Source organism: Thalia democratica, chromosome 3 (genome assembly GCF_965202585.1).
Source record: "Thalia democratica chromosome 3, ktThaDemo2.hap1.1, whole genome shotgun sequence".
Lineage (NCBI taxonomy): Eukaryota > Metazoa > Chordata > Thaliacea > Salpida > Salpidae > Thalia > Thalia democratica.
In genome coordinates, this window is record NC_139167.1 from 34,850,764 (window position 1) to 34,922,852 (window position 72,089).

General features: G+C 26.5%; 1 protein-coding gene across 1 annotated transcript; it reads right to left on the reverse strand.

Moving 5' to 3' along the window:
* Nucleotides 1-28,902: 28,902 nt before the first annotated feature.
* On the reverse strand, nt 28,903-30,555 carry LOC145831378 (NAD(P)H oxidoreductase RTN4IP1, mitochondrial-like). The gene has a single exon (XM_082938621.1). The coding sequence runs from the start codon at nt 30,548-30,550 to the stop codon at nt 29,186-29,188; it is 1,365 nt and encodes a 454-aa protein (XP_082794747.1). The 5' UTR covers nt 30,551-30,555; the 3' UTR covers nt 28,903-29,185.
* Nucleotides 30,556-72,089: the final 41,534 nt, after the last annotated feature.

The following is a 72,089-nucleotide window of genomic DNA, read 5'->3' on the forward strand; positions in this document are numbered from 1 at the left end:
CAGTTATATCTATACTGAATGATAACCAAAAGATAAAACAAAAGTATTAACAATTTTTCTTTATATATAATAGCAAAGATTTGCAATGTTAGTTGAATATGCTTTATGACTACACTGAATGAAAATCATTAGTAAAACAGTGATAACATAAAAAAGTTAAACAAAGACAACCTATTTAAAATAACCTAGTCAATACAATAAAAAGAATGGTATTTGAGCCGCGCTTCTGAAGTTAAATCTATTTGAAAATGTTAAAATTTTATTATAAATGTTATGGACGAAACGTTAAACTATATCTAAGTGGAATACGACTCGATGACCGAAAGGTTTTTTCGTGCTGAGGTCCTAGGACCAAACATTTAGATCGTTTCTTTTTTTGTTCAGTAAACAACATACTATGAACATGTTCTTCAATAGAACAAGTTATTGCTTGGTACCGGAGAAATAGTCTTAGTTGCTACAAATTATTAGTAGCACTTTTTATTTAAAGTAATCTAGATTATCTCTAAATTTAAAAGTCAGCAATAAATTATAACTTTGTAGAGAAAGAACTGGATCTAAGTACAGCGGAAAACTTTGCCCAGCTTTTTGTTATGGCGGTATGTGGACTTTGAGCATTAAAATGATGAACAAGCTAGTTTGTGCATCGAAAGTTACTGAAAATAAAAATTATTACATAGAAGACGTTTACATTACAGGTAAGCTTCATAATCAATGGACTTGGTTTTTTTCCAATATGTCTCACACGGAGCTAACTTTTTTGATTGTTTATTTTATAATGATTTTGTATAATTTAGTTTTTAAATATAGAATATAGCTGAAATAATTTTTTTAGTAGTTATGACAAAATCTATGGGTAAAAATGTTTATTAAGTTGAATTTAAACTTCATAAACAACCAAAAATAAGTTAAATAATGAAAAGTTAGTAAAATTAGAGTTATAATTACAAAAAATATATGTTTTTTGTAACAAAGAAATACATCATTAACAAAATGTTACGGTTTTTCATTCTAGCTCACTTGACATGAACTTATTATAACCAAAACAACTTATACTTAGGTTTTGCTAGAAAACTTATGTTTTAAATAAATTTTAATTTAACCAAATCATACAACTTTTTTTTATTAATTGAGTTTAATGAATGTTTGCAACACTTGAATATTTTTAGGAATATTACGTCACAAAATAACGTGTTCAAGTGATGACGTCGTGGACTTAGCTTATAAACAAATGGTTCAGCATTTGTCGAACAACTTAATAGTTAGATTCAAAGAACCTTGGAAAAGAATGAACTCTTCGCTGCCATGGCAACAAGACGGCTTGGTTGAACTAAGAAATGGAAGTCCTTCCTTTCCTAATTAAACTTTACTATATATTATAAGTAAACATCGACGATTTACTTTTATTTTATTTTTTATTTGACAGCTTCATAAAATTATTTTTAAATACATCGAATATTTGTTTCGTTGATGTTTTATTAATGTATTAATTCTTTTAAGTTTGAGTTTTTATTTTTTACAAAGAATACAAGTCTAAATAAAAAAGTTATTTATATCGCTTTTTATCAATAGATTATTTTAGATACTTTTATCTAAACTGTTATACTTTTTTTTTCATTAAAGAACCTTGTTACAAACCTAGTTAAGAAAAAAACAACACATAATTTTTAATTAGCTTTGCTAAAAGTTTAAGTGCTTATACAAATTTATTGTCTTCTATTTAACCTCCACACATTTTAACTTTACAGAGTTGTAGCCACTAGTTTGTTAAAATGAAATTTCAGTACCAATTTATTTGTCTTTGCTTCGGTGCAATTCTTTTGTACCTAATCTGTTTTTATTCGCCTTGTTTCAAAGAAAAGTTTAATGAACAACACGATGTTTACTCAACTGTCAAATCAACCAAGATGAAAAATGAGCGTTTATCAGTTTTTAATATTGGAGCATGTGAAAAAGGAGACATAAACAACACACAAATTGAACGCTTAGAAAAATATGAAGACTGTTCAAGATTCGTTTCAGCTAGCTGCGATTATGGGTCAATGAAAACAAGGTTTAAGAAGTTGCCCGAAAAGTTTGCCAGAGTTAGTACTTTAAATTGTTTTATGTAGTATTTTTTTTTAATTTAAAATAGCTAAGTATTTGATATTCTATCTTACCGTCAGATGTTTTACTATTATATATTTTTGGTATATAAATTCGTCATTTGAAAAAATACTGTAAATAAATAATCACTTTATTCATAATCTTAATTTAAACTGTTTTGTAATTATTTGCTGGTTACAGTTTCTGTAAATAAAGGTGTTAATAGATTTAAGTAGTTTTAATAGATTTATTAAATACAGACGTTATAAATACTTCATAATTTAAACATTCAGTTTATAACTTGGGTTTATCAATATTTTTCAAGCTGTTAAACAAATCGTTCAAAATTTCAAATTTTTCAATAAATTAACTTAATTTTTAAATCTTTTTTTTTGCTATCGTTAAAATCTTTACTAAGAGTACTTTTACTGAAATTTTAAAAGTAATAAAAACTAAAAAGTATAGTTAGTTTCAAAACGTATATGACTACGTTAAATAAAATATTCACTTAAAATACTAAGGATTCGTTTTACTTACTAACTACATTTATGTATTTAATGCTTTTATAAATTTAGATCACAGCATATAAGAAAAAATGTTTAGAACTTGATATTATTCAAAAACTAACTTATTTTCATTATTTTTTGTTTCACTTCTAAAAAATGATAAAATAGTAATCTTTGTTCCTCCCTTTTTCGGTATAAAAGAATATAATTTTAATCAATTTTTTATAGTATTACATAAAAAAGTAATTAATACTAACACAGAAGCTAAATTAAATGTTAAACAATATTATTTTGAATTTAATTATATTAATAAAAAATTAGTATAAGCATTTGAAAAGTAATAATTAGAAATAAACCAATATTTGTGACTGTAAAAAATAACCGTAAAGTAATCTACAGAGTTGTTCGATACTGGATAACCTTACATTATTCTTTATATTCTTACTTATTTATAAAACTCAAATTCCAGTTTCAAAAATTTGCATTTGAATATTAAGCTACTTGTAAAAATAAAACTTTAATTTTAGCATAGACATATGTCAAGTTTTAAACGAGTTTTTTAATCAGAACGCAGAAAAACCTGTTACAATGCCAGAATGTTCTAATGTGCTTCCTTGGAAGAGTATGGGGGAAGTAAGAGATGTAAACAACTATAATAAGATGATTTATCTGATAAAATCTAGTGTGGGGAATTTTGAAAGAAGAAATTTGATTAGAGCAACTTGGGGCTCTATATTTAGGTATTTAACGTCATATTTAACTTTTATCTGTACGCAATGTTTAAAAAAGAAATTAATATGTTTTATAAGTTTACATAAAACTAGTAGCAAAGTATAGAGATGTTTACATTTTTATTTCTTAAAATTTGAATCGTAAGTTTTTAAACGCCCAATTTATTAGCATATTTTACAAAGTCGTTTTAATAGTAAAGTTTTACTAACATTACAAAAACAAAAGTTTCTACAAAGAGTAAAACTTATTCAATTTGATGATTCAATTTAGAAGATTAAAATTTTTTTAACTTATTAGATGCTATTGTTATGTTCATTTGTTATAAAGATAAATTGAGCTTATAAAACTTCTTAAAATTTCCTACATCTTTTCAGTTTAAATTGAACTAAAACTGAAAAATGTTTTGTATTTTGAGAGTTATAACAAAATTAACATTAATCATTTTTTCAACATAATGAATAATTCACGCAAACGTTTTTAACAGGTTCTGTCTCAAGTTGTTTTTTTAATTAAATATCATAACGTTAAAAAAACTAGTTTAAAAAATTATTAAAACATAAACCCATTATACAGAACACATGTGTGTATTAGTCTGTTTAATATTTTGTTTTTGATAGTATAAAAAAAGTAAATCATAAACAAATTTATACTAAAAAAATGTCGAAAAACACGCATTTAAACTTAAGTTTAGACGCTAAAATGCTATTTCAATACTTTGTGAAAACTTAAGGGACAAAGTAAAGAGTAAAAAATTCAATTATAATAACTTGTACTGAAGCAATGTATCTAGTGTCAAACGAAATTTGTTTGAGTTTTTGTTGATTTCGTAAGTTAAAACTAAAGAATTTGCAAGTTACTTATTTAATATATCATTTTACCTTTGAATATTAAAATGATTTGGATAAAAGTTGACGAAGCTTGTCAGAAAAAAATAACTATATTATTTTGTTTTTAACTTTTTGCTATTGACCCTAAAGCAATAGTAATAAATAAACTAAACAAAATAATACAATGTTTTAAAAGATAATAAAAAAATGTTGTGTACAAAAAGCTCTATTAGCATGTTTTTTTTAAATGTTTTATTGTTAATTGCGTACTACATTACTACAAAACAAGTCTATACTATAAGAAATTAAAAACATCGTTATTGAGTATGTTTATTATTTTATATATTTAGATAAATTATAAATCACAAAGTTTAACTAAGTTTTACTAATTTTTAGGCTTAGTATTTTTTTTTCTATTTTCGCTTAGAAAAAGTTAAAAGTTTTCAAATTATACTTTGACAAAACTATAGACTATACAATGTCCAATATTCCATTATATTCGTTGTGGGAGAGAAAGGTGAACAAAATGATAATAAGGAGCAAATACAACTACATGAAGAAAATAGATTGTATGGTGATACTCTTCAATGTAGCTTTATTGACAGTTATCAAGCTCTACCAATAAAAGTTAGTTTGTTATTTTAAGTGTTTTGTCCTACGATTGACCCAGGCATCAAAACCTGGGCCACTTCAACTGAAAGACACATTACGTAGAGACAAAAGGAATAGATAACACAAAAAAATCATATTAGTTAAAATCATTAAACGTAAATAAATTAGTTAACAACCATAAATATAAACACGAAAAATAAAAAAAAACACATAAAACTTATATTAAGCATCAAACATCAAAAACATAAACGCATTGACTAACCACAAAATTTAAAGCCCAAAGCCGAAAGCACACTAACAATAAACAGTCCAAAATGTATTTAATGACTATATTAAAAAAAGACTTACTATCTATAAAGGGAGGATGCTGCTACTTAATTAATTTAAACTATAGATTAAACAAAACTTCACAAATCAAATGACAAATAAAACATTTTACTAGTAAATTTTACTGACAAATATATTGTTTATACATATTTTTTGACTTTGATCAAAGTTGTTTAATTTTTTTGCAAGAAATTCTTTCGTTAGAAGCTTGTTCCACATTTAAACTGAGCGATAAGAAGATAATTATACGTAATCTTAAAAAAAAAATTAAAAACAAAAGTAAACTTAAATAAAAAACATAATCTGCGTACAACCAGTTTTATTTTAAAAAATGTGTTATGATTCATTTTAGTTTTTATTATTTTTAAAAAAAATTTCTTACTTTTATATATTTAAAGATTATAAACACTTTTACAATTTCTTAGATAAAAAAGTATGAACATAACTTATATACATTCTTAATGATATTTTAACAAGTTATGGTAAAAACGAAATTTAAAAATAAAGTTGATTTTTTGTTAAAAAACTATTATAAGTAAACAAAAAGTACTATTTAGTTGTTTTGTATTTAATTTTTTTTAATAATAGTAGATAGCAATAAAAACTTTAACAACAAAAACAAAAAATACACTTATAATCTAGATATATGTTTATGTGAACAAAGAAATGTTGATTTTGTTAACAGGTTTAAATACAAGTTGTACATTTATTTATTTAAAGACAAAATATTTCAGGTTTTATCGAGTTTTCATTGGCTGAAATTTCAAAAGCTTGAAGTTGATTGGGTAACAGTTACTGACGATGATTGCTTAATGAACGTCCAAAACGTGTATAATTCATTCAATGCGATAAAAGTCAATGAAAATGAAAATAAAATATTTTGTGGATTCAAGAGAACAGAGAACGCAGAACCTGTTAGAGACAAGTCATCGAGATATAAAAAATGGTATAATTAAACACTGATAAATTTACTTAAACTAAATATAAATTTTTATACATTGTAAAATAACACGACTTAAAGCTGTTCTACTAAATATACACTAATTTTGTTCAAAAAAATATAAAAAAAAGTCCAGTAATGATTAAGAAACGAGTTTTAAACTAATATCAGAATTGAAATATATTACAAGTCAAAATGCGACAATAAAAAGACTTAATATACTGAGTTCTATAAAACATAATTGTTGTTTTTTTTTCAAAACGATTACTTGGATATCATATTATCACAATAAGCATACCAAAAGTTTTAACTACCAGATTAAGTTATGAACTTTACAGGTATATACCTGAAAGAATGTACAGCGAAAGATACTTCCCAGCTTTTTGCCATGGCGGTATGTGGACTTTGAGCATTAAAATGATGAACAAGCTAGTTTGTGCATCGAAAGTTACTGAAAAGGAAGATTTTTATTTGGAAGACGTTTTCATTACTGGTTAGTTGCTGTATCAAAAAAACTTCCAGTTTCACGTTAAAAAAGCTATTTATACTTCGTTATTTATCTATTCATTACCATAACAAAAAAGGTGAGCTCATTAAAAAACATTTATAAAGTCAAGTTTTTTTTTTATGCAGAACATTTAATAAATGAACATCTAGTTTCCAAGTATTTACTGATATCTCCTTTTTTCTGTAGTTATCACTAAAAGCTCCTATAGTTATGTTTTGTCATGATGCATACAAACTTTAAAAGTATTTTGTTTAAAATCACTGCAAAACTACTTTTAGTTAACACCTGTTAACTACCACTTCAACAACATGGAATAAAGATAGTTAACAATAAGCATGTAAATTTTATTAATAAATGTTAATCAAACAACATTTGTTTAATTCTTTTATTTGCTTCTAGTATTTATTAGTTTATTTCTAAAACGTTTTTTTACTATTATAACTTATGAAGTTAACCAAAAGTATTATTTTTAGGAATATTACGTCACAAAGTAACGTGTTCAAGTGATGACGTTGTGGACTTCGCTTATAAACAAATGGTTCAGCATTTGATGAACAACTTAATAGTTAGATTCAAAGAACCTTGGAAAACAATGAACTCTTCGCTGCCATGGCAACAAGACGGCTTGGTTGAACTAAGAAATGGAAGTCCTCTATTTCCTCGCTTTTCCTCGCAGAATGAATGGATTTGCAATGAAGAAGATGAGGAATGTCTTTTGTGATCTTGTTTTGAATATGTTGTTTCTTTTATAAACGCCAAATTAAATGGTTTTTGTTTGTTTAAAAAACAGCAATTACTTGAAGTATTTCAACACAAGTTTTAAAATTTTATTGAATAAAAGATTTTAAATTAAGTATACATAAAGTAAGTGTTTCCTAAAGTTTTCATCTCTGTGTTCAGTACAGTAAAGTGCATGAAAATTATTTTGATGTCCACAAAAAACTAAAAACTAAATTAGAGTATGATTTTCATAGTAAACAGTTTATCTTATTTGATGCTCTTTGTTTCCAAATGTTTTTATAAAAATCTAATTGCAAAATTTAGTACGTTCTTCCTTTCAAAATTAAACTTCATTTAAACTATTAGTAGTTAAAAAAAATCTTATTTTCATCGATTTTAATTAAGAACTATATATATAACTTTTTGTTTATTTTTTCTCTAAATGTTATATTGATAATTTTTTTTTAATTTAAAATTTTATTTTATTTTACTACGAGGAGTGCAATTTTACTTTGACTCTCTTGTCATATATCTTTAATTTTATCCATTTATTCACTTAGTGCAAATTGAAAAAACAAGTCAAATGAATTTGCACGGAACAAATTTCAAATTTCGGTTTAAATTTATAAGGGAATTTTTAAAGCTTAAGAAAAATGATTGTAATTTTTCATTGTTAAATTTTTGCAACGTGTGAAACTGCTTATTTTCTATGCATTTTGGTGTCTTTTGTCTCTACAAAATTTGAAAAAACTCTTTGATGTTTATGTTATATACTTATTAATAAAAAGTTTTATGCTAGTTGTAGGTGGTAGACTTCTTGTTTTAAAATTCCAAATTGTCAGGTTTGGTGTGACTAACTTATGTGCTATAACTTAACAAGCAAATTTTCAATAGTTCGATTTTTAACAGGGTATCCAAAGCTTTATCTAACCACCCTTTTAATGAAATTTAAAAAACAATGACCGCTCACCAAAAAAAATTCTTAAAAATTTACTGTGGGCGAAATGCTTTCCCTCATTTTTTGTTTTAAGTTTCAAAACTGCCCTTAACCACGCCTAAGACTTTTTGTTTCTTGCTCTTCATCGTGAACTCTAGAATATCTAGAATAAGTTTCAAATTAATGCCTTTAACTACTCACGTCTCCCATTTGGACCAATTGCAGCTTATGGCCCTTAACTTTCTAAAATGGTCCCCAACTCGGCCATTTTGTAAAACCGCGCTTTATGATATTCTGTTATGTAGTAAATACTTCAGTGTTTCGCACTTGAAAATGCTTTTGGTTTGCTTGCAGCAGCGACTGTGCGCTCACTTGAGTGACCGACTGCGAAGCTCTAATTATGCTTGTTGTAGCTGCGGCGTTGGGGAAGCACTGCGATTTAGGATCTAATAAAAACAAAATTTCACAATACTTTGATTTTTTATTTAACTGACATGTGCTTCTGTGTGTCCAGCGAAATCACACACTTTAACGGAACTCTGTGAAAAAAGTAAATGCTGCAAGAAGAGAATGTAGGCCAAAGTAGGTGAATGTGTGTTTACTGTAGATAAATAGTTAGTTATATATACAAAATATGTTAAATAATCGGACTGTCATAGATTTATAGCCAAGGCGAAGATCAATAAGTAGTATTTATTAAATTAAAATACTACGTAATGATATATACTAATCACTTAATTAAACTAATTTTTAAAACATTTTTGTAACAATCGGATTTTATAGCATATAGCTAAATAATTTAGCTTATATTCTTTTCTTGCAGCATTTATTTTTTCACAGAGCTCCGTTGATGTGTGTGAACTCGCTTGAGACACAGAAATATTGTCAACTAAATTTAAAAAATACGTTAAAAACTCGTTTGTATAATATATTTCAGCAGGCTTGCTTCGCAGGCGACTTTAGTAACAAACGATTAGCTTGAATTTAAGAATATTAAAAATATATAAATGATTCACTTAAAACAGTTTTATTTTTGAGATTTTTATCTTCAGAGTATTTCACGAATGACAAGCGTTTACGAATTTTAAACTCCTCTGTTTAACATTTGTACTATCATGTTTAAAGATATAACAACGAACTTTGCAAGATATAAACTAAAAGTTAACAAGCTTTAAATGAGTTACAAGTTTAAGCTTTAAATAAAACAAAAACAAATGTAAAACTAGAAAACTTCATTAATTTATTTTACTATATAATTTAAAATAAAAATATTTTTATACTTTTACTTTAAAGTTTTCGACATAAAGCAAATTTCATAAAGATAGCAATCTTTACAAGCTCAAGGATTCTTAAAACTTTCTTAAAAGGGCTAAATTAATTTTAATAAGGTTAAATTTTAAGCTTAAATTTTAAATATAACGTGAGATATATAAAGGTTAAAAGTTTACTAATTTAACTTTTAAAATACATTAGCATTTAACATCATCATACATAAAAAATTTAAGTTTCTCTTATTTCTACATTCACGTATCTCGCAACTTTGTTTATGCTTTTCATTGTGTTAAAAAAAAATTACATATAGACTATTAAAAGGGTAAAACAAAATTTTAAATTTTACAGGTAATTTTTGCAGTTAATTACATAACCATTTAAAACAATATAAATATAAAAACTAGTTATTTAAAAACTGCTTATTTTATTAAAATGTAGTCAGACAAAAGTTATTTTAGAATTTAATAGCAAAAGTGTATAAAATAAAAATGACTATTTATAGGTGAGGAGTTCAAAGATTGTTTTAGATCTTCAATTCAAAGCAACGAACATCTAATTTGCTAACAGTCACATATAAACTAAAAACTTGAATCTTTATTTACCAGTTAAAACTAACTAAATAAAAATATTTTTTATAAAAAAACTTGATCTAGATGATGCAACGATAAGTAGTAATGTTATCAAAGCACTTATTACGAGCACAAATGAAAAACAAAAAAATCTTTAGCTAACCAATTTGAAATTAAAACGTGATATTTATTATTGTTTTGCATTTCAAGTTAAAATATGCAAGAGACTCTTGTAATAGCTTCTATTTTGTTAGAACTTTAAAATGTTTACTAATTTTTCAAAAGTATTTTGTTTTATACAAAAAGAAACTTATAAAAAAACTGAAACGAAATTACATAACTTTTTTAAACTTCACCAGTAAAAAATAAGAAGTTTATAAAATTTTATTGTGCTAATAAGTAAATCTTAACATGTTTTCACTTTATAAAAATTTTTATTGTAAAAACTATTATGGTCAAAAAATTAAACTCTATCCGTGTACTTTACTTAACAAGCAAAAGGTGTTTTGTATTCCAAGTCTTGAGATAAACTTTTTGAGAACTTATTTTTTACTGTTCAATAAACAACATAACATACTTCACATATTAAGTATAAGTTAGTTTTACATTGCAAGGTTAGTAATAAAGTTTACAAGTAACTTTTTTACTTATTTGTGCTTCTAAAGAAATGTTTATTTTAAGTAGTTTGTGAAATTTTTGTAGAAGTATGTAACTTCATTGATAAAAAAGTATTCTATAAAGTGTTTAGTTTATTTATATACTATTTTGGTTGAAAGAAATGTTTTTATAAGTTTTTTAAGTTCCGCTTAACTAATTTTTGATTTTAGTTACAGTGTGTAAAAAAAAATTATTTTTTTTGATAGAGCTTTTAAAGAAAGTTAACTTCAATTAAACTTATACAAGAAAATATTTGATTTGTTAAAATTGAATCTATTAATACATCAAGCTATTCTTAGTAAGCTAAAACATATTTAGATGCTGTTTCTTAAGTTCTTTTATTGCATTATATGAATGAAAAATTAAAAATCTAAGCAACTAAAGGACTTTTGATAATTCCTCGTTATACTCTTGTATTTAAAATCATTAAGAACAGCGTATTGAATAAAAAGGGTAGAACTGTAAATATTTAAGTAATTAATAATTTATAACTTTAGAAAAAAACAATAACTAAGTTTCACTACAGAGCGGATTTTCAAGTTGTGGATCTTATTTAAACAAAATCGTTCTATTTGATAAACTAAAAAACAAGTTACTTAAACAGTTGTTTTTTATTTTTTAAATTTGTCTGAATATAAAACTGAAAAAAAACTTAGGTTAGTTCGACTGTTTTGAGACTATTAAAAGAACATTCATTTTCAAGCTTAACTTAATATATATTGAAAACAAAAACTACCTCTTCTAATAAAAAAGGGACATCACTGTGGAATTTGGAAAAATTGACTGGTTTACCATCCATTAAAGGTTTTTTTTTTTTGAATTTAGACTCTACACAAATATAATTTATCTAATATTTCTAATATTTTTTAAATATTTCTGCATGACACAAAATCTTTACAGATTTTGCCAAACCATGGCTAGATTGAGCTTTTTTCAGGTTCATTCAGGCTTGTTTTGAGTTTTTTTAATTATAAAACTTAAGGTTAAATTTATTTAATAACTCAAGCTTGTTAAATTTATTTTATTTTAATAGTTTTGTTTTCATACTTTTTTTTGACCCTTTATTTAGTTATGTATTCTTAACCCTAATTTGAACTAAGCTTTTAGAATTAAAAAAATATTGATAGTAAGTAAATTGATTGAGTTTTATTCTTATACCATATTTTTTTTAATAAAGTTAATCTAGTTTTATGTGACTCATATCAATCTAAAACCACTCAAGCAAAATTTTTTGAATCAAAGAAAAATATTCCTGAGTTCAATAAATTTTAAAATGAATAGTTGCTACATATTCAGAAATTTTTCTTCTGATAAAAAGCAATTTAACTTAACATCTTCTGCCTTCCTCAAAGACTATTTTGTTTGTTTTATGTGGTTGGCAAGGCAATTAATTAGATTTATTTAATTGTCAAGAAGTTTAAGTGACCTTTTTGGTAGTGTAAATTCCATGTGTTAACCTAATTCATTTTAGTTCAATATAAATGCCCCAAAAAATTAATTTTATTTTGAAATATATGCACTTCAAAAGTATTTGGTTTGTGCCATAAGGAGTTCATTAATCATTTCTCTATTTGGTTTTTTTTTGTATAAAATTAAACATATGTAATTACCAGGATGATGTCGCACCAATATCAAGCTGAAGTTATGTTGTATTTGATGTTTCTTTAAACCATAAATTTAGGCTTAAGCCTAATATGTTTAATATAAAAAGATACTTTGTTTTAAAGAAGGTTTATAAATACACAGTAAGAATTGAATTTATTTTTACCAAATAAAATATTGAATTAATTTTATTATACAATATTGCATTCATATTTTTGATAAATACATTAAATAACTTAACTTATTTATCTTAAACTTCTAAAACTTAAACGTTTAATCACTTTTAATTTATTTTACAAGATAAAGTGATTATAAGTTTTTAACCTAAAATTGTAGTTAAAAAAGACATTGAACATAATACAGAGTTGCCACTTTACCTGGAAACCTGGAATAACCTGGAATTTGACAATTTAGGCAAAAATAACCTGAAAAAACCAGGAGTTTGAGAAATTTAGAAAAAAAAACTGGAAAAACCTGGAATTATATTTAATTTTAGCATTTTCAGTGGCAAAATTTCGATTTGACACAAAAAAATTTTCATATAAATAAGTTTTTTTTGTCATCATCAAATTTTTTTATTATTTAAAAACACATTTTAAGTAATTTAACAGTATCTTTTAAATGTTTTTTATACTATTTTAAACAGTTCCTTATATAGAAATTTACTTAAAACTAAAATTAGACTTAAAAATGTGTACTTTTAAAAACCTGGAAAAAATTTTGAAAAAAACAAGTGGCAATCCTGATAATGTGATTTCGGCTTGACATTGGTGCATTATCATCCTAGGTAATTAGTATAAATAAAAAAAATTTGAAAGAATAATTTATTAAAAGGTTTAAAATTTATTTACAAACTATAAACTTTGTAATAAATTTTGTTTTTAATATGTGAACCTACAATTTGAATTGAATTATTTGTTAAACCATTTTAGCTATATATTTAAGTTAATTAGAGTATCAAAAATCAGACTTTAATTTTATATATAATCTAAATTTTCTTTAATCAAAGAATATTTCGTTTAATGCTAGTTTATTATATTTTAATTTCTATATTAGTTTTTTTAAATTTTTTTTAAAACATTTTATCAAGAACATTTAATAAACATTAAAAATTGTTACTCAAATGACAAACAAAAAGAAGATTTAAAATCAAACTGACTAGTTTTTTTAAACATCTCGGTAATTACTTATGATGATGTTGCACGAATATCAAGCTGAAATTATATTGTATTTAATATCTTTTTTAACCATGATTTTAGGCTACAGTCAATGTTTTAAGCCTAATACGTTTAATCTAAAAATATACTTTGTTTTAAACAAGCTATATAAATACGTAATAGGAATTAAATTTATTTTTATAAACTAAAACATTTAAACGAACTTATTTCACAGTATTGTAATCAATATAAACCAGGATTCTCCATTTTTTTTTTAAGTTGCCCCTTTGAAGAAATTAAAAAGGCTATTGCCCCTTCCAACAAAACTACCATTTATAACACCTAAGATTTTTTTTTTGCTCTCTGCAACTCAAGAATATCTAGTTTAAGTTTCTAAAATTTTAAAATTTCCCAAAATGTCAAAATTGCACCCACCTCCCCTTTTGCCCCGTTCTAATTATTGCCCTTCAACTTAAAATCGGTCCAAGGGGGCGCTACCGCCAACTTTGGGAAACTCTGATATAAACTATTGACATAATCAATTATAAACCTTATATTGTGAAATAAAAGTGATTAAATATTAAGTTTTATTAATTTATGATAAATAGTTTTAATTTTTTACCTATAAAATACAATTTTTTAGCCTAAAATTATGGTTTTAAATATATTGATATAACATAATATCAGCTTGATATTGGTGCGACATCATCCTTAGTAATTACCAACATTTCAAACTGAAAAAAGTCAAACTACAAACTTCATAATGAGGTTTAAAAAAGTTAAAAGTTTTTGATATTATGAAAAATATTAGTATATAATGTTAAGGCAGTTAGAATAACAATGTTAAATTATTTTTCAAATGTGTCATAATCAAAAAAACTACCACAGATAAAGTTGACAATCTATAAAATGAATTTAGTATTAAACTCTATTCTGTGTAATAAATTAAAAACAGAGCAAGAAATGATGTGTGTGCAATAATCTTTTATAATCTAGCTCTAAACTTTAGAGGTCAACAGATCCCTGATAATTGCCAACTTAAGTGAATATTAAAATATTTCTGTTAAATACTTTAAAAATTCTGAGATTTTTTAACAAAACTAATCCTAAAAAAAGACTTATTTCCTGGTAAAAGATAAAAAGCTTGCTATTATATTAGGGCCATGTGAGGGTCATTGCTTACGTAAAGAACATCAGCATTGTCTTATATTTGTAAACTTAAGGTGTGAACTAGATGTATTTTTTAACGTAATAAAATTATAACTAGATTTTCAGCTAAGTTTATATTTTCAGAAGTTTTCAGTAGAAAGTAAAACACATATTTCAGTTTTAAACTTAATCATGAGGTGTAAATATTGAAAAAAACCTTGTTTTCTTTTCGGGCTAAATTTTTAAGGTTTTAATTTTGTAGGCTTTTGTGATCACCTGAACAAAACGTTACTACATTAATTATAACACGTTACTATAGTTAGCTGAATATTTGCAACCCTACATTTTTATATTTTTTATGCTAGTGCACCAAACCTGCAGTTTACGTTGTATCGTTATAATACTTTATATATGCATTTTTATAAATCGTCTAAACAATAATTCAGAGTTTCATATAAAATAAACTATTATTGACGTCATAATCGACACCTGAATGAGAAAAACCCGTATAAATCCTGTATGTAGTTACATATATGCTAGTGCACTTAAGCTGCAGTTTACGTTTTATTGTTTTAATACTTTGTATATGTGTTCTTTATAAGTCGTCTAAACAAAAATTTACGTTCAAATAAAATAAACTATAATTGACGTCAAAAGCGACACATTAAATTTTAATTAAATCTCATTACTAAGTAAAGCCGCTAAACTTTTTCGTTATACATTTTTAAGTTTTAATCAAATGTTTCACTATTTAAGAACAAAAGAACTTTTTAGTTTAGTTGAAAAACTTTTGCAAAAGAAACTAGATTTTTCAAAAACGTTTTCAGCTTTACGCCAAATTGTTGGCATCTTTAAAAACTATTAACTTTTTATGCAATCTTTCAGACAGATTGTCGCAAGTCGCTGCCAGAACTCAAGTTCGGAGAGTGTTGATGCAAGTGAAAGTTTCACGGACGGCAAGTATTTGAGCTCGAATAGTATGAAATAAAGATTAATAAAAAATAAATTTAATTTAAAAACATAAAATTTAACAAGTAAAGGCAAAATAAGCAATTATTTTTATTACTAAGGATATTACTATAGGATTTACTTAGTAAACCTAACAACAGCAACGAAGCGAAAGAAGAAACATTGAAGCAAAAGGTCCACGGCAGGACTCTCCACGGGGAAGAAGAACGAAAGATGATGATCAGCAGCCAAACTTCGTGCTGAAGAAACTTAAAATGGCCGGATGCACGTCCCTCGTCATCAAGTTTGTTTGCTGATATTATAATGATCGAATTATTTTTAAATGAGCATTCAGTTTTTGTAGGCCAAATGAGAGTATTCTTCAATAAAATTGCTTGAAAATCTGGTAATGTCTAAAAAATATGAGAATAACTTTATTCATTTTTGAGTATACTGTTAAGATGTGAGTTAATTTCTAAAATGAATTTTTTATTTTCGTACCAGTACTGTATTTTAAATATTTCTGTTGCAGTCACACAACAACTTAAATTCCAAAAAATGAAATTTTTATGATATTTTCAAGAAGCAAAATAAATGAAATAGAGAAAGAAAATAATTTTGTTATTTAAAAGTTTTTTTAATTTTTTCTTAAAACATTTTATCAAGCACATTTAATAAACATTATAAATTGTTACTCAAATGACAAACAAAAAGAAGATTTGAAATCAAACTGACTAGTTTTTTTAAACATCTCGGTAATTACTTAGGATGATGTTGCACGAATATCAAGCTGAAATTATATTGTATTTGATATCTTTTTTAACCATGATTTTAGGCTAAAGTCAATGTTTTAAGCCTAATACGTTTAATCTAAAAAGATACTTTGTTTCAAACAAGCTATATAAATACGTAGTAAGAATTAAATTTATTTTTATAAACTAAAACATTTAAACGAACTTATTTCACAGTATTGTAATCAATATAAACCAGGATTCTCCATTTTTTTTTTAAGTTGCCCCTTTGAAGAAATTAAAAAGGCTATTGCCCCTTCCAACAAAACTACCATTTATAACACCTAAGATTTTTTTTTTGCTCTCTGCAACTCAAGAATATCTAGTGTAAGTTTCTAAAATTAAAAATTACCCATAATATTAAAAATGTACCCACCTTCCCTTTTGCCCCGTTCTAATTATTGCCCTTCAATTTAAAATCGGTCCAAGGGGGGCGGTACCGCCAACTTTGGGAAACTCTGATATAAACTATTGACATAATCAATTATAAACCTTATATTGTGAAATAAAAGTGATTAAATATTAAATCTTATTAAATTATGATAAATAGTTTTAATTTTATTTACGTATCTATAAAATACAATTTTACAGCCTAAAATTATGGTTTTAAAAGAAATTGATATAACATAATATCAGCTTATATTGGTGCGACATCATCCTTAGTAATTACCAACATTTCAAACTTAAAAAAGTCAAACTACAAACTTCATAGTGAGGTTTAAAAAAGTTAAAAGTTTTTGATATTAAGAGAAATATTAGTATATGATGTTAAGGCAGTTAGAATAACAATGTTAAATTTTTTCTCAAATGTGTCATAATCAAAAAAACTACCACAGATTAAGTTGACAATCTATAAAATGAATTTAGTATTAAACTCTATTCTGTGTAATGAATTAAAAACAGAGCAAGAAATGATGAATGCGCAATAATCTTTTATAACCTAGCTCTAAACTTTAGAGGTCAACAGATCCCTGATAATTGCCAACTTAAGTAAATATTAAAATATTTCTGTTAAATACTTTAAAAATTCTGAGATTTTTTAACAAAACTAATCCTAAAAAAAAGACTTATTTCCTGGTAAAAGATAAAAAGCTTGCTATTATATTAGGGCCATGTGAGGGTCATTGCTTACGTAAAGAACATCAGCATTGTCTTATATTTGTAAACTTAAGGTGTGAACTAGATGTATTTTTTAACGTAATAAAATTATAACTAGATTTTCAGCTAAGTTTATATTTTCAGAAGTTTTCAGTAGAAAGTAAAACACATATTTCAATTTTAAACTTAATCATAAGGTGTAAATATTGAAAAAAAAACTTATTTTCTTTTCGGGCTATATTTTTAAGGTTTTAATTTTGTAGGCTTTTGTGATCACCTGAACAAAACGTTACTACATTAATTATAACACGTTACTATAGTTAGCTGAATATTTGCAACCCTACATTTTTATATTTTTATGCTAGTGCACCAAACCTGCAGTTTACGTTGTATCGTTTTATTACTTTATATATGCATTTTTATAAATTGTCTAAACAATAATTCAGAGTTTCATATAAAATAAACTATTATTGACGTCATAATCGACACCTGAAGAAGAAAAACTCGTATAAATCGTGTATGTAGTTACATATATGCTAGTGCACTTAACCTGCAGTTTACGTTGTATCGTTTTAATACTTTATATATGCATTTTTATAAGTCGTCTAAACAATAATTCAAAGTTTCATATAAAATAAACTATTAATGACGTCATAATCGACACCTGAAGAAGAAAAACTCGTATTAATCGTGTATGTAGTTACATATATGCTAGTGCACTTAAGCTGCAGTTTACGTTTTATTGTTTTAATACTTTGTATATGTGTTCTTTATAAGTCGTCTAAACAAAAATTTACGTTCAAATAAAATTAACTATTATTGACGTCAAAATCGACACATTAAATTTTAATTAAATTTCATTACTAAGTAAAGCCGCTAAACTTTTTCGTTATACATTTTTTAGTTTTAATCAAATGTTTCACTATTTAAGAACAAAAGAGCTTTTAGTTTAGTAGATGCAAAAGAAACTAGATTTTTCAAAAACGTTTTCAGCTTTACGCCAAATTGTTGGCATCTTTAAAAACAATTAACTTTTTATGCAATCTTTCAGACAGATAGTCGCAAGTCGCTGCCAGAGCTCAAGTTCGGAGAGTGTTGATGCAAGTGAAAGTTTCACGGACGGCAAGTATTTGAGCTCGAATAGTATGAAATAAAGATTAATAAAAAATAAATTTAATTTAAAAACATAAAATTTAACAAGTAAAGGCAAAATAAACAATTATTTTTATCACTAAGGATATTACTATAGGATTTACTTAGTAAACCTAACAACAGCAACGAAGCGAAAGAAGAAACATTGAAGCAAAAGGTCCACGGCAGGACTCTCCACGGGGAAGAAGAACGAAAGATGATGATCAGCAGCCAAACTTCGTGCTGAAGAAACTTAAAATGGCCGGATGCACGTCCCTCGTCATCTTGTCAAGTTTGTTTGCTGATATTATAATGATCGAATCATTTTTAAATAAGCATTCAGTTTTTGTAGGCCAAATGAGAGTATTCTTCAATAAAGTTGCTTGAAAATCTGGTAATGTCTAAAAAATATGAGAATAATTTTATTCATTTTAGAGTAAACTGTTAAGATGTGAGTTAATTTCTAAAATGAACTTTTTATTTTCGTACCAGTACTGTATTTTAAATATTTCTGTAGCAGTCACACAACAAATTAAGTTCCGAAAAATGAAATTTTTATGATATTTCCAAGAAGCAAAATATATTTAATAGAGAAAGAAAAGAATTTTGTTATTAATAAGCTGCCCAACTACAATAGGTTATGTCGTTTCATCTGGTTATAAGACTAATTGGGCACCGACTAACAGAGGGCAAGGTTTCATAAACTCGTTTTAATAAACGCCTTTTTAGCATAAATTTAGAAACCAATCGTTTTTTCTTGATATATGACTACTTAAAAATCAATTAGATTTTATACTGTTTACTAATTAACACTGACCTCTTACACCCGGGATTAAAAAACTGGATCATATTCGGGTTTGGTCGTGGGCCAAAAATTACTCTCAAAGCAAAAATCGGCGGGTTACGAGTTATCAGCCCGAAACAAACTTTTAAAAACAAAAATAAAAAAATGCTTATAAGTTACAATTAGCTTTTTGATTTAGAAACTATTATTTACTAGAGCTCCTTTTTTCTTATTTTATCACATTTTGTTTTAAATAGTATTTTGTTATTAATTTCTACAATTACAGTAACCTTTTGTGAATCTACGCACTTGTTTGATTACGGATACTCCTTTAGTTACGCAGTTAAGAGTTCTCTAAAGAATACCAAAAAAATTTAAATTATTTAGTATTGTTTGAATTAAATTTAATGTATATGTCGAATAAATAATAAAAAAAAAAATCAAACATAAATTAAACATAAATTAAATGTTTACAGTGTTGCCACTTTACCTGGAATCCCGGAAAAAACCTGGAATTTGACAATTTAGGCAAAAAAAACTGGAAAAACTTGGATTTTAACAATGTTCACATATTCAGTAGTAAATCTTCGATTTGACTCAAAAATTCTATAATATGAATAATTTTTTTTGTTATAATCAAAAATGGTTTTTATTAAAAAACATATTTAAAGTAGCTTTACAGTATCTTTTCAATATTTTTATACTATTTAACACAGTTTCTTACCTAAAACTTAACTTTAAACTAAAAATAGACCCAAAAATGTGTACTTTTAAAAACCTGAAAAAAAAAAAACGATTTGCAAACCTGTGTTTAAAGTCAAATGCATTATTAGAAAACAGCGGATAAGTATTAGGTACATTTACTAGTCCACACTTATTTACTTTCTCTCATTTAATTACGGATTTCTGTTGTGGATGTAGTGTGCGTAGATTTTTGAGAAGCAACTGCGTGCAAAAACGATTTTTTTTTGTATAGTTAGGCCCACAATCAAACTTTTATAGAAAAACTTGCTTGCAGCTTATAATAGTTTGCTGACCCCTGATCAATGAGAACATATAATTATTTACGGTCAGACTAACTAATATAATTATCCCATTTGGAACGTAAAAAATATGCCAATCATGCTATTTCAATTCTCTATACATCTATTGTCCTATCGAGTATAGGAGACAAGGCAGTGATCTACATCTAACGTTTTTAGCAGTTTTACAAACTCTTTGAACTTTTACCCAAAAATGGCCAACTACTTTTTCGTAAAGTCATTTTAGCTGTCGATCTAATGTCTCTAAATTATAGTTTTATTTTCAAGATAATCATTTTATTTTTCCGTATAACTTTCATTGTAATATTTAGTCAAATTTATTGTAACTATATTTATGAAGTAGAAGTAAGTTATTTAGTGAATATTTTTTTTATAAATAATAAACACATTATTTGCACATACTTATTAACGTTTATAAATGGTAAGCATGCCGTTAAATATAAACATTGAACAAATATATAAAAATATTCTTCAACAACTTCTTATTTTTTACATAGTAAAACAAATTATTCTTAAAATGTTAACTCTTATTTTGAGTTAATGTAAAACCAAGTTTAGTTATAATAGTTTTGGGTTTTATGAAAATTATTAATACCAATACTACGGTTAAAAAACTTATGCATAAAACTAACAATTGGTTATAGCTGTAGCGCAATTTCAGTAAAGATTTAAACTTTTTTTTATTTTAGCTTTGATAAACCTTTAAAAATCAAAACATTTGCCTTTTAACAAAAAAATTGTAATAGTATAAATTGCTAATAACCATCGTGTTTTTGAAATGCTTTTCAGAGTTTTGACAAACTTAAATTTAAGTTTAAGCAACAACCTACACTTTTTAATTACAGTAACCTCTCGCATCTTTACGCACTCGTGACATTACGCATTTTAGAATTCTAAAAAGTTTAAAAAATAGAATTTCTTTTCAATATTGCACAAATTAGGTTTATTGTATATTTTTAATTTAAAATATGTTTTTAAATGCTAACTCATTTCTCTATATCTTTAGACTTTGTAAACTTGTGTTCCTTTACTAATCGATAAACATTTAGTTACATATAACTTATTGTATCAGAAATTATGTTAATAATAACAGATTAAATTAAAATTCTGAAAGAAATATGACTTGTTAATAATGAAATAATGAGAGTTCGAAACACAAATAAATAATACAGTACTCTTGCCTTATATATGAATAAACATCTAAAAAAGAAATCTAATGAAACTTCCTAGCAAAAAGTAGCAGTGATACTTAATAAATATAGAGCTTACACCTAACACAAATCAAAATTGTTTTTTTTTAGTAAACATGTCACTAATTTTCATATGACGTTTATTTATTTATTTAAAGTTCTTCTTCAAATCCTTTTATTTTTTATATATGTATAGTTTTATCTTTTGTTTTTATATTTATAAATACAGTAAACAAATTGTTAAAAGGCGGAAAGTCCCCAGTCTGCTTTTACTAGAATCAATATCAAAAAACAGTCATTATATTAAGTCTATTTGGAACCTCTCGTATCTTTATGATCTTTCGTATCATTACGTTTTTTCTGTGGACACAATGTGCGTAAATAAGCGAGTGGTTACTGTAGTTGTTTTTTACATAATTCTTTAGTTACTTTCTTGTTTGAAAAAGATCTTCTATATATTTTAAGTTTGATATCTATTCAATAGCTTGTTATCGACCTTATTTCTTTAAAGCTAATTTATGTTTACTTTAGTGTTTGTAAATGAATGTTTTAGTCATGGTACTACGTGTTTTATATTCCAGGTCTTATTGTTTTAGTTGTTCAATATATGCGATGTTCTTAGACACAAGTATCACCGTATACTAAAACTAGATATATTATTTTCAGAAAAGGACATAAAGAAAATATGTAAATTACAGGAATTTTCCTCTTGAGTTCACACCTTTTGAGTTCGCACTTCCCGTTGAATTTGCACGTTTTATAGAATTTATTAATTAAACTAGTTCTAATTACACTAAAATTCGTAAGTTGTTAGAGCACCATAAAAATATACAAATCAAAATTTTAAGTATTTTTCTAATATATATTATTTTAAGCTTCATTTAATATAAATATTTAACTGTCACAACCCTTTGTTTTTATATAAAATACTAACAATATTAACGTATTTAAAAATGCTTTAAACAGTTACATTAAAACCACAGGCGTGATAGAAACTGCACGGGAAAGTATATTTTGATGGCAGCAGTGATAATGCGACGGGTAATATCAAGCTGGTATTTACAAGTATGTAACAGAAAAGATCTTCTCCAAATACTTTGCTCGGTGAAGTCGATCTAAACAATGGTTTGTTTGTTATTTAAACTTTAATGCTAGCATATATTGCTTAGCTTAGATTATTTTCTTGCCAGTTTTATCAGTACAATGTAATAAAAATTTAAACTTTGTGATGTCTGCAAGTTTTAACTATTAAATTAAGAGCCTAACTTATAGATTTTACTACAAAAACCTTTCTATTATTGTTTTTAAAAAGGTATGTCCTGAGCTAAAAAATACTTTGCACGCCGCATGTTTTGGCTTTGTTGGCACCAGTTTGCTGATCCCTAGCGTAGCATGATGTTCCATCGTTCTTTTAATTGTTTCGTCGTTGACATCATTTTTAATCTACTTTGATTTTTTTGTTATGACGTAATAAACGTATTAATGGTCCAATCATTTTGAACTAGAAATGCCCTAGATATAGCCTTGATAAAAACATTTCTAGTTATTTGAGTGTATAACATGGTCTGTGGACATGTTCGCAATTTCCCCAATATTATGCGTTTTTTAAACAGAATAAAAATAATTTGTGTAAATTACAGTTTGTAAAGCGAAATTAAGGACTCACACCACTACTATCCACATTTCTTGCGTTGTAAAAATTAAATGCTTTTTTTGTCTATTTTAGTTTCTTCAGAATTTCTAACAGTTTAAAACCTCAGTTGGTATGATGTCATAATTTGGACAACTTTTATCTTTTTTTTGAAAAAATTTGTCCAAGTTTTTTGCATTTATACTTTTTAAGTTGTGGTTTAGATAGATGACTTTTAGCAACAGTTTTTCTCTTTTTCTAGGCGAAGATATAAAGCTTCCAATTCTATATCTCTGTTTTTACGTTATTTTAAAATACATTAATGCATCGTCTGTAGGTACTTCATTATTTTGCTGCTTACTGGAGTTTTTTTTCAAACTTGAAGTTTTTTTTAATTTTTTTAGGAACGTTATCTCCTTTTTCTTCTGTGATGCGAATAAATTAGAATTCACAGTTTCACTCTTTCCCTAAATCAGCTACTGACACTAACCGAACGGATGGTTTTTTTACGAAATTTGTCTTTTAACTTATTGTTTTTAAACAAGTATTATTTTAATTACCCTTAACATATATGTTCATATTAGCGACCTACTATATTTACTAATTAAGATCAAGCCGGATCCGGATCTTTTTTCAAATTTAATTTCCGGCCAGATCCGGTTCTTTCCGGGAAGATCCGGGACTTCAACTAGCTTTATTTTAAAAAACATTTTGAGCTTAAAAAATCTGCAAAAATCAACTCATAGCTTAGTTACAACTCATTAAAATAAGACTAAATTGTGAAAAAGGTGATTGACCCCCCTATGCTCTTAACATAACAAATTCAGTGATAAGTTTTAAAATAAGTGTTATATATAATACTAGTGTAAAAATTTAATATATATTACTAAAAACAATTGTTCAATTTAATTAAGCACTAAGTAAAAACATTATAATCAGAAGATTTTTAACAAAACGACGTGCATTGTCGTGTTTTATTAAAATTTAAAATGAAACGCTTACACGAGTATTGAAATTCAAACAAACAGCTAGTACTTAACAAACAGCATAACTTAAACTCTAATGTTTAAACTGTATCTTTTTATGAATTTTCAAAATTATGACGTATATTATCTACTCAAAACAAAATAATGAAGATTCTAAAAAATTTTCAGAGATTCAACAAAAGGTTTTAAGCATTTATTTTTACAAATACTGACTGATTTCGTCTTTAATAACTAAATCACTATTTAGAAATAAATTCAAATCTTAATTTGATCTTAAATAGATTTCTCAATTCTTTTTAATCAAAAATTTTGAAGCATTTGAACTGAGAAAAACTGAGATTCTCAAATTTTTAAATAAAAAAACTGATTTAGCCTGACGTTTTTCAACTTTTTTCAAAAAAACTGATTTAGCCTGATTTAGCCTGACGCGCACGAACCCTGATGATGTCATTATTTGAAGCTTGGTAGTTTAGAAACTTACACTAGATATTATGGTGAATTTTTAAGAAACTTAGGGGCTATAAGCTGTAAAAAGGGGTGCCACGAGGCCATAATTTGAAACTTACACTAGATGCTCCGGAAAAAAAAGCTCTTAGGTGTTTAAAATGAGAGTTTTAGAAATCATTCGGAGGGGTTATTTGTAAAAAGTTTGGGAAACCCTAAATTAAGCTTTAAAAACAATTTTTTTTAACTTTTAAAATCTATGAAAAAGCCAAATACTTTTATATAAATGTAGTTTTTCAATGGTATTTTCATTTAAAGTCGAGTTTTAAATTTAACAACTATCTGAATTCGATCAAAAACAATTCAAATGACCTTCTGTTAACTTGCATAAATTCATTTCATATAGACAGATCAATTATGCGTAAATTTCTAAATTCATTAGTCTTCACTTTCATTTAAACTTTTGAAAAAAAATTATGTTTTTATTTGAGGCCTACTGTGCGGAATAAGCTTCTAAACATACTTCTGTCTGGTTTTATTAATGTACAATGTGTATTAGAACTATTTAAATACAGAATAACCAAGAAATCAGTTTCAATCACATTATTTAACTCAATACCAGGCCGGATTTGAATCTCAGAATATTTGCAAAAAAAAAAAACCAGGCGCTGTGTATAATAATAATAATAATAATAAACCAAAATCAAGTCTGACTTGTAAATTTTAAAAGAGTCGAGGAGAACTGCTTTTGTGGTTTCTTCCAAGTCACTTGTGATCACCAGAAGTTGTTCTCCATTTGATTTCTGTGCACATTTTGCAAACATAACAGTATATTGGTAATAGAATTATTTTCTTAAAGGTTGTGGTAGAGATTTGTTCAAGTTTAAAGCTTTATAAACTTATTTTAATAAATATTAGAAAAGACTAAACTTTATTTAGATATTAAGATTTTGACATGTTCCAATGCAAAAGCAAATAATTATTTTAATGATGTATTAGCTGATGAAAAGTAAATAACAAACTACATTTACGGTTTTAGCTGATCAAATTAAAAGTCTAGAGATATGGAGATCATTTTAACCTTGATATAAAAACATTATTTAAGTAATTCGCTCTTAAAAGATTAAGCTCAGAAATAAACTCAAAAAAATTAAAATTTTTAGCTTTGGCAAATTCTTCAAACTATTTTTTGACTAAATAACCAGTCTTCAGCATAAAAAAGTACTAGTCATACAGGAATAGACTTGAAACAAACTTTAACTTAATTGTTCATTGTTATTTATACAATATTATGATTAATTTTAAAACAAGTTCTTAACGATTCAATATATTTTTACTCTTACTAAGCTTCTAATTTAGACTATTATACCTTAGTTTTTGTAACAAAATAATATAAATATCAGTAGTTTAATAAGTACATACAGTTGGTAATTAAAAACTTACAAGCTGATTTAAATTTTAAGACTTTAAAAAAACTAATACGTGTTAAAATTTGCAACTTGTAGGTATTTTACTTAAGATGAAAACTTGAAAAAAAATGCTAATTTCTGTCCGAAACTACCAAAAAACTGTTGAAAATTATAAAAAAAAACTTAATGTGAGTAACCTGCAATATTTTCATAAAAGTTTAAAACAACTTACTGGTATATCCGCTATTTGTGTGTTTACCAGCTCCATTTCAACTTGGTCTTTAAACTTGTAAATAATTTGCTGGTTTTCCCCATCCTCCACCACTTTCAAGTGCCCCGTTTTCCTGAAATACTGTACAAATGTTAATTGATCGGATTAAAAATTTTAATATATTTTCTTTTTGTTTGAAAACAAAAGTATAACTTAATATATTGTTTGTTTATAAGATAAGTTTGTACTTTTCATTAAAAATTTAAGTTGAAAGTAAAAAAATACCAGAACTATACTTATTTATATGATACCATTTGGGGGTAAAAGTCTATTTTCTTCAAGTGTTACTTTTTACATTACAACTATGCTACCACTTGCTTTTTACTATTTTTAAGTAATCTATCTAACTTCTGAAATATAAGTCATCAAAATTGATAACTTCATAAGTTTCTTATTGGAGAAGCAATTTCAAAATGCAAAAAGTACTACTTTATAAAAAACCTATCTCCTCTTACAACTTTCGTACAATTCTTTTCTACCTTCTCTTTCATTGAAATCTTTATAAAAATCAAAAAGACCAGTTAGAAGGAACTTTTATATTTTTTATTATATTTTAATACTTACTTTAAAAATTAGCAAACTATTTAACTTTTTTTATAAAATTGTTATTTATGTTACACTCATTTTTATAGATATTAGATGTTTTCTAGCTCAAAAGAAGTAGATAGATTTTTTCTGAACTTTTTAACTTATTGAAATAAATAAATTGTGGTCCATAGGTTTGTATTGATAACTTTTCGCAGAAGTGACTAACAATATCTCAATTTTTTAATTATTTGTTCTATAAAGTAAAATAAAAACATAAAAACCTACAAAGACTGACTTATACCTCATGCTACTTACAGGGTTCATTTGAGAGCCAATTCTTTTTTTTTTAAATGTTTCCCTCTCCCTTTGACATGGTATTGCCAAACAAATATTTATTAAAAACCTCAATTTTAAAAAAGTATACTTGTAGTTTATATATTTTTTCTGTTAAGTTGTATACAAAATAGTTAGTTGCCTATATATACAAAAAATATTAAATACTTTTTTTTAAAGCAGTCTATTAACTTGGTAGTTTAAAAACAATAATAGTAAGTTTAAATAACATTTTCAATGTTTATAAACTAAACAGATGACTTAAAAAAGAACAAATTACAAACTTTACTTTTTCTATGGGATTTAAAATAGATTTACAATTTCTCTTAAAAAAAAAGAAAGTTTAATAATGTTTTGAAACTTGAATGATGTTTTTTCCACAAAAAAAATATGAACAATGGCCTTACCCTGCATAAATTTTCATAGTACTTGTAAACATCTGCTTCAACTCTGTCTCTCTTTTCATCGTCTTTTACAACAGATCCATGAACGATAAACTCTTCACCATCCAATCTGATAAACAAATTGCTTAAACTTTTGCAGTTTTTTTACTACAAACAGTATCCAGTTAGAAATTAAACAACGTTAAAAGATTCGAAACTGTATAGGTTTTTAAAAAAGCTAGTGCGTTTATAGCAATAATTTTGGCTAACAAATATTTAAGTTAAGTATGAGAATTTTAAAAAATTAGCTTGTTTCAACATTTTTGTAAAATGTTCAATGATACCTGATGAGTTACAATTAAATACTATAAATATATATTTTTTAATAAGAACAACTATACTTAATATGTTTTTTGTAGCTCAATACAGTACTAAAAAAGTAGTTAAAAATTACCTATATATATTTAAATCTATGCAAATTAAAAATTAAAAGATTAACAAACTTTGAGTTTCTCATAACACTTGTTGCAAAACTTTTTTCCAATGAACTTTTTCTCAACTGTTTTAGTAGATCTAAACTTCCCTCTTCAGTATGAAGTAAAGGCCTGATAATTATTTAAAAAACTGTTAAAATTTTGAAGTGTATCATATAAATTAAAATGATTATTAACCTTTTACACTTTTACCCAATTTAAATGACTACTACTTTAATATTTTATTTGTTACCGAATTTTAAACTTGTTTTAACTAACATTATAATTAATTTTCAAATAAAAATTAAACTTTTAAATAATTTTTTAAACAAAAATTTCACAACTCACTTTAGGTTTTCAACTTCTTTACTTTGAACGCCTGTTATACTAAATTCCTTCGCCAAAAACTTAGTGAGTTCAAACTTCAAGTTCAACATAGCTTCTTTGCCCAACAAACCAAACTGTTTTTTTCTACTTTCAAGATAGTGGTGCTTCATTAGATTTTCCTTGTGTTTTGGACATTCTAGTTTTTCAAAGTTGTAGCTTGAAAAAAAGCGGCAAGAACAAAAAACATTATTGTTTTCAAATAAACATTTTGCATGTCGTATAAACTTCATTCTGAAAAAAGAAAAACAAAATAAACATTTTTTGTGCTTAGTAAAATGTTTTAAACAAAAACTTAACAAGCTGAAAATAAAAAGTTTTAAACTTTTATTTTATTGATAATATTTACTAGTTATTTACTACTGTCAAAATAAACAAACCTACAGAATTGAAATACTGTAATTTTACAAAAATATTTGATAAATTTTCAAAACATTTAAAAACAAATTTTCATTTATATACTACTAAAGGTATTTTTGGTAAAAAATAAAAACATTCCAATACGGAAGAATAAATTTTTTATAAGTTGAATAAAATTATATAATTTGAAGCTCTTGTACAACAAGCAACTTACAATTTCATAAAAATAATTAAAGCTAAACAAGCATTTATGTTTTCGTTTCATATAAAAATATTAACCAATGTTTTAGAGATATAAAAAACTATAATATAACCTAAAAAATAGATAAGTTAAAAATAAAATTTCAAAGTGTGTTTCTTTATATTTCTAACTTAAAATTTACTCACAACAAAAAACTGTTACAAATGAATTATTTTGTCAACATTAGGTTTCTGAGTGGCTTCAGGCAAACCAGAAACGTTCACGGCAATCTTTCCTTTGGTGCGCCCTGTCTTCAGTGCTTTGAACCCTTTTGGTACATCATCAAATGAACAAATGTTTTTGGTGTCTATGACCGGCTTTATCTGCCCTCCGTCAATCAGTCTTGCTATTTCCAGCAGGGCAAGACGGTCTGGCTTGTAAAAGGCCCACTCATTTTTAATGTCCATGTTCTGCCCTTGCTTTGCCACAAAGTCCAAAGCTGCACCTTGCAGGCCAAAAAACGCCCCATACTTATCAGTCATTTCTGCCACTGGGTTCTTAAGAGTAACAAACACCCCTCCTTTCACCAGATACTGTGAAGCCCATTGGGGTGAGCCGGCCCCCACAACATCGTACACTATCCCGTAAGGCACCCTTGAAGCCAACTCCTTGTCAACGTCTTCCGTTTTGTAGTTGATGCAGTCCGCGCTCAACCTCTGGCAAACTTCCATGCCTTCAGTTGAGCAGGTGGTGGTCACTGAAAAGCCGTGAGCCCTCAGATACTGAATGGCAAAAGACCCCACGCCCCCGCTTCCACCCAAAACCAAAGCGTACCTGGGCACTTTTGGGTTCAAAATGTGCTTCCTGAGGGCAGAAACAGTTGTCAGGCCAACATAGGGGATGCTGGCAGCCTCAAGGTGGCTGAGGACAGCTGGTTTTTGCACAACGTGATCAAGGTCAACTCTGCAGTAGTGAGAGAGGGATCCGTTTGCAAACACCTCAGGGGCACCATACACCTCATCTCCAGGCTGCAGGTCACCCACCTGAACACCAACGTCCACCACCGTCCCTGAAAAGTCTCTTCCCAGAACCAGGGGAAACTCGTGCTTGTTGACAGCGTCACTGTACAGCTCGTCCTTGCCATCTTTGAAAGAGGTGAGCATCTTGTAGACAAAGTTCCTCCTCACGTTGAATAGGTTCTTGCCGTAGCCCTCCGCAATCCTAATGTCAATGGGGTTCAAGCTGGCGGCATGGACTTTCACCAGCACCTCGTTTGGGGACCTGAGGGCCTGCTGGAAATAAGCCTTGTGGTTGCTGAGCACGGAGGTCTGCTTGTTGGTGGGAGTGTTTATGATGTCACACTCAAGCACTTTGTCAATGTCACCGTATTTGTTTATTAGCCACGACCTTGTGTACTGAGGCCTTTCAAAGCCTCTGCCCTGAAACTCGGCCCACGACTGAAAAGTGTCCCGCTCTTTTTGAAACTCACCTTCCATGTAGCTCTTCAGCTTTTTGAAGAAGAAAAAGCGCTTAGGGGTGGTGTGGGGTTTTGTTTTTAAAATCTTGCAGCCCCTACATATCATTTTTATACTCTAAAAAACAGTAGTTTTTACATAAATTAACAAGTTTAAAACTGTATTAACAACTTTTTAATGCTCCTTGTAACTTTAATAAAAACTCAAGTATATTATACATTAAACAAATGCAAAAATTTTATAAAAGACAGTCAGGATCTTTAAGATTATTCTTAATTTAGTTTACCTTAAATGTTACTTATACACGTTTTATTTTCAAAAACTATTGTGATAACTTAAAACCTTTAAAAGCTACTTTTTGTCAAGACTGCTAGTATAAGTTTTTTAGAATTAAAATAGTATTAAGTAAAAAAACTACACATAACTAATCTAGTTATTTGGTTTAAATAAATTAAAGTGTTTTACCTTGTTTTAATAACCATAGTTCTTTTAAAATATTATAGAATGTGTAAACTATGCAGCTTAGGAAATTTGTGATAAAAAATAAACAGAGAAACATAGCTAAAGAAAACAAAAAAAAGACAACAACCCTACCTAAAATCATTTGTCAAAAGAATCAATCATTGAAATTAAAAACAAATAAAACACAAATTACAAGAAACTAAGACAATAGCAATTAAGAAAAAAAGCTAGCTTTAACTATACGTTCTTTTGATTTTTAGGTCATAACTGTAATGATTTATAAAAACTATTCACTAATAAACTATATTCTGCTTTGATTACGCTACAAAACTCAGCAAAATATTTTCCATAACTTTAAAAAAATGTTATAATTAGTAGTAAAAGAATATGTTAAGTACCTATGTACCAGAAAAAAACATTAAATGAAATTTAGATTTCAAACTTAATAATAACTTTTAAATCAAGTTTTTTCATCTATGGAGAGATTAAAAAAATAAATATAAAAAATGGTTACATCTATTTATCAAATCTATAACTAGATGATTAAACAGCTATGGTCATTTAAAGACTATACTAGTGCAAAATTACTACTATGCAACTTGACTTGTTTAAGTAATGTATCGGAATATCCAATATGAAAGCTACATTGAAATATTATATGAAATTGTTTAAACAATAATTTTATGTAGTTTAATGAACTAAAAACTTCATAGAAAACAAAACTACAGACATTTTTTTAAAACAATAAACAGACAAAGGTCTTAATATAGAAATATTTATTAATTTGTAATCCAAAATTTCAAAAGATACTTTGAAACCCACTTTAAAAAGAGTGTTTATTAAAATTAACTAAGTAGTAAATAGCATCTGCTAGATAAAAAAATACAATTAGCAGTTCACTCACATTAGTAAAAAAACTGAATGAAAACAACTTGAAAAGCTTAATGTTTTTTTTTAAACTAATAGTCCAAAGCAACTTTATTGTCTTGAAACAAGTACAGACAAAAAAGTTTAACCTTAAAAGAGCTAAACCCACTATAGATGAAGTTTAATAATATTATTACTTTCTTAAAAGTATTAAATTTTTTATTTATAATGTTTTTTAAAAGGTTAAAAAAAAAAACTTTACTGTCTTAATAAAAACCAAGTTCTTGAATATAACTTATTATAAAATAACATATTTTGGAACTAGATCAACTAAATCACACCCAAGGTCTATGAATATCTGGTCTGAGAATTTCAAATATTTATTAAACTATTCTGAGATTTTATAAAAAAGCAAACTGTCCTGAATCAATCTGAGTTTTTTTTTTCTGTCCTGAGTTACCCTGAGTGTGTTGCGATCCTGATATTAGTTGGTATCAATTTAACAAATACTTTTTGATTTTCTTGTAAGAGAGCTTTGTTTTTGTTAAAAACTTTCTCTGGATGTACAATTATAAAATTAAATAATAAAGTGTCTACATATAGTACAATTTTTGTTTTTAATAAGCCAGGTAAAAATAACGCTTACTGATTATAGATTGATAAGTTTCTAAAATATTGAAATCAGTCATTGAGATTCTGTTCTTTCATTAAGAAGTACTCTATCATTAGACGGTTTAAAAAACAAAATTAAATATTACTTTGTTTATGTTTTTTATCTTATAAAAAATTAAAACAGCTCAAAACAATGTTAACAAGGATAAAGGTGCGTATCTGAATGTCTGAAATGACTCTCTTTACACCAGTTTGTTGATCTTAGATGTGAAAGGTCTCATAGTTTTTTTAGACATTTTAGTGTTTTACTCTAATTACTAACAAATCTAAACAAAAGAAAATGGGGTATGGACACTCACAGCTATGAAAGACTTCTTTAAAAAGGATAATAAGAGTGTAGATTTGATTTAGAACCTTATTTTTGGCAAAGTTACTGCACCTATAGTTATAAAACTTTATGTACTATTCAAATTAGAACTACTCAAATTCATAAAAAATTATTTAAAGAAAAATTTAAAAAGTTATAAATTTGATAATATAAAAAATATGTTTTTTACAATACTTTAAGTATTTTTTAGATATGGCTAAATAAAGTCTTAAAATAGAGTTACTTTTAGTAAGATTCAAATATCTCAAAAAAAAATTGTAATTTAGCCAAAAAGAAAAAAAAACGCTTGTAGATATTAATAAGACCTACAAAGGTTTTTTTTTATTTATTTTTTAATGTATACTATCGTTTGAGATATGGCTTCTAAAGTATTTTTTTAAGAACTTGAATTGTAAAAATTTGAATTGTTTAAATTTAACAGTCATGTAAACTTATGAAAACTTGTGTATATACAATTGATAACCATTATTTTACATAACTTAAACTTAAAATCAATCTACTCCATTATTATGAGTCAAAACCATAAGTAAGCCTTGTAATTCTTTTTTGTTTATATGTTTTGATCTTGCAACCTTAAATCTGAAAGTTTTCAAGGCCTTTATCTTTAAGGCCACCCCTACACCACCAGGCTATCTTCAAAGTCACAGCACACACATATAATTATTAAAATTAGTATAAATAATATTTAACACTGCTACTGTGTTGTACTTTTTAAACTTCAATTAAATCCTTAAAAAAGAATGTATGAATGCTAATGTTTTAACTTTTTCTGTTGTGACATTATACAAAACTACAAAATCACATGAAATTTAAATGTATTTTTTTAATAGTAAGCATAATAAATACTAACACTTTATATTCATAAGTTTGCAAGAAATATGGTTCATGTTTAAAACCAAAACCTTACCATGAAAAGAAATCTATTACAACTTGGTCAATGAATTGGTGTAAAGAAAGATCTTGATGTGTGAAAGAAAGTTTTTTACTTATAAAAAAGTAATCTATTATTACTGTTAGTTTGCTTAAATTAAAATTCTAAAATGATCAGCCACACAATATTTATCAAACTTTAAATAACAATTTACTATCATTGTTGACGTTTTTAGTCAACCTAGGAATACTTTTAAAATATTATACTAAACTTTAAAAAAAAAACAATAATCATTTAAGCCAGGGATCTGCAACATGCTAATGAAGGTTAAAAGTGCACCAAATTAGCATGTTTTTGTTATAAATGGGATTTGGCTCACAAAAGGTAAAACTGGGGCTTGCAAAAAGTAAAATACAGCTGTGAGCATGTGAACTTTTTTAAAACTTACATAAGATATTCTGGGGTTTGAAATAAAGAGTGAAAAAATATCATCGGTATAATTGGCAGAGATTTCAAAAGTTTTTACTAAAACTACAAATGTGACCCACAAAAATTTTCATTTTCGAAATTTGGCCTGCTACTGCCAAATTCCTGCCAACCCCTGATTCAAACTTTGTTCAAACTCTGAACCATTTCTTGATACATGCTCTTTCAGGTACATTCATTGTGGTAGAGTACGCATTTGGAAAGACAATAACTTGGATATAAAAACTGTTAATTCAACCATAACGGATGTAGATAGCTGTTTATATTTGGGTGTCACAATTATAAGTAATTGGTCTGGACATATTGAAGCATTAACAACTAAATCATTAAAAACAATAGGAACTTTATACAAAACAAGGTATTATTTAACTTTTTTTGTAAAATATATTTAATTAATTTCTGGTGAGTCATGTACTATATGGTTTATTGCGATAGGGTAGGGCAATTATAACTAATACTACTGAGATTAATAAACTTGTAAAAAAACGACATGGTGCATTGATTTTATGAAATGATAGAAGCAGCAAAGAAATATTAAATAACTATGTTTGAGCTAAAATATTTTGTGCACAAATTCAAAAGAGGCATATAACCAGTTAATTTAAAGTTATATTTAGGTATAAATAAAATTTACAATCATTCAATACAATTTTTAGAGATAAATTACTATTTTCTCAAGTAAATAGTCTTTTTATTTCAATTTTTTTATCCTATCTTGGATGTTAAGTATGGGAGAAATAATCAAAATACTTAAGAACAAAACTTTTTTATAGCATTTCAAAGTGTATGGTGCATTTCAAATATTTTATTTTGAAGTCAAACAGAAAGGAGTCAAATTATATTTTATTTTTTATACAATTATAAATAAAATGTTTTTTTTGTTAATAGCATTTTTACTCTCTTTTTTCAAGGCTAATCATTAGTGGTTTTGTTGGTTGTAAGCAAAAATGGTTCGGTTTTGTTTATAGTTTTTTCTTTTGTGTCTAAAACTTATGGATTTGTAAAGTTTTTTTATCAAAAGTTAAATAAAAAGTTAAGTTTTTATGATTTTGGCTAAAAACTGGCATGTAAAGTTTTTTAAGTCACTTGAATTTAATTTTAAGTTAAACTTCCGATGATGTTAATAAAGGTTTTAAAATTAGAATAATGTACAGTTTCTTTTTCAAACTCATTCTTAAATGAAGTTTAATTTACTTATTCGATTACTTTTTCTGAAGTTGTTTCAAACTTTACATTAAGAAGTAATTAAGGTTTTTAAAAATGAACATTTTATAAGTTGACTTAGTTTTTTTTAATTTAATATTATTATTTTTCTTTAACTAATTGTTAGGTTTACTTTATAAGTAACAAAGATTTAAAGATGATTTAATAATAAAGTTATTTAATTTTGTGTGAGACTTATTAACTAATCTATTTACTATTCTAAATAATTAAGTTTTCTGTTTTCAACTATTTTGTAGTTCATTTATAAGGGTGATTTCTTTTTATGTACATATTTTTTTCTCTTACATGTTACTTACAATTATTAGTGAAGTAGTGATAGAAGGTTTCAAAATATGTTATGCTCTACATGTTATGTTTGTACAAATGTTTAATTTTATATATTCAAAATATAAGTAACATGTTATATACAGTAATTTTAACATTTCTCCATGTTTGTTTTGTTATTGACTTATTTTCTGCATTTTGGTGGTTTCTCTTATAAAAAGTGTAACAAGATAATTGTGTAATACATAATCTGAAAAATAAAAATCTTAGTTTGGAACTCATGGTAAACTATGGTTTTCATGGTTAATATTGACAGCAATGGGTTTAAAACAGAGTGAATGTTTTTTTTTTCTTTTAGAAATAAATTGATTATTGAAATTAAGTAAATAAAAAAACTTTTGCTTAATGTTTTGGCAATGGGTCTTGATCTTGGAACATTCAATTCAGAGAGTTTTCAAAGCTGTTATTAGGACCCCTACAACATCAGGTCAGATTTGATTTTTATTAACCTTAAGGCTTTATTTTATTCATTTTTTTTATACTTATTCAACGAAAAAAATGACACTTTAAGCTTTAAATATTTGGTCATAGAACTTGGTTAACAAAAAACCTCTTGGTTATTAAGTTGCACACCACTGGTACCTTATAATGTCCAAGACATATTTTTATAAAGAAAGAAAAATGTGAACACTCACAACTATGGTCAATGGATTAGTGTGGAGAAAGACCTTTTGGTCTTCAAACCTCACACCATATATGTTTAAATAAATTTGATAAGTTTTATTTAAAACTTTGATAAAACTTTAATTTTAAGTTAAATGTATGATTTTATTTTTTTATTAACTTAAACTAATTAGAGAAATTAATTCTTAAAGGAAAAAAATTAAATTTTTTATTAACACTTTTTTTTAAACCCATAACTGCCAATATTTACCATGGAAATCATAGTCTACCATGGGCAATGTTTTAAATACTACCATGGCAAATGCTTTAACTAAAACTCTTCAAAGTTGTTCACACAATATACGGTGTGAGGCTTGATGAAGTAAGGGTTTTCTCCACACCAGTCCATTCACAAGAGTTGTGAGCACAAACATTTTTCTTTCTTCCTTATATTTTATATTTAATTAAAATAAGGTTTGGGAGAGCAAATTGTTGCAATTAGTATTTCAATTTGAATAGCTTAGGGAATTTAACCAAAGCTAAAACCATTACTCTAAAGTATAACTTGTTTATAATTAAAAAAAAGGTTAGTTATATAAAAGTAGTCAAAAAAATAAAGACTTTGTAACGTTGTTTTAAATGCTTCGAAAAAAAAATGTTTACAGCTCTTCAGTATGTAGTTTTTGTTTTTTATCAAGAATTAAAAAATATCTATATTTCACCAAAACAAATTTGTATAAAAATAGCAACTATACACATTTTCGGATCTAGGTTTTAAGTCCTACTTGTACACTATTACTGTGATTCTGTTAAATAATTTAAATTCTTAACTAATATTTCAATATTGCTTTTAAAACTTACACACAGCATAAGGCATTAACAACTTTCTACTCGGTGCGCCACTAACAAAAAAAAATGTTTCGTGGGGCTAAACTTCTATAAAAAAATTGCCGGAAAAGTAAGTTTGAAAAATTTGCGGTATAAATGAAAATTTCTTTGAAAGCAACACTGTAACTAAACAATTCTTAACTGTTTGGTCATGAACAAGATATTAAACGTTATCCGCGATGTACTACTCGATAGCTGAAAGTTTTTTCGTACACCGGGTCCTAGGACCAAATATTTTAAGCCCTTTATTTTGTCGTTCAATAAACAACACTATGGTCTACTATATACTAAAAACCAAGTTTAAAACATTATTAAAAGTCTTTTTTTTATAAGTCTTTTTTTTAGTAAAACGTATGTCGCAAGCCAAGGGTTTTAATAACCTTTAAAAAATGGTTACTGTGTAAAAATCATTTTATTAAATATTTTTTAGTCAAGTAATTGTGAGTTGAATTGCTCAAATAAATCTTGCATTCATGTTTTTCACCATCTCGTTATAACTATCTATTCTTGACTTTATGGTGTTATGTTTCTGTTTTAAAAACAATAGCATTCACAACAGATAGATATACAAAAGTAACTTTACAAGCTGTAATGGACATTGTTACAGTAGTTGCGGTTTTTTTGGTTGTTTTTTTTATTAAACTACGTAAAAATTACTAAGTTAAATTAGTTTTTTCTTTTTTAAATAAAAACACCCGTGTTATTTATTAAATAAATTATAGTATTTAATTGGTTTACTTTCATCTTTAAATTTATTTAAGTAAAACTGTGTTATAGTTAAAAATAGTCACAAATAAACTCTAAAACTAATAAAGAATGCTTTTTATAATTATGCTGATAATAAATTACTAACTTAACTATAATCCTACATTTTATAAAAATATAAGTTTTATATTTCTTATATTAATAAACAATTTGTTTACTTTAAACATTTTTTTCTATAATCGTATTTACTGTACACCTAAGAAATTTCGAGAAAGTATTTAGCATACACTAACATTGTAAAATTACATAACTTTAACAAAAAAGCTAAAATGGCCATAAAAGTAGTAAGAATTAATAAAGAATTGAATTTTTTAATAAACAAATCTTTTTAAACCAAATTTAGAAACCCATTAAAAGTTTTTTTTTCCAGGTTCTAGACTAAATTTATTAATTTTGTTGTATTAAATACAAGAAACATCAACTGAAATGAAAACTATCATAGTAACTTTTATTTTTAAATATCTCAACAAAATTAAAAAACACACTTTAATGTTCGCAGTCAGTTTAAAACTTGTTTTCTGCACCTTCTGCTATTTGCACAGCAAAGCTCACAAGATCGTCTAATGTTTCTTTCGCGTCAGCTGCTTCATCGTCGCTTGCCACTCCTCGCCCGCCCATTTCACCCCAAACTTCCGCCATGAGGTCGTCGTACCTCGCAATCAGCTCCCTCCTCTCGTCCTCCCAAACTTCCTCGAACCACGCCATGTTTTCCTCCTCCTGCGCGTCAATGTGCGCGCTGGCCTCCTCCATTTCCTCCCGCAGCTCCTCTTTTTCTTCCTCCGACGTCGCGGCTTCGTATTCGTCTCGCAGCTGCTTCATCTCCTCGTCCTTCGCCTCTCTCGCCGATTCTTTTTCCTCGAAAGCTTTGAGCTCCGTCAGAAACTCGCTGTGCTCATCGAGGGATTTTTTTATTTCTTCCTTCTCCACGCCAGCTTCCAACAGCAGCCTCAACCGTTCTTTCGCTCCCAAAAAAGCGTTACCGTGCCGTTTGGTAGCCAGTCCGTGGATGTTGTAAAAGTCGTTCATTCTTTCTGCTTCTTCTGGTTTCAAGTCGCCACTGCGCTCCGGTTGTTGAGCGGTCTGTTTTTTAACAATGCAGTCAACGCATTTCGATGTGTCGTGTTCTGCAAAATACGTTTTTGTCGTGGCGAAAGGTCGGTTGCAAGAAACTATCTGAATATCTTCTAGAGTTGTGACAAACCCAGCTCTTCTTTCATAGTACTTGCTTTCGACAAACCCAAATCTTACTTGTTTTTTCTTTTTTTCTTCAATTTTGAGCTTCTTTGCTTTTGGCTCAGAATCTGCTGTAAGGCTTGACATACTTTTTAGTGCATAAGACCTGAATTTGAGTTTTAGATTAAGTAAAAGTTTATCAGCTCAATCTTGTGATTAACTCACATATTATGGTCAGATTTCACAAAAACTGTTATTTAATCTTTTTGCACATTTACTTGTTCTATAAATTTCAATAAAGTGGAATTAAATAAACTTGTTGTTTAAAACTGTTAAACAGTTAATTCTAAAGAGTCTAGTAGTTTCGAAAATATAAGCGTTTAGAGAAGCGATAAACGCCTTCTTTTAAAACATCGTTTCAAACTAGCCTTGGTTAAAGCTGACTATGTTTTAAAATATTGTTTCTAAATTTATTCTTTACCCACTTTTTTTTTAACATTGATACCTTAACCCTGTATACTAAATTTAGGATAAAGTTATAAGGTTTATAGTAAAAGAAAAGTTAAATTTAATTTAAAAGTTTAAATCTTATAATAAACTAATTGTGGTTCAAAATGTTGCAAATCAGTTGTGCCAAGTGAAATATTATTTTATTCTTATATGCTTTATTTTATTTTTTTAATTTTTAAAACCAATTACTTTCCTTAAGTTATAAAATATAAATTATCAAATTAAGTTCAAGTATTTTGATAAACTCCTTGTAATTTGTTCAACTTTCACTCATGTTTTGTAACTTATGCATGTCTAATTCAATTACAAACTAACTATATTATATATTCAATGTGTCTAAAACAAAAAAAAAATAAATCTGACTCCTGTAGCTATTAAAAACAACTAAAATGAGTAAGAGTTAATATTTAAAACAAACTTTAAACACTTTTTCTTCTTTGAAAATATATTAACTATAAAAAAGACTAAAATTTTTTAAATACTAATAGTTTTACTCAAAAAAAATACTGTAACACACTAGCATTTTATAGAACAACTACATTTTTATAGAAACATTTCATTTGTAAAATTACTGTTTAAAATTTATTGAAAATTTATTTCTGGTCAATTAAAGTCAAAATTTATTGCTTTGGATTATATAGAAGAAGTTTTTTTAAAATTTTTGGTACTTTTTTTTTGAGAATATTTTGAATTGTAAATTATCTGAATTTCTTCAAAATTAAAATTAAAGGTAAGTTTTAACAGTGATTACAGTAATTTTAGGTTGAATAATTGACTACTAGTTTCTACTCTAGATAACAAATGAGAATGCAAACTTTAAACAGTTGAAACATTTCAAAACTAATAGAAACGTAGGGGAATATAATTAAAATAATCCATTATTATTTATTAAACATAAACAGTGAACAAATCACTTTATGGTTTAAAAAACTTTTGATCTTCAAATATACTCATACTTAAATTTTTGTAATAAAATAGTATTATTATTTTCTTTTTTTTTATCTTAATTTTTTTAATGTGTTATTTGTACACTGTGCAATATGCACTGTAAAGAGGTGTGTATGCATAACCTTATTAAAAGTTATTTATTAAACGTTCAACATTTAAAACAATCTGTTTTTTTTTATACCAGGGCATGAGGTAATATTTTAAAGGTACTAACGACATAACTGCATTATAAATAAGTATATGAGATTTAAGAGAACTTTTATATATATTTTTTTGCTTTATTTAATTTTAAGTTGTTTGCTTTAGTAAGCTGTAGCTAAATTAGTTTAGTACTAAAATAAAAAAGGTGACAATATATTGATTGGTGTGCATAATATTTTTATGCTAATAACTTTTAATATATATTTTTTCTGTTTTAGCTATGTTTGTAAATTACTATTTAAGTATTAGATAAGTTTTTACTGTACTATTTTTAAATACTTGCACCATAAGTAAAATAGTATCAAAGTCTAAACAGATTAAAGTCAAAAACATTTCCAATGGGGTATTTTATGATGGGTAGCTATTTGATTTTTAAATTACTAAGTATTTCCTATAGAAGCTTTATATAGAAAACTTTTTTATATAACTTTATACATATGTATTAAGTAATTTTTTTATTCTACCTTATTAATGATTATTAATGATATTTTTTGATTAATTTATTTATGTTTTAGTTTTTATTTTCTATTTTTAAACAAAGTTTTTCTTAATGAGCTCATTAAATTCAAAATATTTTAGTTTGCAAAATAGAACTTTTTTATTTTGAATACTGTGTTTGTGGATCTTTTTTTTTTTATAAAACTTGAAGACAAAACAAATCATAAGTTTGAAACAAATAGTATAAAAACTGTTAGCTAGCTTATACTTATTAAATATGCAAATACAGACTGTATACAATAATTATTGGCTGAAACTTTAGTTCAAAAGGAATTCTAACCTAAAAAGAATGTTAAATTTAAAAAAAAATTGTTAAACTTTTAGATAATGTTGGTAGCTATCAATTATAGATTAAAAGTAGAAAAATAATAGTTAGAAACAAGAACTAAAATACTTGGTAGCTATTAGGTAGTAAATATTAATTTGGATATAACTTAATAACTAATTTATTTTAAGATTTAAAAACTTAAGTCTTAAACAATTATACTAAGTATTAGAAATCTAAAATGTAGCTATAAAAAAGTTACTGGCTTTACCATATGTATTATTTAGTAATTAAAAAATAAGTTTACAGTAAATATTTAAAAGATTAATAAGGAAAAAAGTTAAAATTTCACAAAATTAATGTAGAATTGACGTTGTCAGTATAAAGTGAACTTAAGAATCAAAATTTTGAAAATTAAATAGTACAGTAATATGTAGAATTATCATTTTATTACCAAAGTAAAAAGTTATCTGCTTTAATATAATCTAATTTTCATTTGCTGTAAAGTTAAAATTAATAAAAGCTTGCTTTACATAAACTAAATTTCTATAGCCAACTAAAAGTATTTGAGTTTTATTTATTATTTAATAATTATGTAATATAATTTTGCTTTGTATTTCAAAAACAATGCTCAACCATCAATCTTTACTTTGTAAATGCATTTTTAATGCAAAACTTTGAGCAATTTAGTAAAATGTTTTCTACTACAAACAGGCTTTTTTAAGTATGAGTGTATTAAGCCACCACAGTAAAACTTTGGTTTAAAATCTCATTCATTTGACAGTTAGTATTCTTAATTGTTATATCAAGTAGATTAAACATTCATAATTCAACATTTTAGCAAAACAGCACAACTAAAACTGCTAACACGCGTATAGTTTGTGATTGAACAATATTTCACTGAATGGTCTGTTTTTTTATTATTCTTATTTTCAGGAGGATCATAGCACAGGCTGCAAAAAACCAGTCAAATCAAGCCCTTGGTTTAAAGTAATATATTATATATTTATGATAAGTACATGTTTTGAATTAGTTGAAGTTCGTGTATAATTTTAGTATATAAGAATTTTTTTAAACTACAGTCACCATTGGATAATTTAGCTTAATTTCTTTAAAGAGTCTTATCTAAATATCAATCAACTATAAACTTTACAGCGTTGTTCTAAAATTTTGAATACAAACATTTTTTTTTAAATAACTGTTAAACTTTATGTTTCTGCTAAACAGTGACTAACGTTTTTAATAATATATGAATTAATAGAGATTGGTATGCTCAACTAGTAAGAAACGTAATCAAAAAAATCTAAATCGCATAAAAAAATCAGAATGTAGATTAAAAACATTTAAAATATTTTTATTACCGAGTTATATTTTTCATACAAACCTGAAGTTCTATAATATTACTTAGTTTTAATTAATCCTGGCACCTTATTCTAACCTTTCAACATAAAAATTTCTTTTTTTTAAACTTTATTTATTTTATACGTTTTCTATTTATCTTTAAATCATAAATCTTTAAATAAATAAGCTTTCATTCGATTAATCGAGACATGTACAAAGCAGTTTTTTTAAATTTTGTAGAATATATACTTATAATTTTACTTTTTAATAGATTTCTACCGTCATTAAATGTGTGCCTTATTAAAAGTGCCTATTTAAACTGTTAGATATGTAACAATGAAAATATATCACAACTCTTTTTTAAACAAAATCTTATATACTCTAACTTTGAACTTAGAAAGTGGTTCAATTTTAGAAAAGAATTCTTTTACAACAAGGGTTTTTTTTAATTAACAACAGCTTGTAACATTTTTATTATTTTTTTGTTGTTGTTACTAAATTAATAAAGTTATTTTAGAATAAATGTTTTCATAAAAACTAAAAATTAAAGTACATTTACCATATGTTTTAATTATGCATGTGTTTAACAACTTGTAAGTTTTTTAGTAGGTACAGAATTGTTTTGAAAAATGATTAAAAATGACACTTTTTTTTGAAAAGTTATGTCATATAAGAATAAATAAATTAATATCAAACACTTTGTGTACCAAACTAGTTTTATGGTGTAATTTATTTATCTCAATAAATAATATTTTTAGTTTTACAGCAATTCTAACAAAATTTAATTTGTTACTATAAAATTTTTGTATCCTCTTAAAATTAGTTCTATAATTTTTTGTTTGTCTAGAACAAATGTTAAAAACAAAAAAGAGTTGTTGAAAAAAATTACCACATTCAAAGCTGTATCAATAAAGCACACAACGCAAACAGATGGAGTTAGCCGTTTACCTAATATCATTGAAATATGAATATAATAATTAAAAAATGTGTAAACAGGTCTAAAGTATCAGGCAATTAGTGATTAGAATTTTAAAGGTGTTTTTTTTTGTGTACAATAATTACAATTTAACTATTGGTAAAGTATATAAATTAAAAACTACTGTTTGAAGTTTTCAGTAACAAAGTTACAAAAAAGTTGTTTAAACTAATATAGTTTAGGTTTCCTTCTCTCAATATAACCGAGTCATCTTGTTGCCATGGCAGCGAAGATTTCATTGTTTTCCACGGATTTTTGAACTTTACTACCAAGTTGTTCGACAAATGCTGAACCATTTGTTAGCCAACGAAATTCACAACGTCATCACTTGAACACGTGACTTTTTGACGTAGTATTCCTAAAAAAATGAACTTATTGAATTATTTAAAATGTTTTACAAAGTTGAAGTAACAAAAAAACTTCATAACACGTTGCTAAACAACAAATTACATAAAGTTAAATTTAGTTTTTAAAAGTTAAAATAAATATAACTGGGTAATAATAACTTTCCATCAACTGATTAATATTTTTTGAATCATAAACGTTTTTTTCAAATTTTAAATAAAACTAATTGTAAAAATAAAATTTACTTATGTAAATCTTTTAAAACTAATCTAAAATAAATTGATTAAGTTCGTATATGAACTATAAAGTAAAAGTAACAACCAGTTAATTGAATTATTGAAACAAAATCCTAGAAAAGAATAGTTTTCAAGTTATTGAATACACTCTCAAGATACAAGTCAAGAGATTAACTTTGAAGAACGATCGTTAAATTTTTACCCTTAGTCAGGTTTTTAGACTTATTTTTTCGAGTAAAAAAAAACAAAGCTCATAAGGTGTGAAGCTTACCTGTAATGTAAACGTTTTCTACACAATAACTTTTATTATCAGTAAATTTCGATGCACAAACTAGCTTCTTCATCATTTTAATGCTTAAAGTCCACATACCGCCATGGCAAAAATCTGGGTAAAGTTTTCCGCTGTACTTAGATCCAGTTCTTTCTCTACAAGGTTATAATTAATTGCTGACTATGCAGCTAAATATTTAGTATAAATAAACGAAGCAATAAATTAATGCTTGATTTAAGACATTTAAGAAAGTTTTATTATGATTCCTAGTTGTGCTATGCTTTTATGTATCTTTTATAATACGATTGTTCAGGTTACGTGTAAACCTAAAAGATTTAAAGCTTTTGCTGTATGTATATAATTGAAGTACTTTTGCTTCCTTAAGTTATAACAGGATCGAAATTGTTTTCTTTAAAAAACAAATGGTTTAAAATTATTATTTTATAAGTAGTAGTTATGCACTTAAATAACTCTTGAATATACTTATGCTGTTATACTCCATCATAAAAATTATTCATTATAAACAAAGCTGACATTAGCTTGTGCTTAATCAGTCAGTTCATATAAAATAAGATTATTGTTTTAATAGAACTGTAGTTATGCAGGCTAGTTTAAGCTACGTCGCCGGAACATAGCAGTTTTTTTTTAGAACTTTATCTATGAAGATAATAACTTTCAAACAAATAAAACTTTAAATTTTCAGCTCAACATTTAGATACTTCCTAGTTTATTTTAAATATAACTTTTTTTCTTTTTTTACTTATCTTTGGTCATTTTATTATTATTATTATTATTATTATTGTAAGTTTATTGTCATACGAAGGACCCAGGCATCAAAACCTAGGCCACTTATACAGAAAGACATACAACAAAAAGACAAAAATGAACCAAAATTGTACATTAAAAATTAAAAGAAAAAAAAACTGAGTTTAACTAATTAAAGTTTAAAATTAACATAAAAACACAAAAGTTATAACACAAATTTTATAATTCCGGTGCTTCCGAAAAGAGAACAACAATATCCTACTTCAACTTCACCCGAACAAATGGTTTCACTCCAAAACTGGTTTCACTTTTATTCGAACAACTGGCTTCACATTATTTGAACAACTGGTTCAGCCTTCATTTGAGTAACTGGTTTAACTTTTATCCATACAACTTGTTTCACTTTTATTCGTATAACTATAACCGCTTTTATCTGAACAACGTGTTTCACTTTTGTTAGGAGAGCCTGCTTCATATTTACTTTCAAATCTTTAATACTCAGATAACTCAGCGTTTGTTGGACTTTCGTAGTAGCTGATAAATGTTGAGAACACTGACTATAAACAAAACTTAAAAACCCAAGGCCCCAAGCACTTTAACAGGCCAATTAACTATGTATTAAGGAAGGTTTTGTTATACACAGAGGAAAGGCGCCGCTAATAAAATAAAGCTATAGGTTTTAAATAGTTTTTTTACTTATTTTCAAAATGTTACAGAAGTTAGTTACAGGTACAAAAGTTATACTTAAACACTTTTATTTATATCTAATATAATCATCAACTAGAAGTTTTGATTTAATATATTGAAAAATGTTCATTTTTATATAAAACGACCTAATATAACGACAAAGCAAATAAATTTTAAAAATATCTATTATCGTTATTTGTATATACACTTTTTTTTTCTTTATTTAAATGAACGAATTGAATAAAAACGGACTAACAACGTTGAATAAACACTAAAACTTTTAGCAAAGCTATTTAAAAATTGTATGTGTTTTTTTCGTAACTAGGTTTGTAACAAAGTTCTTTAATGAAAAAAAATATATACCAGTTTAGATCAGGGTTTCCCATTCTCATTTACTAAATCGCCCTCTTTTCAGAAATTAAAAAAAATCGTCCCCAATGATTTTATAAAGTAATAATTCTCTTGAGTACGCACGTTTTAGGCAAAAGAATTGTGTTCGAAATGTAATTTAGTCTGGTACTTCTTAATGCACGCACTTTTGGGATGTGTTCAAAATAATTTACAGGGCTTGAGAAAAAAATTTAAATATATTTTCTTATAAGCCCAGTAAAGTGTATTAAAATACTTAATTAATTAGCCTTGTGTAACCTGTAATTAATTCTGTTAAATATGAGTTGTTTTGAAACTAATGAAACCTTTAGGTCAGTGGTAGACAACTTTTGTAGTCAGCAAGCCATATTTATAAAAAAATTGACTTGACTTGGAATAACCTTTAAAAAGTTCAACTTTAATTCTAACAATATTTTTTTTCTTTATTTAAATTTAAAAAATATAAAACTTAATGGTTTTACAGTTAATTATGTGAACAGAAAGTAATCGATTAAAATAACTTTTAACTAGGTTAAAATTTTGTTTTTAACTGTAGCAATCTTTTTGATGGCTTATTTAGTTCCGTTCAAAATTGTTTTTTTTTTCTAGCTATTAGCCTGTAGTAGTTTAACAGAGGAAAATAGTGCAAAATTTAAAGCTAGGGTTGAATTATTAAAATAAATAACACATTTTAATTGTCAAAATATGTTGAAGTAAGATAAAGCAAATAACAGTTGTACTAATAGTTTAAAATTTCTTAATATATAGATTTTTAAACAATAACAAATCAAGTTAGAAAATAAAATTGACTTTAAAAATCTTTTAAGTTAATAATTTGAAGTCATTTCAAATAAAAACTTCAAATATATACTCTTTTAAAGCCAATAAAAATATTTTTTGAAATAAAAATTTTAATTGTTAACAAGATTTTTTAAATTAAACAGACTAAACAAGTAATAACAAAAATCTGTCAAACAAATAGTTTTCAAATAATTATTTTAATCACTATGCTATGAATAATTTTAGTGCAATGTAAAACGACAATTATAAACTACAAAACTAACCAGGTCAAAAAAAAACTATTAACAACTTTAAAACATAAACCACTTAATAAATACAGTAGACTTCCGCTGGAGTTCGCACTTTAAACGAAATCAAAAAGTGCAAACTCAAAAAATCGTTGTAATTTTTTCTTTAAATGACAAGTTTAGAATATGTTACAATGCAATAATGTTATGAATAAACATGAAATCCACTAAAACATAAAATAAAAATTTATTAAAAAAACAGATCTATATAAGCTACTTAGTATGATAATTCTTTTTTATTAATACTTAGTTAGAAATATACTTTATTTAGTTAAGTTTAAGAAAATATAAATTTGCATGTTTTTTAAGTAAAAAGTGCGAACCTTAAGAGGAAGTCTACCGTAACTAATATTCATTAGGCATTAAGCAAACCTGTTGAAGAATAAATAACTCGGTAAAATAAAATTGGTATTACAAAAAGGCTACTTAAATACAATGCAAATCAGGTTAAATAAGAAATATTTTAGAAAAACAAATAAAAATAATTACATAATATAATGTCTGCTACTGAAATATAATCTAATGTGAAGGATGAGCTTCATGACTGCTTGCAAGATTTTCTATATGTGGTTCTAAATCAGTCAAATAAAGCCTCAAGTCACCTCCTTTAAAAATATCTAGATTGGAATTTTTGCTCAAGATGTTGATAACTGAACTGAAAGCTTTCTTAACAACATAACTAGAAGTTCAGCCAAAGCTACAAACAATAATCCAACTTCCTTCCAATGATTGGGTGTTTTTGCCTCAGTTTTTGTTGGGTCCAAAAGCTTTCATATCGTTTTTTTGGAAGAACTTAATTAAAGTTTAAGGTCAGTTTGCAAGTCTAAGAAGGTTTCCTGTAAAGCAACTGTGAAAACTGATTATTTTTAAAATTTCTTTTCATACAGCTCAAGTTGGTTTCTGAAACTGGTTATCTTACTTTTGACTTTAAAGTTTTTACCTTGTAAAGTTTTGTTCAGATGGTAGGTCTTATCCTTTTCAGAAAAAAAATCAATAATAAAACAAATCAAAAACAGGCAAAAACCTTTCTAGACAGTTTCCTTTCGATAACCATCGCACTTCTGTATGCATTATCAAATTATCAAAAACCTCATCATTGTCATTGCACAGCTGTTTAAACAGACGACTTTGTAAAGCGTGTCTTTTTATTTTGTTGACAGCTTTTATCACTAAGTGTAATGAGTCGTTTTAACGGACTTTCAAATTTTTTGCAACTAAATTTTTTACAACTTGGCGATGTATTAAGCAATGAATAGTAAATATTTCAGGATTTAACTCTATAAAATATGTGATTAATTCATGATACTTTCCTATCATAGATGGAGCACCATTTATTGCAGTTCGTATAAAATTTTTTGAAGGTATTTTATTTACTTCAACATACTTTTTAGTTTTTAATTTAAAATTTTTTAATTAATAATTTAATTAATGTTTTAAAACGTATTCATTTTGTAAAGACATTATCAAATTACTATTTAAATTTAAAACATTTATTATAGAAATAAAAACTACTAGTCATCAAAAATTCTCTGCATAGAAAAATAAGTTTTATAAACAGTACAAAACGAAAAACACTTAGTTTTAACTAAAAAGTAAATAAGTTTTTTATGAGTTAAAATTAAATATGTTCTTAATCTGCAAAAAACTGTTTAACAAATATAAATTGAAATTTTGCCTATTGAAGATGTTTTCTGTTGTAAATTCTCTATAAAACGTTTTAACGTGTTCAAATGAAATGCTTCAATATCTGTGCAGCGCAATGCAAACGTAAAAATTTCAAACCGCTCACTACTTCATAGTTTGTTCCATGTACTTCAGAAATAAATGTAACAAAAGGCTAAGGAAGTATGACTAATTTTAACGTAGGTGTCAATTAATTTAAACTGATAATTGTTAAATTGGCTTTATACGTGATGTGCTAAGTTTTTCAATACTTCTATAAAAGATATAGCTAAAAATTTTAGATGAGTGAGATTTGTGTAGTTTCTTTTTTTTTTGTGTTTTATTATTGTAGTTAAGTTATGATATAAAAAATATATAAAAATAATTACAAAATAAAGCTTCAGAAAGAAATAATTTTTAACATTTAATTTACTTTTACAATTAAAAGTTTATTAATTTATATTTCAAATGTTAAGAGAACTTAAATTTAAAACTTGACATATGTCTATACTAAACTTAAAGTTTTATTTTAACAAGTAGCTTAAAATTTAAATGCAAATTTTTAAAACAGGAATTTGAGTTTTATAAATAAGTAAGAATATAAAGAATAATGTAAGGTTAACAGTATCGAACAACTCTGTAGATAACTTTACAATCATTTTTAACAGTAGCAATTATTGGTTTATTTCTAATTATTACTTTTTCAAATGTTAATACCAATTTTTATTAATATAACTAGATTTAAAATAATATAGTATAACATTTAACTTAGCTTCTTTGTTAGTATAAATTACTATTTTATGTAATACTACAAAAAAATGATTAAAATTATATTCGTTTATAGCAAAAAAAAGGCAAGAACAAAGATTACTATTTTATTACTTTGTGGAAGTGAAACAAAAGACAATAAAAAGAAGTTAGTTTTTAAATAATATCAAGTTCTAAACATTTTTTCTTAAATGCTGTAATCTAAATTCATAAAAGCATTATATACATTAAAGTAATTAATAAGTAAAACGAATCCTTAAAAAAAAAAACTATTTTAGTATTTTAAATGAATATTTTATTTAACGTAGTCATATACATTTTGAAACTAATTAAACCTTTTGGCTTTTATTAGTTTTAAAATTTCAGTAAAAGTACTCTTAGTAAAGATTTCAATAATAGCAAAAAAAAAATTAAAAATTAAGTTTTTTTATTGAAAAACTTGAAATGTTTAACGATTTGTAAAATAGCTTGAAAAATATTGATAAACCCAAGTTATAAACTGAATGCTAAAATTATGTAATTTTTATAATGTCTGTATTTAATCAATCTATTAAAATTACTTAAATCTATTAACACCTTTATTTACATAAACTGTAACCAGAAAATAATTACAAAACAGCTTAAATTAAGATTATAAATATAGTGACTATTAATTTACAGTATTTTTTCAAATGACGAATTTAACTACCAAAAATATATAAAAGTAATTATGTAATGGTAAGATAAAAGATCAAATACTTGTTTATTTTAAATAAAACATTTTACTACATAAAACAACTTAAAGTACTGACTCTGGCAAACTTTTTGGGCAACTTCTTAAACTTTGTTTTCATTGACCCATAATCGCAGCTAGCTGAAACGAATCTTTAACAGTCTTCATATTTTTCTAAGGGTTCTATTTGTGTGTTGTTTATGTCTCCTTTTTCACATGCTCCAATATTAAAAACTGATAAACGCTCATTTTTCATCTTTGTTGATTTGACAGTTGAGTAAACATCGTGTTGTTCATTAAACTTTTCTTTGAAAAAAGCCGAATAAAAACAGATTAGGTACAAAAGAATTGGACCGAAGCAAAGACAAATAAATTGGTACTGAAATTTCATTTTAACAAACTAGTGGCTACAACTCTGTAAAGTTAAAAATTATGTGGAGGTTAAGTAGAAGACAACAAATTTGTATAATCACTTAAATTTTTAGAAAAGCTGTTTAAAAATTATGTGTTCTTTTTCGTAACTAGGTTTGTAACAAAGTTTTGTAATGAAAAATAAGTATAACAATTTAGATAAAAGTAAAAAAAAGTATATTGATAAAAAGCAGAATAAATAACTTTTTTATTTAGACTTGTATTCTTTGTAAAAAATAAAAAACTCAAACTTGAAAGAATTAATACATTAACGAAACAAATATTTGATAAAATTAAAAATAATTTTATGAAGCAGTCAAATAAAAAAAAGTTAAATTATATCGTCGATGTTTACTTATAATATATAATAAAGTTTAATTAGGAAAGGAAGGACTTCCATTTCTTAGTTTAACCAAGCCTTCTTGTTGCCATGGCAGCGAAGAGTTCATTGTTTTCCACGGTTTTTTGAACTTTACTACCAAGTTGTTCGACAAATGCTGAACCATTTGTTTGCCAACAAAATTCACAACGTCATCTCTTGAACACGTGACTTTGTGACGTAGTATTCCTAAAAAAGTAATGTGTAACAACAACATTTGTTTTCTTTTTATTTTACAAGTGAAAATAGCTCAGTGCCAAAAAACTTATATAAGCTAGCTCGTTGTACATTAAAAGTAGAAGTTATTTAGGTTATTTTTCATTTACTGTTTTTTATTTAAAACAACTGTAAAGTACAATTGAAACTATAACTTCAAATTAATCAGAAAGTACTTGATTAAAAAAGATTTAACTTAACAAAATTTTGGAATGTAAGAGCTATTTAGCCTTAATAATGTTGTTAAACAATAAAACTTAGATATTAAAATAAATTATTAAGACTCTTTTTCAAAATAATTTTACTTGGGTGGGTGTCAGAATGACACAGCGACAAAATGACACGGTGCGTCACTTTGGCACGGCGACAAAATGACACAGTGCGTCACTTTGGCACAGCGACAAAATGACACGGTGGGTCACTCTGGCACGGTGCGTCATTTTGGCACGGCGACACAATGACACGATACGTCACTTTGACACAGCGACAAAATGACACGGTGCGTCACTATAGCATGAATTGTCATTTTTGCACCGTTTTTTTTTCATCTATATTCGCTCTGAACGTCTTTCAACTTTTTGTTTTTGCAATAAGCGTTATTACTGCTTAAACCAAACTTTTAAAAACCTTAATTTGAAATTTCTTCTATAGAACGTGTAAAAATCATAAGTAAAATTGGGAAAAGTGAGTATAACAACACAGAAGTTGGAGTTAAACCAATTGTTCTTTTAGTTATTATCTTTACTCCAAAAGTAACACATTTTGAATTAGAATTGTAAATATTTCGAAAAATGTAGTATTCAAAGCACATGTTTGAAAACTAAACTAAAATCTAAAATAAACGCGCATTAAATATGTAAGTAAGTAAACCTTAAAATACAACTTTATTTTGAATTTTTTAAAATCATTTTTAAAAACATTTGTACTAATTAGTTTTTACAGCGTTGTAAGTTGATAGTTTATTAAACAAACAAAACTAAAAAGCTTAACCAAACAGTAGAAATTTTTTGTTCGATAATGTAACGAACTATTGTTATTTTAAGCTTTTATTCAGTTTTATAAAACAAAATTATAACAAACTTATAAGCAAAACTAAACTTCTTCAGTAATATAACTTTTAATTGTAAAATTTTGATAGTAATTAGTTTAACAAAAGATTTACTATAATGGTTTCGATGGAGTCTTCTTAGGTAAGAATCATCAGTTCTTCAGATAAAAATTTAACTAAGGTAGAAATTTATCTTAATACATTTTACTAGCATATAACCTTTTGCAGTTACGGCAGAATATATAAAATATTTAACTGACACTGTCAATATTTCTAATCTTTTTTGTTGCACCATGCATTTTATATAACAGAGGATTAATAGAGAAATATTACCATTAAAACCTTCATTAAATTGTTCAGAAACTATACGCATATTTATTATGTATGTGCCCCTTTTAATGTTCAGTTAAATACCAAGGGTATTGCCCAAGTTTTAATCTAAACTACTAACAAACGGCGTTGACACAACTTGAGTCCTAAAAAATTAAAATTAGTTGTTCTTAAAAATAGTGTATTAAATGTTAAGTTTATCGTCAATTTAGTCAATTCTATTAAAGTTTTTACTATAAGATTATATTATTATATATGTTGTAAAATGTATAAGATTATACTTTAAGATTTTATTATAATATTTATTGTATTATGTATTATAATATAATTATATATATCGATAGATTATACTTGTTAATCGTCAATTTAGTTAATTCTATTAAAGTTGATACTATAAGTCTTGTTTATTTTTACAAAACTTTGTAGCCTAAAATATAAAGAATTAAACATAGAGTATGACAGATACTATAGTATTTTATTGCATATAAGGAATTAAAAAGCATTTATATTTAAAACAAAATCAGTAAATAAATTTCATAATAATACAGTAAAAGCAGATTTCAATTTGCTTGTAAAACATTTCTGCTACTTTATATTCTTGAGTTTTATTACAAAGTTTTAAAAAACTCGGTTTTGTCTTAACTTTGTTATGAAAATAATATTTAATTTTCTATTTTTAATCTTGCGAATAAAGAAAAGAGTTTTTTGTTAAAATAAATAAATTTTGTAGGATTTCTAAAAGCTTTTTTCTAAAATTTTAAAACAATATTGTTTATTAATTAGGAGTTAATTTCTTTCTGATGAAAAAGTAAAAAAAGTTTTTTTTTGCTTTTGATATAAAATAGACAACATTTTGAAAGTATGGGGCATTCGGCAGTAATTGGTGAAAGCGATGTGATATTTACCTAATTATCATGGGCAAACCGTGGTCTCCAATATCTGTATTGAGATATTGGACACCACGAGTTGCCTGAGCTTTAGGAATATTCTAATAGGAATCAGACGCATTATCCATTAAAAAACGCAGCTAGAAAATAAATTAGATAATTACTAATCAATTTTTTAACGAGTTTAAAATCTTGACAATATTAATTGCGATAATGTTTTATTTTGCGAAGCTTTACTATTATAATAGTAAGAAAAATTGTACTTTGTTAAAGCAAGTCTACAATTGCATTACAAGTGTGTAGTAGTGGTTTGTTGAGTTTTATTTAAAGAGATGCTTGATGTAAGGAATGTTTTGCTAAAAAAAACTAATTAGTTTGCGGTTATTTGTACTTATACTTTTATATATGCATTTTTAGTGCTTAGGTGCACAATTTAATTTGCAAAAGAGCATTATATTTCTACTTCTAAGTGCACGATATATGTTACAACTAGCATAAGTCGCATAGAGGTGCAAAATTTCGATTTTTTAAGAAAATACACAATGACTTTTTGAAAATGTTGCTACTAACGTAAATCGTCAGGAAACGCAGTATTTTAGTTCAAAATTGCAACCTATTAAGTCGCCAAAAGAGCGCAAGTATTACTTTTTTAAGCATAAAAACGTAAAATAAGAACCGCATTAGAATTTAGAATTACAACAGCAGAATAGTTGTTCTCATTAACGTCTAAGTTTTAGCTGATAAAACAATTTTTTCTATGTGTAACTAGTTTATTGATTTGATATGCTAATTGATTGTTCTAAAGTATAGATTGTATTTGTTTTAAATCAGAAAGTTGCTGAAGTTAAAAACATATTTGAATGAGTTTTCATTTTTCTTAGTTGCAAAATGGCAAGTCATTTGCCAAATTTTATTACTCGTTTCAAGTTCAAGTATACAGTTGTGTTTAAGTTTTTCTATTCGAAAGAAATCAAAAATAAATTCCCTTTAATTTTGGTAGTCGTATTTTGTTAAAAAAGTTGCTGCTTTTGCATCTTTGTGAACGTTGTTTGGTACAAATAATTATTTGTCGTTTATTAAGCACAGCTTTTAAGCACACCTAACACCTTGCTACTGCTTAAAAATGAGTATATTGTTTATAAGTACGACGATGAACAATAGAAGGTATAAACATTACGTGTTTCACTTTATTTTATGAAGTCACAATCGAAAATTCCTGCGGTCTTTGTTTTCAAAGTTAATCAATGTGATTGTTGCTGATTCTAGAAAACCGGTTAGAAGACAAGAAAACGGAAAGTTTCTTAGAAAAATAAGATTGTTGTTTCCATACCAATGAAGATTGAAGTTTCACAACAAATCGTTTCCTCCCTTATTAACCACCGTGTCATTTTGTCGCTGTGCTAAAGTGACCCTCCGTGTAATTTTGTAGCTGCGCTAAAGTGACCCTCAGTGCCAAAGTGACGTACCGTGTCATTTTGTCGCTGCGCAAAAGTGATTCTCCGTGCCAAAGAGAAGCACCGTGTCGTTTTGTCGCTGTGCCAAAGTGACGCATCGTGTCATTTTGTCGCCGCGCAAAAGTGACCCTCTGTGCCAAAGTTACACTCCGTATCATTTTGTCGCCGTGCCAAAGTGACGCACCGTACCAGAGTGACGCACCGTGTCATTTTGTCGCTGTGCCAAAGTGACGCACCGTGTAATTTTGTCGCCGTGCCAAATTGATCCTCCATGCCAAAGTGACGCATCGTGCCAGAGTGACGCACCGTGTCATTTTGTCGCTGTGTCAAAGTGACGCACTGTGTCATTTTGTTACCGTGCTAAAGTGACACACCGTGCCAGAGTGACGCATCGAATCATTTTGTCGCTATGTCAAAGTGACGCACTGTGTCATTTTGTCGCCGTGCTAAAGTGACACACCGTGCCAGAGTGACGCACCGTGTCATTTTGTCGCTGTGCCAAAGTGACGCATCGTGTCATTTTGTCGCCGTGCCAAAGTGATCCTCCATGCCAAAGTGACGCACCGTGTCATTTTTTCGCTGTGTCAAAGTGACTCACTGTGTCATTTTGTCGCCGTGCTAAAGTGACCCTGCGTGCCAAAGTGACGCACCGTGCCATAGTGACGCATTGTGTCATTTTGTCGCTGTGTCAAAGTGACGCAGTGTGTCATTTTGTCGCTGTGCCAAAGTGACGCACCGTGTCATTTTGTCGCTGTGCCAAAGTGACGCACCGTACCATTTTTTCGCTGTTTCATTCTGACCCGCTCCCCTTTACTTATCACAACCAACACTTTCTAATAAGTAATTTTATTTTATATAAAATACTTAAATAGGTTTATGCAAATTGTATATTTTATTCGCGACCGGTTTCGGTGGCAAGAGATTGCGACCTTTTCAAACAAAAAATAAATAAAAGGTCGCAATCTCATGCCACCGAAAATAAGTAAATCTATTTAAATAAGCTCTTTACATCCCAGTAAGTTGAGCATTCTTTTTTAGTTAAGGCAAATAACTATATAGAAAAAACTTATAAAGTATTTGTTTTCATTATCCTTATCTAAACACATCTGAAGCATTTTGCTTACTATAATAACAAATTTGAAATTTTTTAACTTATTAAATTCTTAGTAATTTTAAAAAGAGCGAAATAACAAGCAATGCTAAAAATTAAAACAAACCTACAGTTTTGATATCAAATACTTCAAATACTTTAGTCGATATTTGTCAAAATAAAGAAGTATTAAGAATCTGTTTAAATACTTAGAACTTTTTCTTTGCAAAAAAAATAAATATAAGTCAATAATAATTGGAAAATCTTACAATTGTCTGAGTTAGTAGTAAACATAAATTCAGAAACATAAAGTACTAATTTGTTGTTTTTTAACTATTTGGTCAGTCTGACCTTTCTACCAGTGTTTTAAGGTGATAATTTTTATCAAAAACAAATAACAAAGGTCATATGTAAATTTACTTGCTTAAAAACATAAGTACAGAAGCTTTTAGTGATAAATGCAAAATAAAAATTAATAATAAATGAGTTTAAAAGATTTGGAAATTGTATAATTTGAAAGCTATTTTTTAAAATATTCAATAATTTATTTTATTCAAAAAAATCGAAAAAAAAGTTGTCCAGTAATAACTTGACTAGACTTGACATTTTTTTTAACGAGCGCATACCTTTTAAGTTGAGTAACAAGTAAATTTACAAATAAATATAAATAATTTTTTGTTATGAAACTGAAATTCCTTTTTATACATATACTAACCAGTAATAAAAACGTCTTCCAAATAAAAATCGTCCTTTTCAGTAACTTTCGATGCACAAACTAGTTTCTTCATCATTTTAATGCTCAAAGTCCACATACCGCCATGGCAAAAAGCTGGGTAATATCTTTCGCTGTACAAACTTTTGGATATATACCTAATAAATTATAAACTTAAAAGAATTATATTTCTTTTTTGTTTACCTTGATAATATGTTATTTATAACTTTTAGTTTATAAGAAAGAAAAGTTAATATCATTCTATAGTTTTAAATAGTTTTTGTTTGCTTAATAGTTTAAAAAACTCCAAAGTTGAGCGATGTTTGTAAGAGAGAATATACTATTTCAATTTAATAATCAGTATTTTAATATATTTATGCTTTTCTTAAGCTTAACTAATAAAGTTTAAATATAGTTTTTTTACTAATTAAAATGTTTATTGTATTTTACAGAACTTTAAAAAAGTGTCTGTCATAAATGTTTTTGAACTTTTGTTTAATTCGAGTGAAGTAAAATTGCTTTTATATTATTTTACTTTAAAAATAAATTATAAAATGATGTTAATGTTTTTCCAGCATTCAGTATATTTAGTTGTTTATTGATTTCAATGAACTTATAAAACTATAATATAGAATTAAAGTTTAAAACAAGTTTAAAACTAATTTTTCTATTGATACTAGACTATTTTTTTTTTCAATTTTTTTAAATTAAGTTAGTTATTAGATATTTTAAAGACTAGCTTTCACTCGTGTTTTGTTTAAACATATGATATCATATACGAAATTAAAGCAAGCTTAATCAGAGCTTATTTATACCATTTCGATGATTTGCTTCTAAAAGGTAATCCGTTCTCGTTTCTCATAAATCCACAAAATATTTTATTTTCATTTTCATTGACTTTTATCGCATTGAATGAATTATGCACGTTGTGGACGTTCATTAAGCAATCATCGTCAGTAACTGTTACCCAATCAACTTCAAGCTTTTGAAATTTTAGCCAATGAAAACTCGATAAAACCTAGAGTATTTTATCAGTCAGCATCTTAAAATTTTAGCTAAATCTTCCAATAAAAGCAATTTTGATAACAAAATATAAACATGTTTAAAAAATGGAAATTAAAAATTTGAATGTAAAGATTGTGTTTCTACCTGTTGAAAATCAACATTTCTTTGTTCACATAAACGTTTTTCTACATTTTAAGTGTAATTTGCTTCTTTTATGACATACTTTTAGTAAAAATTTTTAAATATAAACTATTTAAGTAATTTTTGCTGTTTACTTATAGTAGCTTCGTAATAAAATGACAACTTGATATTATAGTTTTTGTTTTTCCTATAACTTGTTTAAATATGTTACTAAAGAATGTAATTAAGTTTATTTTCATATCTTTTTTTACTTTATCTAAAAAGTTAGAAAAGTATCTACAATCTCAAAACAACAACAAAAATTGTAAAAAATACTATATATTATAATAATTCATTCGAAACACATTAAAAAAATACCTATTTGCAGAATTTGTTTTTATTTTATAGTCAATTTCTACTTTAAGTTCTTCCCATGAGTACAAACTAACTTTTATTGGTAGAGCTTGATAATTGTCAATAAAACTACATTGAAGAATATCACCATACAATCGATTTTCTTCGTGTAGTTGTATTTGCTCCTTATTATCATTTTGTTCACCTATCTCTCCCACAACAAATATAATGGAATATTGGACATTGTATAGTCTATTATTTGTCAAAATATAAACTGAAAATATTGAACTTATTCTAACTGAAAATTTAAAAATAAAGTAACATCAATAAAACAAAAAGTTAAGTTGATTAAAGTTAGTGTTACTCAATTTACTTTACTAGAGAGTATATATACACATATATATATATTAGAAGAACAAACTTATAAACAGTATCTTTTGTTTTTAAGTGTACAACTTTTTAAGTTTCTAGTAATGTAGTAAGTTCTGAACAATAATACATTTTAACGTACTGTTGAACTTTTTGTACATAAAACTTTTTAATTAGTTTTCAAAATATTTTATACTTTACTTTAAATTATTTATTATTTCTTTTTAGTGCCAGTGAGAAAATTTTATAAGATGTTTTCAATCTTTTTTTTTGTAGTGCTTCGTGAACTTTTCACAAAACTGTATTTCTGATAAAAGTAAAATGGTGTTTTTAATAAATAGTTAACAAAATCTTTTTTTTACTTTAGAGATCAACAAAAGCTCAAATAAATTTCGTTTTACACTAGATAAATTGTTTGAGTACAAGTTGTTGAATTGAACGTTTTTAAAGTGTAGCTTAATGTTTTACTTTGCAGCAGGATTCAACCATTAAATATTAAAACTACGATTAAATACTTAAACTTTAGTCTAACTGCTTTTTTCTCAATATTCTTTAAATTAACAATTAGTTTATGACTACCTTTTATTACATAACATATAAAAAAAAACTTAGCAAACTAAAATACACATAAATTTTGTATCTAGATTTTATATTATGATTTTTTTAAATAAACTACAATACTAGTTGATTAAACTTTAGGAAACTTATTTCAAAATAACAAAAATAAATAAATATATCTTACTTGGTTGAGTTTATTCACAAACTAATTACAAGAACAATAAAGTCTGTTATACAAAACATAATTAAAAATAGGTAAATACTTATGCATCTCCCCCAGATTTTATCTACAAAGGAGATAAAACGATGAATTTACAATTACATAGCGAAACAAAAATATTTTAAAACAGTTTTTTACAAATTAAACACGTTTTTCAGGTCTAAAATTCAACAAAGTTAAACTCAAAAAGACAAAAACATTTAAAAATTACGATTAACTTAGTTCACTATGAAATGATTTGTTAAAACAAAGTACAACTTAAACAAACTGTAACAAAAATTTTAGACTTAATCTTTACTTTTCTTCACTCAGTTGCTGAATACAAGCATTCAATAACTTAATTGCTTCACCGATTTTAAAGAACTTTAAAGCTTTGAAGAACGAAACCACACGCCATTCATCTAACCACCTTGAAACTTCACTTAATTCACTGATAAACATCTTTACCATATTTTCGACTTCAAACAAAATAGAAGGTGCATTACTTATAGCATTAAACACTGAGGAAATACTGCTACACACATTTTCCAAATACTCAATACCAACCAACAGTTTGACTTTTTGAAAGTCAATCTCTGCGTCCTCATCCAAGATCACTTTAAACTGACGGCTGTTAGGCAAGTCTGCTGCAAAAACAAATACAAACTTTATGACGTCACCATTGGACTAAAACACATTCATTAGACCATCAAAAATTATTTTACAGTGAACATTCCAATTGATTTTAAATGAATATCAGCAACATCGGTGTCACTAAGCTTTTAAGAAGTATCATAAAGTCTTACACGGAAACGCTGCAAATAATCCAATAATTTTACATACTCATCCCGGACACATTGTTGTTTGCAAGTAAATTTTGGTGGTCTGTTTGCTTTTCTGTAGAAAATAAAGGTCAAGAAAATATAGATCAAAGCAAATCTTAGCCATTCCAGTTCAACATCAATTTTGAAGAAAGCCATTAGTACAGAGGGAAATTGCACAATGCTTATTCAAAAAGAACCTTCCTTCTGGAAACACAGAACATTAAAACTTTTCTTGACATCTTTTTTCTCAACTTTACCAGAAAAGACAATCTTTTACTGTGGTATGTTTGCTTTTCTTAGATAAGGGATACTACTTAGAGATTTGCAAACAGGAGGTTGTTCTAAGAAACTTACGATTTTGATCAGTTAAGCGACCTGATCCATCAACCTTGACAACCCATTGATGGCAGTCCTTCAAAACCACCACCACTCCACTTATCCCCCACTTGCTAGGAAAGTTACCTTTTTGATTCAGTATCACGACATGATCACCGCAACTCAGTGGTGGCAACAATTTTGTGTTCTCACATTGATTTTCCAGAGACTTAAAAAAACGAATACTGAGAGATTCTTTCTTTTATTCCAACCGTCACGCCACGATTGATATCTGCGGGTTATTGTAACTCATAACACTCTTTCTGACGTAAGGTAATGACTCGTTTAAATTTCGTCCCAAAAGGATCTGTGCAGGGAATAGTTTGCATCCTGGATCAGGCGTATTTCTCTGCGTAAGTATAGCTTGTACCATTCTGTCGTTATTTAGCTCTCCAATTAGACCAACGTTTTCCATTAACAAAAGCTTAGTGGCCTTTACTGATAATTCCGCCCTGCCGTTTGACACTGGATGATATGCAGTTGACATACGATGGTGTATGCCGCATAGTTTAAAAAAATTCTTGGTAACTTTTGTTGAAAACTCTGGAACACCATCTGTAGATATTCTATCAGTAACACCATAAGTAACAAAAATACGACGCAAAGCTTTACATAGCCATTTTGAACCAGAATCATTTGTACCTAATTTGATTCTTTGATGTTCTGTCCAACCTGAAAGTCTATCGGCAGCTACAAAATAATACCACCCTTTGAACTGAAAATAATCACAAACAATTGATTCAAAAGGAACTTTTCATTTGGAGGTAGGTGAGGATTGCTTTGGGATTTGTGCGGTTTTCGTCGCCATCCAGTGTGTAGAAATACATTTTTCTGTCCCTATACCTCCTTTTTCTTCTTTACGTTTTTACGCTCGAACATATTTTTCCTACGACCTCGGATGCAAAAGCTATCAGAACTTTGTGTAGACAAAGTCACCAACCAGAAGTGCATTTGACTCATCGGCATTATTTTGGTGACTTTGATAGAACTTTTACGGACTTTATCCAGCATTGTTTACAGGCAGATCACTCAATATAGTTCTTAGTTTTACTGCTCCAAACAAATTTATAAGTTAATTTATTACATATGCTATAAGCTATTTTACCCCTTGGTTTTTGTGTTTTTTTCTTTTAGGATTTGTATGAGAAACCTGAGGCTGTAACAGCGGATTTTGACATCGCATCACGTGCCAATTCTTTTCCTTCAATAAAACCGATTGTCTCATTGACATTTTTCTCATCTAGATTTTCCCATCCTAGCACCTCTTTACGGATATCCTCATCGGCTAAACCTGTTACCATGACATCTTTTAGGATTATGTCTGTAAAATCTATCATTTGATTACAGCAATCCTTTGGGCATTTACATGTGTACGAGTATGTACTAGCCTTTCCCTTTAAACGGGCAGCAAATGATCTAGTGTTTTCAGTCAAATCCTGTCTTGCACTAAGAAAGTCTGACCGTCGTACAACAACTGAAACAGGAATAACTGCAAGCTGCTTGATCATCCTTAAAAGCTCTTGCTCACTTAAATTTACTATATCTTCAAGTCCCTTCAGAATAGCATCGTCTAGATCTTCCTCACAGCACTGGTACAGTTGACAACTTTTTTCTACCTCTGTCATCTCCATGCTATCTTTAAAAATAGTCCACTTTGGTACAAATATGTTCCAATCCTCTACATTTCAGTATATCCCTATTCGAGGACGGTCCATCTTTGGAGGCTTTGGTTTTGAAGAATTTGGATTAATGTGAACATTGTTGTGAATGATAAGTAAAGAGGCAACTACAGAAGCATTGACGTCTGGTGTTTCATATGTGCAACTCTAAAGAAGGCATTTTATCAATGACATTGTTGATTCAATTCAGCTAGACTTTATCATAAAAAAATATATCTTTCTTGGTTGAGTTTATTCACAAACTAATTACAAGAATGATAAAGTCTGTAAAAAAAAACTTACTTAAAATAAGGTAAATACTTATACAACAAAAAACTTGAAAAAAAACTTTTCCAAAAGTTGAAGTAAAATACTTATTGTTTAAAAAAAATAACTGTTGCTAGTTTTGCTATTAACACTCAAAAAAAACGTTATTTAATTTCTGTAAAAATTTATCGGAAAACATTTAGAAAATTTTAAAGATCTTTCTGTGTTCAATTTTTTGTATATCACAATAAAAGTATCTTACAAGTATAGTGATAGAGGACCTGAAGGCTCATTATATAAACTAAGTTTTACTATAAAAAGCTAACCTTGCTAATACATTCTAAGTAGTATTTGTTTGTGAAATTAACTTAAGTACTGTTCAAAAGGTTTTACAATTTATTAAACAATACAATATATACAAAGCAAATACACACTATAAAGAGTACATAACATAATAGTCGATTAAAAAATACTCAGCTTAAATAAGAGTTAACAGGTGGCTTTGGCTCACCATTCTTCCAAAAGCAATGTTTATTCAAGGTTATCATATTTAAAAGTTGAGAAATTAATCTTTTTTTTTTTGCAATCTTTTCTCTTATATAATTTAGAAAGCAGCGAAGCATGCGATACTGCTACACAAGCTTTAAAAACTAGAATACAACTAAACCAAATCATCGTAATTATTACACATTATTAAAACCTTTTTTATTTGTTGTTATAGTAAGGCTTTACTATTAAAACTTTGTAAAAAAAAACTGGCCTTTAAAAATGTTGTTATTCAAAACTTAGGAATCATAAAATAATGTATTTAAAATAATGCTATAGTTTGCTACTAATCTTATACAAATTTAAAAAATATATATTTTTCTAATATTGCGTTAAGATAAAAGTTTACATACCTAAATATAGAGCCCCAAGTTGCTCTAATCAAATTTCTTCTATCAAAATTCCCCACACTAGACTTTATCAGATAAATCATCTTATTATAGTTACCTACATCTCTTACTTCCCCCATACTCTTCCAAGGAAGCACATTAGAACATTGTGGCATTGTAACAGGTTTTTCTGCGTTCTGAAATATAATTTTTTCTTTAATTTTTAACTGATTTTTTTTATGTGACCAAAAAAAATATTAACAAATTTGGTTTGCAAAACAAAATTACAAAAGTATAAGGTTTTTTTAGTTAAGTGAGCTCGTTAATTATTAAATACAGCCCACACATATGTTAGAACTAACTTAGTAATAAATAAATAGATTAAACAAGTAAAACATGTAATAATACATTCAATTTCAAATTGTAAACTTACGCATTTTTCATCCGAATAATGGTTTTTATTAGTTCTAACTAAAAAATAACTAAAACTTTCTTAGCAATATATAAGTATAAGTTTAATTCAGCTGTTGCAAAAGTGTTTGTTTAAACTAGTATGTAAAGTTAAAAGATAATATTTAAAATTGTACAATTTTCTGTTAAAATAACAGTAATTTTATTTGCAAAAGCATTTAACACATTTTGTTATAAAAACGTAAAATCCTTTTTGTATTTTTGTCTTCAAACTGTTTACAACTGTTGCAATGCTCAACGCATATCTTCAGAACAAAAATAAAGCTTTAATAGCGATTTTTTTTAACTTACAAAATACATATTGTTACGTATTAAATATTACTAATCTTTTTTTTAATATACTTTCAATTGAAGTCTGTTAGAGCTTTTTTAACTTGCTGTCACTATCATTTGCTAATCAAAAATGTTGTTTTGCTTAACAATTGTATTGAAATATTAGATGAAAATTAAAAAAAAACTTTTTTGTAGAAACTCTAATTACTTATGGTTTTTATAATTCAATTAGTTAAGTAGGAGTCTAATATGCACGAAGGGACACTTTTGCACGGAGTCACTTTTGCTTAAAGACATTTTTGCACGAAAAATCAATTTTCCACGAAGACACTTTTGCACAGATTGAATAAAACTTTAATTTATTTTTTAATTAATTTTTACTATCACAGTTACCCATAACCTTTACTCGCGGTCAGTATTTTTCTCTTTTATTTATTTTTTTTTACAATTAATTTCTTATCAATTTTTTTTTATTTATAATCTTTATTAATTTTTTTCTTTTCTTTATCACTATTACCCCTAACTCTTACCCTCGGTGGGTAACTGTTTAAAAAAAAAAAATTGTTTTGTTTATTTTTAATTTATTTTTCTTTTTTTCTTTTCAAACTTTACTTTTGTTATTCTTATTTTATTCTTAATTCTTACTATCACTGTTACCCCTAACCCTTACCCTCAGTCGGTAACTTTTTTTATTTTTTTTTTTTGGTTTTTACTCTCGTGGAAAAGTGTCTTCGTGCAAAAAAGACTTCATACAAAAGTTTCTCTTCGTGCATTTTTCGTGCAAAAGTGTCTTCGTGCAAATTTGACCTGTTCCCAAATTAGTTATATACTAAAAACGAAATAAAAGAAACAAAGTAAACTATGAGTTGTTTCTAAATAATGTTTTTAATACTAGTGTAAAATTCATTCCTTTTTTTACATTATTATGTGTCAAAGTAGGTGTTAAAAATGTTTATTATATTGATTTGAAATTTTGTAAGCACAATCTGTAAATAAAAACTAAAAAAAATTAATAAAAATGAACTTCCGAGTAAGTTTCAAACGGAAAAAATTTTACTACTTACTTTTTATCTAAACATGGTTACATATTGAACTTAAAAGAAGTTGAAAAATGTATTTTTACCAGAAATTAGTTTTCTTACATTATAAGAGCTTTTACACGCTTAATAACTATAATATATAAACAGTAATTTTTACAGCTAATAAAAAAAAACGTTTTTTTAAAGCTTACCTTAGCAAACTTTTCAGGTAATTTTTTAAACTTTGATTTATTCGATGTAGCATTGCAACTGGCAGAAACAAAATTTGAACATTCATCAACTGGTTGATTTTTTGTAACACTTTTGTATCTTAGTTTTGATGGGTTGGTACTTGGAAGCGTTGTCTCTCTCACCTCATTCAGTTTGACAGTTTTTTGAGTTTTGTGTTTTGTTTCCACTGTTTTCTTCGAAAGAAGCGATTGTAATAAAAACAAGTACGGAATACATGCAAAGCAGCAAAAACAAACAAGCTTGTATTTTTTTTTCATTTCAATACTTTTTTTATCTAGCAATATGTTCTGTAAAGAGTAAATTAATAAGTGTAAAACCAAAAGATGAATTTAAACTAAAACTAAATCTAAACTTGGGATAAAACATATATACAAGATAAATTGTATTCAAAATTGTTTGAAACAATTATTTTAAAAATAAATAATAAATTGCTTTTTTACCTTAGTTTATAAAAAAAATTAAAACAAAAGTTTTCGTGCAATGTTTATAAACCTTGTATAATGTTATTATGTTTAAAAGTAATTAATATAAAAGTCGTGGCCTTAAAATGTGCATAGTAGATACTTCAAGCTTTGACCAAACATATTAAAAATTTTGGTATTTACGTTTTTGTAAGTTAAATTCAAAGTTTTAATATTTAAAACTGATGTTATCATTAAGTTCTTAAAATTATAGGTTGCGGTTTTTTAATCTAGCTAGGTCTCTTGATTTTCATAACGACGTTGAAAGGTGGTAACTTGTTAACACACAAGAACATATGTTAGTTTGTTAAAAAAAGAATTCTGTGAAATTTTTTGTTACACATTCCAGTAAAATTGCTTCGCTAAGATCTTTGATAGCAAAACATGAACTTTTAATTTTGAACATTTGTAGTTTATTTATACAGTTTTGGTAATTTATAATTTAATTTATACTCTTATTTTAAAGACAGAAAAAATAAATATACATACATATTTTTATGATGAGTAAAAACTAATAAATAAAGTTTTTAACGCAGTGTGATGTTTAAAACAACTTATAATAGACATTTATTATTATCATATTGTTTATTGTATAATGTTGGACTCAGGCATTAAAACCTGAGCCACTTAAACAGAATACACAAGAAGAAAAATAAAACGAAACAAATTTATGTTTCACAAAAAATACATATAAACAAAATAAAATAAACAAAGTTAAAATAATAAAGAACTTATTTTTAAGTTTGAATTTATTTGCTAAATATAAAAGGCTATAACATAGTACATTAAAAATATAGGGGTGCACGACAATTCAAATTCATACAATTCAAATTCTTTAAAAAATAGTCTAAGGACAACAACTTAAAAAGTAGTTTATATTTCAAAAAAATTATAAGTATGTATGTTGGTCATAGTGATATCTACAAGTCACGTTTTTCTTTTTGTAAACTATTAAATAATTTTTTAGATATGGTAAAAATATGCTTTAAAGTATACTTGTTTTAATTTTTTTTTTATATCTTAAAAATATTTGAAATTTTTTATAAAAGGATAAAATTATTTGTAGGTATTGATAAGACCTACATACGTTTTTTTAATATGTATTAATTTTTGAAATATGGTCATTTAATTGTTTTTTTAAGAATTCTAATTGTCCGAATTTGAGTTGTCATGTAACCAAAAAATAGATAATAAATGCACACATATAAAAAAGTTTAACTAAGTAAAATAATGATTGTACAAAATTATTAAACGTAAATTAAATTAATATTCTGAGATTGTTTAAAAAGTTTTAAAATATAATACATTTAAAATCAAAACATAAACTACGGCACAAATTGCTTGGTTTTTTAAGTACGGATTATAAGTTAATAACTTTATAATCAAGTGAAACTTGTTCGCTATTAAGTTATATCGCGTTCATATATCTTCTAAAACGTTAATCCTGTACTAAATATACGAAAAAAAATCTAAAAGATCTGATTCTAGTCTGATTAACTTTGATTTATAACTAAAGATTCAAAATACTTTATTAAAAGCAAAACTCTGAGAATTTGAATAAAACTGTATGCATTAAATAAAAGTACCTACCACGAAAAATTGTTTTATTATGTTTAATATTTTAAAACGTAATAATTTTGAGAAGACGTTATCTAAATTACTTTCTAAATTTAAAACATTTATTATAGAAATAAAAACTACTAATCATCAAAAATTCTCTGCATAGAAAAATAAGTTTTATAAACAATACAAATGAAACGCTTCAATATCTGTCTAGCTCAATGCAAACGTAAAAATTTCAAACCGCTCACTACTTCATAGTTTGTTCCATGTACTTCAGAATAAAATGTAACAAAAGGCTAAGGAAGTATGATTCAATTTAACGTAGGTGTGAATAGATTTATACTAATAATGGTTTAATTGGCTTTATACGTGATTTGCGAAGTTAAAAGATATAGTTTTAAATTTTAGATGAGTAACATTTCTGTAGTGTTTTTTATTTGTTTATAATTTTGATCATTATTGTAATTAAGTTTTAGTATATAAAATTTCAAATAAAACAGTTAATAAATAAAGTTTATTAAAGAAATAATTTCTAACGCTTAAATTACTTAAAGAATTACAAATTTATTGCTTTATTTCTAAAACGTTATGCGTCAAGGAATTGAAAGTTTTACCTGTTTTTTATAAAAGTCTGACAAACATTCAAAATTTTGTAACTTTAGGCTATTTTAAACTTAACAAAATCAAAGTTTTTCAATACTTTATATCAAAGATAATTTTTTTAAATTTATTACAGTACAATGTTTCACTCGTTTGAAAATGAGATCTTCAGTTGTTTAAAATCTGTAAAAATTTATGTAATAACAAGTAGGAAGACATTAAGCTAAACTTGAAATAAAAGAAGTTAAAAAATATATATAACAAAAAAATGAGTAAAATCTAATTATAACTTATAGCTTAAAGTTACTAGTATATGATGATTTTAATGTTGTTAGGCTAAATTTAGAAAAATGCACGTTACTTAATAATTATACAATCTTAAAACTTAAATAAACAATAAAAAATAATTATACTAACATTTAGTGGGCTTGTGAAATTTGTAGATAACTAACAAAGAAAACATCTCTTTAACTAAATCATTAAATTTACTCGTTTATAAAAGTTTGGCTATCGTATCGTGACGTAATTATATATTGGTTTAAATCAGGGTTTCCCAAAGTGGGCGATATCGCCCCCCTCAGGGCGATTTTAGTAATTCGGGGGGCGAATTTTAGTAAAGGGGCGAAAGGGGGGGCGATAACTTGTAAGGGGGCGATTTTATAATTTTGGGCAGTCATAAAGTTTTTACTTTCTATCTTGTTATTTTACTAATTTTAGCTTGCCATTTAATACTGACTATAAGGTAAAACTTTACTTACAAAACAGTGTAAAATCACAAATATGTTCAAGAAATCTACACAAAGTATTGAAAATGGACAAATATCTTCTTATTATCTATCTTTCATAGTTGCTAAACAAGAACTGCCTCACAGCATTGGGGAAAAACGTTTATTCCTGTCTTTAAAAAAATTCTGGAAATAGTCATACATTATAAAAAGATTAGTAATGCTTTACGTTCTATTCCTTTATGCAGCAACACTATAGAAAGACTTATAAATTAAATGTCAGAATGTGTTGAACAAAAGTTAGTTCGAATAATGTGCAATATTTTTTTTTGATCCAGGTTTACGAGTCCATTTTTCCGGAAAATAAATGTCTTTTTCTTGTTTGCGTGCGTTTAATAGTTGATAATACAACATATAAAGAACTAACGTTCTCCCAACTAGTGGAAACGCATAGCACAGGAAAGTTTGTTTTTAACAAATTGAAAATAATTTGAAATAAACAAAATACCTACAAAACATCTCAGCGTCCGTTTAAATGACTCATTAAACTTTGAGATAAAAGCTGTGAACAAAACAAAAAGGCATGCTTTACAAAGTAGTCTGTTTAACCAGCTGTGTAATGACAATGATGAGGTTTTTGATAAGTTGATAATGTATACAGAAGTGAAATGGTTATCAAAAGAAAACTGTTTAGAAAAATTTTGGCTGTTTTTAATTCAGTTATTGATTCTTTTTTCTCTGAAAAGGATAAGGTATTGACAGACAATCTTGTTAAAAGAAAAAATAGACATTGCTTACATGCCAGACTTATATGGTAAGATCAACAATATGAACATAACTTTACAACGTAAAAACTTGAATCTTGTAAAGTCAAAAGTAAGATAACCCGTTTTAGAAACCAACTAGAACTGTATGGAAAAAATTTCAAAAATAAATAGTTTTCACAGTTTGCAAGTTTGGAAAACTTCAAATAACTGAAGGTGAAATAGAAGTATTTTCATCTTATCTGGAACAGCTTAATAGTAATATTGATAAACGGTTTATTGACGGTTTTCAATTAAGCGTCCCGAAGTGGATTGTTGATACCTTCGAAGCAGATCTTTTTGAAGTAAACATTGACTTACAGGAAACTTTCTCAGACTTACAAAATGACCTTGAACTTAAAGTGAATTTTTCTAAAGGACGATATGAAAGCTTTTGAACTCAACAAAAACTAAGGCAAAAGTATTCAATTATTTGGGAGGAAGTTAGATTATTGTTTATAGCTTTTCTTTTAAGCTATGTTGTTGAGAAAGCTTTAAGTTCAAATATAATTTAGATATTTGTAAAGGAGGTGACTTGAGACTTTATTTGACTGATTTAGAACCAGATATAGAAAAACTCGCAAGCAGTCATGAAGCTCATCCTTGACATTAGATAAGACTTCAGTTGAAGACATTATGTTCTGTAAGGCTTAAATTTTAGATGATTTTAAAAATGTTTCTTATTTAAGCTGGTTTGTATTGTATTTAAGTAGTCTTTTTATAATAACAATTTTATTAAGTTACTTAATATAATTACTTACTTAATACTCTGAAATATGCTTTCAATTTGGTTTTCAGTTCACAATAGTACTTCCTAGATCGAAATAAGAGTATATCAATTTATTACAATTGTGCTCAAGTTTTTTAAGTTTCTTATATGTTAGTTTTTTTAAATTATGCAGCCCACAAGTACATTTTTTTAACAAGTCTACACTAGAAAGAAGTTTTTAGTAAAAATGACTTGCTGACTACAAAAGTTGTCCACAACTAAGCTAAAGGTTTCATTAGTTTCAAAACAATTCATATTTAAACAGGATTGATTACAGATTACAAAAGGCTTTTTAATATTAAAGTATTTATAACACTTTACTGGGCTTATAAGAAAGTAACTGTAAATTATTTTTTCAACCCTTGTAAATTTCTTTGAACACAGCCAAAAAGTTTGTGCATAAAAAGTTCCAGACTAAAATATATTTCGAATACAACTTTTTTGGCTTAAAAGTTCGTACTCAAGAAGATAAAATACTTTATAAAATCATGGGGGGCGAATTTTTTTCAGTTTTCTGAAAAGAGGGCGATTTAGTAAATGAGTTTGGGAAACCCTGGTTTAAATACTTGTACAAATTAAAATAGATATTTGCTTATCAAGATGCTCTTAAGTTTTGAAATAAAGCTTTACGAAATACTTTATATAATAAATATCTATCACAAAAACCACTATGTTTATTGAACGATAAAAAAAGCGCTGAAAAAGTTTATTTTAATAACCTCGTGTACGATTTCTTACGAACTAAAAAATTAAACTTTTTAATCTAAACTTTTAAACCTTGAAAAATAATACAATCAATTAAAAGAAGGAAAAGAAAGAAAAACTAAACGAAAATTTACTAAGTTATGTGTTTACTTTAAATGTTTTAATCATAATGTACTCAAAATATTGTTTAGTATGTTAAAGGAAATGCAGTCTAAGCTTAAAACTTAAAAGAATAAAAATAAAGGTGGAAAATATTTTTGGACTTACAAAAATATTTTTAACTTAATTTATAAAACGAAAGTATCAATACTGATAGCAGACATGAAAATGCTTGAAACATAGGTCACAAACCTTCACAAGAAGGTAAAATTGTAACAAACTGAAATAATTTTATGTCAAACTTTATCAATTTTTTATGCTAAAAGTTTAACTCTTTTTTTTTAATTTGATTGAGGTACTTAAAGAAATTTATATCTAAAAAAAAAAAAAGTTATACAATTTTATTATTTTATTATATAAATTTGTTAAAGAAGTAAATTTAACCATAAACTTAACTTTTATAAATAATAA

Bases quoted from the DNA above. Each gene is read 5' to 3' on its own strand.
- LOC145831378 (XM_082938621.1), bottom strand. From the start codon at position 30,550: ATGATATGTAGGGGCTGCAAGATTTTAAAAACAAAACCCCACACCACC.